This window comes from Callorhinus ursinus, unplaced genomic scaffold, assembly GCF_003265705.2.
Source record: "Callorhinus ursinus isolate GAN/ISIS: 27379988/994484 unplaced genomic scaffold, GSC_fseal_2.0 scaffold17, whole genome shotgun sequence".
NCBI lineage: Eukaryota > Metazoa > Chordata > Mammalia > Carnivora > Otariidae > Callorhinus > Callorhinus ursinus.
In genome coordinates this window covers 34,968,403-35,021,001 of record NW_027397079.1, presented here as the reverse complement: position 1 = coordinate 35,021,001, position 52,599 = coordinate 34,968,403, and the positions used below count along the sequence as shown (strand labels likewise).

Genomic DNA, 52,599 nt, shown 5'->3' with positions numbered 1-52,599 from the left:
CAGGGCAATGCTTCTCCAAGAGAAGCATGCAGTTCACAAGATACCTGCATGGCAGCGGCCTGGGATTTTTTTTTTTTTTTCCTTAATACAAGTTTTAGAGCCTCAATTCTAGACCTGTTGAATCTAGAGTTTCTGAGGCCGAGGGCCAGAAATCTGCAGTTTTAGGGTCCCTGTGTGGCTCAGTTGGTTAAGTGTCTGCCTTCAGCTCAGGTCATGATCCCAGGGTCCTGGGACCGAGCCTGCATCGGGCTCCCTGCTCAGCGGGGAGTCTGCTTCTCCCTCTCCCTCTGCTGCTCCCCCTGGCTTGTGCGCTGTTGCTCTCCCAAAGTGAATAAATAAAATCTTTAAAAAAAAAAGAAATTTGCATTTTATTTATTTATTTATTAAGATTTTATTTGACAGAGATCGAGAGAGCACAAGCAGGGGAAATGGCAGAGGGACAGGGAGAAGCAAACTCCCCGCTGAGCAGGGAGCCTGATGCAGGCTCGATCCTAGGATAATCCCCGGACGATCCCAGGACTGGGGTTTGATCCCGGAACCCCAGGATCATGACCTGAGAAGGCAGAAGTTTAACTGACTGAGCCACCTAGGTGCCCCCAGAAACCTATATTTTAAACAGCACTTCACATGCTATTTGAAAACCAGTCAGATGGTGTATGCTTTCTTCCAAACTGCCTTGACCTCAGCTGCTTCTTTTTCTGCCCCCTCCATCCCCTGCTCCTTTGGCACCGGCCTCCCTGCTCCTTTCTATGGGCCCGCCTCCTCCAGGCTCCCCGCAAATGGCCAAAGCCATGGTGTGTGGCAATCCCTCTACCCTTGACCCCTTCCTTCGCACAGCGAGTGATGGCTTTATCTCCGGATGATGAAGTACAGCCTTCAGCGGGGGGGCATTTAAGACGCAGAACACTCGGCTGGTCCCCAGCCCTGGCTGCCGGACCCAGAGGCAGACCTTGACAGGCTCCGGGGGGTGGGGGGGAAGAGGGAAGGAAGAAGCCACCCTTGAGAGCGGAGGCAACGGCAGCAGTGTCCACAGCACCGCTCCCCTGCCTGTCCCCACCGCCTGGACACCATGCTTCTAGCCACATTCAAGCTGTGTGCTGGGAGCTCCTACAGACACGTGCGCAACATGAAAGGTCAGTTCCCCAGGCCAGGGGGGTGGCCCGCATGGTGACCCGGAGCACTCAGGTAGCTCCCCGGCTGATCCCACTTTGCGCCTCATTGGGGGAACCGGCACACGTCTCTTCCCTTCTGGACATCCCTTTGCCCATGTGAACAGTTGGGCTGGATACTAAGACGCCTGTGTCCCTCGCCCCCCTCCCCCGGGTTTGGTCACCTCTGCCCTGCTCTCCAGGGCTCCAGTCTTTCTTGAGCTCTTCCTGACTTTGCCTGAATCGGCACCAAGGGTACCAGCAAAGACTGAGCCGCAGCGCAGGGGGGGGGGGGGGGCAGTGAGCCTTGAGTCCAGCGGGCAGTGCTGGCAAAGCCTGAGACATGGGGGACGGGGGCAGAGAAGAGCAAAGTGAAGAGAGAAAGCGGGTGCAGCTGGAAGTCTGGTTATCATTGTACAATGAGGAAGCAGAACCAGTTACCCAAGTCTGATTTTGTAGAGCTAATCAGGACCCAAGGTCATCTGAGTCAATCCCCTGCGGTCATTGAAGGGTACACAAACCAATCGAAAGTGCTCCCCACTTACACTGGGAGGAACCGGCTTCCGTTTAGATGGAAGCCATGCTTGGAAGACCCCGACCAGCAGCGGGGCTGTTCTCACTAGATCAACAAGACTCACCTTGCTCTGCGCCCAGGGGCACGCTGAGCAGTTACTCAGGCAAAGGACCGCAGCTGCTGACAGCAACACAGACTACAGGGGATGGGCATCTTTAATCCTCCTTCTGCAGCAGATTGTTTTCTAGTTGAACGAAGCTTCTCTCTCGTTCGAGAAGGAAACTTCAGCGGGCTCCCGTCCAGCCCCCGCCTCCAGGCAGGACCGGGCCTGGCCAGCCCAGATGCAAGGTCGACTCTGGGCCCAGGAGGTGGCCTGGCAGAGAGCAACGGCACTAGACTGGGAGATGACCTGGCTCTAGTTGAGGTCTCCCCTAGGGATCCGTGTTCCTGAGCAAGTCACCTCCCTCTCCTGGTGTTTCCTCATCTGTGGCAAGATGAAGGGGTGCAATGGTCTCGCTCTAAGGGGATTTCTTGATTCTAAGCAACAATTACCTCCCCTCTCCGCAGGGCTGAGACACCAGGCTGTGCTGGCCATCAGCCAGGAGCTGAACCGGAGGGCACTGGGGGGCCCGAGCCCCGGCGCGTGGATTCACCAGGTTCGGCGTCGGAGTTCTCTGCTCGGTAAGTACTGAGGCTTCTGGGCTCGTGCCAGCAGGAGGCGGCTCCGGGGTGTGAGCTTGGGCACGCTGCCCTGCTTCCCTCCCGCACCCCCGCCTCCCCCTAACCCTAAGCTGGCCTCTCACTCAGAGAGGGTGGGGCTGGAGTTCCTCAAGGCCACCCCCGTCAGCTGCAGCTGTGTGTCTAACTTCACCTGCAAGCCGGACCCTATGGCTTTGGTCTTGGCTCTGCAGAGGAATGAGCAGATCCAGACTGAAGGGATGGCAGCCGTGGCGGAGGCCAGGGAAACAGAAGCAAGCCCGGTCTCTCCTTGGCTGTGTGTCCAGGTTCTCGGCTGGAAGACACCCTCTACAGCGACCAGGAGCTAGCCTATATCCGGCAGGGAGAGGAGGCCATGCAGAAGGCCCTGGGTATCCTCAGCAGCCAGGAGGGCTGGAAGGAGGAGAACCAGCAGGTAAGCGTGGGCCTGGAGGAACCCACGTTCCTCACTGTTCCACTGCCATTCTCAAAGGCCTCAGGATTCCTGCCTCATGCAGCAGGTAGTTGTAATTTGAAAATTCTCCTTTCTCAAGAATACATCCTCCGATACTCCCTTTGCCCATCAAAGATATCGCAGAGACTCGTGTTTGAGAAACACTGTTCTGGATCCTTCGTTACCCTCCAAACGCATTCTACACCCAGTTTGGCAGAGACCATGCAGTGGGGGTTCTGCGTGCATTAGAGGCCCGTACCACCCTGGGTCAGAAGGGCCAGGGCCAAGGCGCAGGGTTGGTGTTGTGTAGCCTTCTTAGAGCTGAGCTTGCAGGGCTGATCTGGGCTCAGCCGCAACGGGGCTGGACGAGAATACAAATGGCCCAAAGCCTTCTGGATTTCCTGGCTCCTGAGCACCGCATCCTGACTGGGAACCAGTAACAGGCACGTGTTCGGGGCCACGGGCTCTACTGAGACTCTGGTGGCTCTGCCTTCATCCAGAAGCTTCCATGCTGCCTATTGCCCTAAGTTCAGGTAAACCCGCTCCTTCTTCAAGTTCTGAGTTAGCAGACTCCTGGTTTGGGAGCCAGGAAATCTGGGATGTAGGCCCAGCAATGCCCTCAGGCTAAGGGTCTCTGGGTCTCCAGTCTTCTGGTGTAAAAGGAGGTATTGGACTGAAAACCTCTTTAAGCTCCCACCCGACATTGTTTGTGTGTGTGTAATTAGCTGGTAGCAGATCAGACTCTCCCACTCCCAGGTTTGTCTTGCCCAGCAACTTTACGCTTCTGAGGTTGAGCAGCAGCCTTTTCAGTTGGACCCACCCACACCCATCAACACTTACCACCAAGAAGAAAGGGTCCAGGCGCTGGCAGCTTACCTCTCCAGGCTTCAGCAGCTTGGGGCAGGAAAGATTACCAACGGTCTTAATCAGAAGTAATGTTAGGCTTCTTCGTGCTGTTCCCCTTCCTGCCTTGCCTGCCTTGCCCATCTATGTGCCCTAAGCGAGGGATATTTCTCTCTAACCTTTATCCTGCAGCTCCTTTTTTCTTCCCTGACAGGCGAATGGGGACCAAGTACTGAGTAAAGTGGTCCCAGATGTGGGCAAGGTATTCCGGCTGGAGGTGGTGGTGGACCAGCCCATGGAGAGGCTTTATGAAGAGCTCGTGGAACGCATGGAAGCAATGGGAGAGTGGAACCCAAATGTCAAGGAGATCAAGGTGAGGAAAGTCCAGGTGTGGGGAGGCGGGCACCCAGAGGAGCCCAGTCGGAAGGGTGCGCCAAAGAGGCTGCAAGCCGCGGATGGTGCCTTAGCACCAGCACTGGCTGGGTGGTGACTCGGCTCCCTGTGGCCTGGCAGGTCCTGCAGAAGATTGGAAAAGATACAGTCATCACCCATGAGCTGGCTGCAGAAGCAGCAGGAAACCTGGTGGGGCCCCGTGACTTCGTGAGCGTGCGCTGTGCCAAGCGCCGAGGCTCCACCTGTGTGTTGGCTGGCATTGCCACACATTTCGGGGAGATGCCTGAGCAGAAAGGTGTCATCAGGTAATACTGGCAATCGCTCAAAACCTCCCTTTCCTGGGGCACCTGGGTGGTTCAGTCGTTAAGCGTCTGCCTTCAGCTCAGGTCGTGGTCCCAGGGTCCTGGGATCGAGCCCCCAGTTGGGCTCCCTGCTCGGCGGGAAGCCTGCTTCTCCCTCTGCCTGCCACTCCCCCTGCTTGTGTTCCCTCTCTTGCTGTGTCCCTCTCTGTCAAATAAGTAAATAAAATCTTTAGAAAAACCAAACCAAACCAAAAAACCTCCCTTTCCTAACACAGGCTTGTGGGCATGCACCAAGTGTGTGATGAATCCTCAGCTCCAAGAAACCAGTCCTTTGGTCCCTACCCTCAGCTTCCTTCCACACAGAAATATTCTTTTTCCATGGCAGGGGAGGAAGACAAGTTTGGCCCTATTTAGATAGCCGGTTTGTCCTGACCTTCCCAGAAAGTTTAAGCACCTTAGTAACTTTCTAAAACATGCGGTAGGGCTGCGGTTTAGCTGGGATGCTCAGGTACGACCGTACTGTCGATTAAAAGGTAATCCACACCACTCAGAACACAGCTGCTACCTACCTCAGTTTCCTAGGGGCCCCAGGCACCACCCTGGACCCTTTCCCTGGCCATCTGCAACTTCAAGGCACCACAAGAGGCCCCCAGGCTCTAGCTCCAACCAGCATTTGTTCTGATGAGCTGGTGACCATGCCAACCGTTAAATATCACCCTTGGCAAAAAATATTTCTTGGATTTGGAGAAGGCAAAGTAATAAGGAAGTGTGGCTAGTGTAACTGGTCAGCATAAAGGGGAATTCTGCAAGGCCCCCCTGACTTGACATCTCTTCATTTGCCAGAGGCGAGCATGGTCCCACGTGCATGGTGCTCCATCCCCTGGCTCAAAGTCCCTCAAAGACCAAACTCATCTGGCTGCTCAGCATTGACCTCAAGGTGAGGGGCACAAAATGGCTCAGTGGGCAGGTGGTGGGGAGGAAAACTGGCTTTACCCTCCCACATTATCCCACAAGGAACAGGAAAAATCCTCTTCCATTTTGAGAGACAGATTGTTGGAGGGAAGAGGCTTGAGTAATGACCTGCTATTCCATCATCTCAAAAGCCTACAATAGCTCCTCCCTTTTACCTCTTGTGTCAAATTTCAACTCTGCAGTTATCAATTTGGAAAGAAGGAAACTTAGGCCCCACAAAATACAGTTGCTAGCTCAGGGTCACACAGCTGGGAAGAGAGCAGTTGGGGACACTGCTCGGCACAGCAGGGTAGTAACGCAGTCAGTCCTCCTGGTCAACACCAAGGTTGCACCCAGAAACAGAGCTGGAAGACCAAGCCCTAAGCAACCCATGTTTGTGATAGGGTACAGACGTTTCTACAATGGAACACTACCCACAAGATGGCCACATTCTTTTTCTACTCTAGGGATGGCTGCCAAAGACCATCATCAACCAGGTCTTATCACAGACCCAGGTGGATTTTGCCAACCACCTGCGCAAGCACCTGGAGTCCAGCCCTGCTCCTGAAGCCAGGTGTTAAGGACCAGCCTGCTCCCTCCAACTGTTCCTAGCTGCACTGGCTTGCATGCTTATCAGGAAGATCCCTGCTAGAAGCCTACAAGTCTGTTTAAGATCTTCATCTGGGGACTGTGGGATGGGGTGGGAGTGTACTTAGAAGGACACTGGGACTCAGATTGGTAACATTTTAAGAGCAAGAAAATGGGGACAAGGCTTTTAAGAGAAAGAGCTTTCTAACTTCAATGATTAGCTGTGAAATGGTTAAAGGCCCCCAAATATTTGTAAAACTTCTGGGCCCTTACACGTCTATTTTAAAACATCTTTAAAATGGTACTGGCTCATATAGGGTGCAGAGGGTGCTAAATACAAGGGTTGGAACCTTATCCTTTATGGGCTCATGAGCTCCATTCCCTGCAGGCAGTGTGTGTGGACAGCAGGGTCTTATAAAAGGGACCCCAGCAACCCTCTGCCCCTCTACCAAATAGGTAGCAAGCTGCACCAAGACCAAGCAACTCCCCACAGCAGGTGCCTTCTAGAAATGTAGTCTAAGTTTTCTTGATTGAAAAAAAATAGAAAACGAATTAATCCAGTTCTCCTACTTCTTCCATGAGTATCAGTCAGAATAAAAAATCAAAACTGACACCAAAACTTCAGTCTGTACCTGTTTAAAAATTCTACTCTTAAAAAAAAAAAATCATTCTAGTAAATTGCAACTTCATGCTAAAGGAGTCCTGGACAAATATTTTAATGAAACTTGATCCCCTAGCTCATTAGAAGGAAAAACTACTGGGCACTTTGGTCACTCAATTATTTAGAATCTGTGACCAGGATCTTTCATAAGGGTTTAATTTCCATAAGCACAAGCCTAAATCAATTCTTAAAAGAACTCTAGAACTGGGAGCTGATTGACGAGCACTGGAAGGATTATGACTGAGGATTTTTATTTACCTAATTAAAAGATAGGATAGGACCAAATATGAGAGAATGAATGACAAAGTTGAACAGAAACAAATTTTATTTTCCCCAAAGTGAATGTTGACACCTAAAAAAGGAAGTGAATGTTTAGCTCAGAGCTGATTACATCAGCTTCCAGCTTGGCTCAGGGCTGCCACTTTCTCTGCCTTTTAACAGGCCAGTGTTTTACAACTTCTAGAGGGGATGGCTGAAAGAGGTGCTGTGGTGATGGCAAATTCCCCTTCCAAGATTTAGAGAACTTACGCTTTAAAAATATAAACTGGATGGGATTCCTTTGCTAACGTGTATGGGCAGGATGAAAAACCATTACCACTTGAAGCTTTTCCATTTGGGTTTTTTTTTTTTTTTTTTAAAGATTATTTATTTATTTATTTATTTGACAGAGGGAGACAGCGAGAGAGGGAACACAAGCAGGGGCAGTGGGAGAGGGAGAAGCAGGCTTCCCGCGGAGCAGGGAGCCCGATGTGGGGGCTCGATCCCAGGACCCTGGGATCATGACCTGAGCCGAAGGCAGACGCTCAACGACTGAGTCACCCAGGCGCCCCTCCATTTGGGTCCTAATAGCATTGATGATTTAAAGCATTTGGAAATAGAGCCCTAGCTTATTTATTAAAGAGCTCAGCAGGAGTGGGAATGCTGATATTTATTCAGCTATTGAAATTTTACAGCTCAGAGAAGTATTTTTTATTATTTATTCTGATCGTTTCCTAGAGTGGTCTATTTTTAGCATAGCTCAAATTATTGTTGGGGCACCTGGATGGCTCAGTTGGTTAAGCATCTGCCTTCAGCTCAGGTCATGATCCCAGGGTCCTGGGATCAAGTCCCGCATCGGGCTCCCTGCTCATCGGGAAGCCTGCTTCTCCCTCTCCCGCTTCCCCTGCTTGTGTTCCGTGTGTCAAATAAATAAATAAAAATTTAAAAAAATATATTGTTTACCTGGAAGCTTCAGAGTGAGAGAGGATAGTTGTATAAGTATTTCTAGAACAGAATTATCATCCACTCCCAGCTAAGAGAAAATGATTACTTGTTTTAAAGATGTGTGAAGCAATATACACTCTGGTTTCAAAAAAGAACAGGCTGAAAGCAAAAAAGTGGGATTTTACCACATACCATAGTTTTGAGCTTGATTTTAATTTGCCTTCTTCAAACCAAGCAACTGTGTCTTTGAGGAGACTGGGAGATATTTTCCCACTTGTTTAATTTTACATTGGAATAAAGTAAGTTGTCAGTGATGATCTGCTTACAGAGACCATTTTATAGAGGTCTACATGAAGAGTGGGTGTTCTGTGAGCCCTTCAAATGAACCTTCTCAACACACATACACACACATGCTCGTGCGCATGTATAAACAGGCAAAATCATTACTTCTGTAACCTGATTTATGAGAATCTAATGTACAAAAATTTTATCATTTAAATGGAGGGTGGGTGTACAAGTAACGTGGTAATTTGTATTACAAAGAATTTACCTCCAGCTTCCTCTGAAGAGCACTACCCTCATTCTCTTAGAGTTCTTCAAACTCTGATCATCCAGCTTTATAACCAAGTCTGCCCTTTAAGACCAGCCATGAATGAATAGGTAGGTGTCCAGCGGTGACAGACGGAGTCTTTAGCCTACAACCATACTGACTCTGTTAGTATGTGAAGAGATGCAGAAAGGCCAAGACAAAGAGCCTGGATGGTTCATTAGGAGACAAATATATTAGTCAAAACTACTGTGTGAAGACACTAATAGTCACTTGAGATTTGGGAAAAAAAAAAATTTTTTTTTTAAGATTTATTTATTTGACAGAGATAGAGAGAGAGAGTATCCCAAGCAGATTCCCCACTGAGTGCGGAGCCTGATGTAGGACTCGATCCCAGGACCCTGAGATCATGAGCTGAAATCAAGAGTCGGCCACTTAACTGACTGAACCACCCAGGCGCTCCCCCATTAGCCCTTTTAAACTCTTGTTCACCTCCCTGAGAGTCCGATTTCACAGGATAAAGACTGTGGTTGAGTTGGCTGGAAAGAATGGAAGCAAGAGAAGAGGGCTTGCGGTAGAGTCAGAAACGTGCCTGTCTCCCCCAATTCTGGCTACCTTTCCTCAGACTGCCCACCTTGCTATCCCTGTCCCAAGAGGAACCCAACGTGAAAGGGAAGCAAAGTGCCACACACACTTGAAGACAAGTTTTATTTGGGAAGGGTTTCTAATTGTTAAAGCTGCAAGCAAGTTCTTTTTACAATTACAGTTCTAGAGACCTAGTAGTTTCAGAGACCCCAGTGTTCAAAAATGTTTCAAAATGAATAAAAACCCACACCAAAAGGAAAGACCTTTTAGATCTGGAATGTATAGCCACTGGTTTCAGCTGTTCTCAGAAACAGGCCTATTACTTCCTTGGAAATCAGATGGATGAAGTCAATGCCACAAAAGGAAATGTCTTTAAATAAATTAGCTACTTGGACAAGATGATTCACTCTGTAGAAAATACAGTAAGGTATCAAGTCCCAGTTGGTGGGACACATGGTACAGCACCAGTTTCACAGGGAGCGCATGGGATCCTAGGGTCAGCGGTTGTTGGCGTATGGCACACAAAACAGAAGCAGTCACCAGAAGTGGGAGAGTGTTGAAGGGGAGGGAGTCTCTCCCAGGCTCACCCACACTTTTAACTTGCTAACAGCAGAGGCTGTGTTCTGCAGTATCTTTGGGAGAACGTTTGCAACAGTTAAAAAACAAAAACAGGCCCCCCTCCCCAATTTATTCCCCAGAAAGTCCATGTCTGCAAAGAGGGACCTGGTCAGGGTTCCCATGGCGGACTCCGCCTCCCATCCACCTCTGTTTCCACATGATATAAGACATCAGCCAGAGTATGTTCTACCACAGCGCCCCAGCCCATGTCACTCATCTGTGGGAGGAACAAGAAACAGAAATGAGGTGATGAGAATAGCTACAAAAAAGAAGTAACAGAGATACTGAGGATGCGTCGTGACTGTTACTCACAGGGCGGTAAGTGAGATCCTTTGGAGGATACTTGAAGCATGGTCCAAAGTTAATGGAAACCTGGGATAATTCAATTCAAGCAGACAGACATGAAAACACAGAAGAAAAGAGTGAAAAAGTTTAACATGACACAGGAACGTTTTAAATGTAGTTATGACATTCAGGGTGTAAAGTGGAACAAATGAAATAGATTTAACATTGCTAAAAGTGGTCAACATCCTAATGTCCATCAAAAATTAGGTAAATAAAACAGACTTTGGTTGACTTCTGTTTCTAACCTAAAGATTTCCTTATTCTACTTCAATGGTGGTTAGCGACAGACTAAAAAAATGGAAACTTCCAGATATTACCTCTTCAAATCACTTAAAACAACAACAAAGTTGTCCCTTTCGTACTGGATCATATTAAAAAAACAAAAAAAAAAAAAAAAAAAAAACACAGTATATGAAGTAACCAACAGTTACTAACCAATGATGGTGGGTCATCATGACCTGTAACACCAAGTTGACTTTTGCATGTATATACTTCCTATGCCTTACACTGAACAGTAGCATTTACCACACAGTACATTCAAAGGAAAAGCACGGGGCACGCTATCTGCACAATCTTTTATCTATCCAAGCAAATACTTCCTAACACACCCAACTGTTTTTGGAATAGCCACAGTCACAGTAGGAACACATTCCCTTCTCACTCTTCAGCTAGCGATTTAGACTTCTTTCTGGAACTCACATCAATGGCTCTTCCAACACCATTCACCTATTTCCCTCAAGTCCTGTTCACAGGATGAACAGAGGATACATACCGTGCAACTCTTATACAGTGAGATGGCCGGAAAATAAACCCCCTCAAAAATATCTTTGTAGGCCACACCTTGATTGACACCGTTTTTATAAAATATTATCTGAAACAAAAACCGTGGTTTTACTTCAGAATTTAACAGCAGAACAAACAAACTGCCAAAGAACTCACTTGGAGAACCCTTCAGCATGCTGTCACCATGCCACTAGAAAGGTCTTCCAAGAACAGCATTTATAATGTCTTACATTTAGAGAGGACTTCAGATTTTTCAGAGTGTATTTACATGCACTACTCTAGTCAGTCCTCAGGTTTATTTGCTTTCTGAATTCCTATGTTACTTATACCAAACTGTTCTACTCTCTATTATTCGTTACACTGTGTTTATAAAAACGAATTTGGTCTTCCACCGATTCCTCAGAACCACACCCTTGTAAGCTTATTAGTCCCCTTCCCTCGCATCAGATTCTCACTTCTGTAGCTCTCTTGAAAATCTCTTCAGATCTCCTAAATTTCTGAATCCTCATTTTCTTTGTCCTTTCTTTCGAAAATTACTCTGAATATTCTCTCAACCACTATCCACGGACTTCAGCAAAGGCTCTTTTTTCTGAAGTAACTTTCTCTGCCTGTTTTTCCCAGCAAGAGTGATGTTCTCCTGGGCTGGATTATCTGGTTGTATCATCCTTACAGCTATAAACTGTTTCCCTTTACTTTTTCTCCCTTAAAACAACTGGAACCCTACTTTATTTTCTCCTACATTTACTTCTATTCCTGTCCCAGGTAGCTTCACAGCATTTTTATGGAAAAATGTCTCCAGCTCAAAATTTTCTTCCACCCCTTCTCCTTCTATTTTCGGCCCCTGTGGCTGGTCCAGTCGTGCCAGCCTTTATTTATGCTGGGACTTTGGGCAGACGTGTTTCATCAACCTTGGAACAGGAAGCAGGGAAAGTTCTAAAGGATCCTGAGTGAATCATGACAGCTCCAGCTGCCTCTGGGTCACACAGCAAGATCCTCTCCTATTCCAGTGTTCCTCCCTCTGTACTCGATCCTGCCTCTGAGAAGAACAGATATCTCTGACTTGCTTCCTCAATCGCTTGTACATTTCCTCAGTAGGCTGCCATTTTTACCCTTGTCTCTGTAGACCATCCCTAGCACCCTGAAGAGGCCTCTGAGAGCAGCCACACGGCGCCACAGGAAGGGCACAAACACAGCAAGCAGGAGAGGCAGCTCACTCTGCTGCCCCTTTGCGCCTCATTTTCCTCACTTGTATAAATCAGGAGGTTGGTCCCAATCTTCAAAGCCTTCTAGTTCTGACATTTTTATGACCATGACTCACCTCACTATGGGGAGTCTGCTTTAGGCTCTTCTCTGCTTTATCCACAAAGTCTTTTTCCTCAAAATACAAATAACTCTTGAACTTTATCAAAGCCTTGAAAACCAAGAAAGAAAGGGAAAAAAGGAACATTGAAGAATCAGCCACATCATCATGAAAAAAAAAAAAAAGAAAAAAAAAGAGCCAGATTCACACAAATAGCACGGAGTCCTTATGTTTTGCAACAGAAATTAAAAAATCTATGCAGGGTTAGCTTTGCTAGATTTTAAACAACTATGTGCTTCTTGAAAAGTACCAGATGGCACATATTTGTTAAACATTTTCAAAAAAGGTCTTTACTAAGATTTTGAAGAAACACATACACATACACTTTCACCACAATAAAAATACCCATTAAACTAAAATTAATTCATAGTTTTTATTTTCCCCTCAATAATCTCAAACAAATAACAAGTTTACTGAGCCTAAACTCTCCTATTCTATAAAAACATTTTTCAAGGGCTACTTCCTTTTGTCTTTAGTTCCCTACCTGCTTCTCCTATTGGTGGTCTCCGGGTCACCCCTTCCTTGCTGGCTGGTTCCCAAGAGTCGTGCTCGCTTTGGCAGCACATATACTAAAATTGGTTCCCAAGAGCCTAACTATTCACTCCCAGGGAAATAGATGATATTAATTTTTTAAAATGTGAATCTCTTAGCATATACATAAACAGTAAAAAAAAAAAAATTCAAGAGATCTATGAACATAGATTCTTAGAACATTCTAAGAACATAAAATGAGGAGTATCTCTCCCTCTCTCACCATGTCCCTCAACACTCAAGTTTCCCTTTGCCAAAAACAATCTCTATTCCGGTGTCCTTGTATATCCTTCTAGAAAGTCTAAGCATATATTAGTATCTTCAAAATTAAAAACACAAACAACAACAAAAAAAAACCCACACCAGACAAAAACACAAAGAAAGAAGCAAGAGGACCAATACTACCCAATTCAAAGACCTACTCAAAAGCTACAAGAATGAAGACAGTGTGGTACGGCATAAAGGTCAATGAAGAGATCAATGGAACAGAGAGCCCCAAAACAAACTCTACTTTCTACTTATAAAATCATCTGATTTTTACAAAGGGCACCAAAGAAATGAGGGTCAAAGTTTTCAAAAACTGGTGCTAGTATAATTGGACACCCATCCATATGAAAGAAAAATTAACTTTGATCCCTACTTCACACCATACATACAAAGTAATTCAAAGTGGATCAGAGACCTAAATGCAAAAGCTAAAACCATGTTTTCAAAGGAAAACATGGAAGAATATCTTGAGTGGAGGGTAGGCAAAGAATTATTAACTCACAGAAAGCAATATAACTGTAAAAGAAAAATTTGATAGATTTCATAAAAATTAAAAACTTTAGGATATCAGAAGACACCATTAAGAACTAAACAAGTCACAGACTAGGAGAAAAAAAAATGTATTTCTTAAGTAGGCTCCACGCCCAGCGCAATGCAGGGCTTGAACTCACAATCCTGAGATCAAGACCTGAGCTGGGATCAAGAGTCATATGCTTAACCAACTGCGCCACCCAAGCACCCCAAAAAATATTTTTAAAAAGCCACTTCTAGGGGTGCCTGGGTGGCTCAGCTGGTTAAGCATCTGCCTTTGGCTCAGGTCATGATCCCAGGGTTCTGGGATCAAAACCTGAGTCTGGATCCCTGTTCGGCAGGGAGCCTGCTTCTCCCTCTCCTCCCCGCGCTCGTGCTCTCTCTCGATCTCTCTCTCTCTCTCAAATAAAATCTTAAAAAAAAAAAAAAAAAAAGCCACTTCTAACCAAGAACTGTAATCCAGTATATAAAAACACTTTTATAACTCAATAAGAGGATAACCTGATTTAAAAAAAAAAGGCAAAATATTTGAAAAGTAACTTTATAAAAGAAAACAGATGAATGGCTAATCAGCACATGAAAACCTGCTGAATATCATTAGTCATCAAAGAAATGTTAATTTGTTTTTTTAAGGTTTTTAATTTTTTTTTTAAAGATTGTATTTATTTATTTGTGAGAGAGAGCAAGCACAAGCAGAGAGAGAAGCAGACTCCGGGCCGAGCAAGGAGCCTGATGTGGGGCTCGAGCCCAGGACCCTGCGATCATGACCTGAGCGAAGGCAGACACTTAACCAACTGAGCCACCCAGGCGTCCCAAGAAATGCTAATTTAAACCACACTGGGACACCACTATGCACCCACCAAAATGGCTAAAATTAAGTTGACAGACAACAACAAATGTTGACAAGAATGTGAAGCAACTACAGTTACCATACATTGTAGCTGGGAGTGGAAAGAAATCTGGCAATTGCTTCTAAAACTAAATATATAACTACCTTATGACCCAGTAATTGCATTTCTAGGTGCTGACACAAAAGAAACAAAAACATGTTTACAAAAACATTTGTACAAGAAAGCTCACATCACCTTTATTCATAATAGCCCAAGTGTCCATCCACAGGAAAATGGAGGCATCTGATCTAGTAATTCCATTACTGGGTATTTACCCAAAGAATAAAAAACACTAATTCAAGATGATATATGCATCCCTATGTTTATTTAGTGTTATTTACAACAGCCAAATTATGGAAGTAACCCAAGTGTTCATCTACAGATGAATGAATTGATAAAGAGGATATGGTGTATACACAATGGGAGACTACTCAGCCATAAAAAAAGAACAAAATCTTGCCATTTGCAACAACTTGGATGGAGCTAAAGAGTATAATGCTAAGTGAAATAAGTCAGAGAAAGACAAATACCGTATGATTTCACTCATGTGGAATTTAAGAAACACAACAAAGAAAAAAAAAAGAGACAAACCAAAAAACAGACTCAACAATAGAGAACAAACTGGTGGTTACCACAGGGGAGGTGGGTGGGAGGGATGCATGAAATATGTGAAGGGTATTAAAAGCACACTTATCATGATGAGCAACAAATAACATATGGAATTGTTGAATCACTTTATCACACACTTGAAACAAATATAACACTGTATGTTATTTATACTGGAATTTAAAAATATTAAAAAAATAGGAAAATGGATAAATACACTGTGGTGTATTCATACAATGGAATACTACTCTACAATAAAAGGAAACAAGCTACAGATACATGCAAAAACATAAACGAATCTCAAAAGCATTAAGCCAAACAATAAAAGCCAGATACAAAAGACGACATAGTATATGGTTCCATCTACTTAAGTTTAAGAACAAACAAAACTAATGGAATAAAATTACGACAGGGAAAAAAAATTTCAAGACAGTGGTTGGCTCTATAGGGATGGGAGTTGGGACTGATTGGGAAGAGCATGAGGGAACTTCCTGGGGTGGTTAAGATTCTAACGTCTCCTTAGGGATTTAGGCCAAACTCAAAACTCAGTGAATATACACTTAAAATTTGTACATTTCATTTTATGTAAGTCTTATAGCAAAAGAAGAAACTAAATAAAGGTTGAACTCTAGCTAATTATGTGTATCCTGAAGTACATGGGCAGGGGTGAGGTATATTGATATCTAGCATTCTCTGAAGCGCATTAGAACAAGACGAACAAGATGGACGGACAGATGGGTGGGTGGAGGAATGAACAAATGGCAGAATCTAGGTGATGGGTATTTGTACACGGACTTTAAAATTCTTTCAACTTTTTTATGTCTAAACATTTTCAGAATGAAATGTGAGAAAAACATGTGAATGGTAGGTCAGCATGACCAGAGAACACTCAGGCCACCACTGCAGGCATTCATTGGCTGCCACGGGTCTTCAAACCCAAAAGTCCCCCAGGACGACAAACTCACCTTATCTTTATAAGTATCAGGCAGTGACTTGGCTGTCTCTGTGTCTTCAGGAAGATTGATATAGAATCCCAGGACGTCTCCCTGTCCATAGCCAGAAGAGTAGTGTTTGCCAATTGACTGGTGGAACTTGGTTCCTTTTTTGCTCCGCCACGAATAGCTAAATTTATCATAACCTAAGGGAGCTTGAAGGTTACCTGTTCCAATAAAAAAATATACAGGAAGTCAAAAGATTGCAAACCAACTCCGGTTTGCTGAAAGAAAAAATTTTATTCCTTTTCATTTTTTGGTCAGTTTTACAAAATTGTAAACCACCCAATCCTTCAGAAAGTGAATTTTATGCCCATAATCCAATAAGCCCAAAGAAAAGCTACGAAGCTCAGCCAGATGGTCTATACCTCTCTGCCCGACAGCTCCCACTTACCTAAGGGTTGGGACCACCCCAGTCTGGCAGCAGTGTCCGGCGGCATCTCATCCACTGTGATTTCAAAGTACCAGGCGCCTTTCCGGACCCCATGAGAAGCCCGGACCATGGAGTAGCCCTTCTCTCCAACCACAGTGAGCCGGTCATCGGAGATCTTTAGCTGGGGAGCTACAGTATGAAGATGAAAACGGAGGCCTGCAACTTGCTGGAGGCACTCGGACACAACTGCCCCCCCAAACCGGAGTCTCCTACACTCCAGTAAAACAAAGTAAAAAATTGGCAACATCAGGTCAGGAATCTGGAGTATTAGTTCAGGAGTTTCAAAATCTCAGTGTAGGATGTGGCCGAGGGCGAGAGGAAGAAACGGGAAGAAAGTGGTCAGATAATTTAGTTTCTATTAAATGATATTTAAGTTAGCAGGTTAAAATTAGTTATGCTGTCTATATTCCCTAAAATATAACAAACCAATTATAATGTGCTTGGATCCCAATTTGTATAAACCATCTTTTTTCTCTTTCTTTCTTTTTAAATTAAGTTTTCCACCCAATGTGGGGCTTGAACTCATAACCCTGGAATCAAGTTGCATGCTCTACCTACTGAGCCAGCCAGGTGCCCCTGTATAAGCCATCCTTTAACAGACTTGATATTTAATTTTGAAACAATTTTAAACTTCCAAAAATAATATACATTCCTCCTATGTCCTTCACTCGGCTTCCCTAAATGTTTTTCCTTTTTTTAGATTTTATTTATTTGAGAGAGAGAATGAGAGATAGAGAGCACGAGAGGGAAGAGGGTCAGAGGGAGAAGCAGACTCCCTGCTGAGCAGGGAGCCCGATGTGGGACTCGATCCCGGGACTCCAGGATCATGACCTGAGCTGAAGGCAGTTGCTTAACCAACTGAGCCACCCAGGCGCCCCATCGGCTTCCCTAAATGTTAACACCATCTATGGCCATAACACAATTATCAAAATCAGAAAATTGGCATTGGTACAATGCTACTAACCAATCTACAGATTATCTTCAAATTAAGCCAATTATCCAAATAATATCCTTTTTCTGTTCCAGGATCTAATCCAACATCCCACACTTCATTTGGTTGTGTGTCCTTAGTATCCTCCAATCTGGGACAGTTAAGTCTTTCATGACCATGACTTTTTTTTTTTTTTTTTTGACAGAGAGATAGCGAGAGCAGGAACACAAGCAGGGGGAGTGGGAGAGGGAGAAGCAGGCTTCCTGCCAAGTAGGGAGCCTGACGCGGGGCTCGATCCCAGGACCCGGGGATCATAACCTGAGCCAAAGGCAGATGCTTAACAACTGAGCCACCCAGGCGCCCTGACCATGACATTTTAAAGAGTACTGGTCACTTTCCTTTGTAGAATATCCCTCAGTTAGGTTTGTCTGAGGTTTCCTCCTGCTCAAGCACAGGTTATGCTTTTTCGTCAGGAACATCAGTGAAGTAAATAATGCTGTGTCTCTCAGTGTATAGTATCAGGAAGCACATGATGTCAAAATGCCCATGTTACACTTTGATCACTTGACTACCGTGGTGCCTCACTGGTTTCTCCACTATGAAGTCACTATTTTCTCTTTGTAATTGATAAGCATTTTGTGGGGGAGATACAAAGATATCTGACACAATCAACGAAATCTGATTATGGACTGAATTCAGATGATAGCAAGGAATGATCAATTTTGTGAAGTGTGATAATACCTTTGTGGTTGTGAGAGAAAACATCCCTATCTTTTAGAAATGCATATTTTTTAGAGTATGTAGGGTGAGATTTACTTCTTAAAAATTCAGAAAAAGACACAAAAATAAACAGATAAAACAAATACAGCCAAAACTTGGTAACTGCTAAATGTGGGTGAAAAGTATATGAAGATTCATTGTATTCATCTCTCTACCTTTGTGTATGGTTTGAAACTTTACTGTGAGGCCATTATGTAAGATAAGGGAACAATCTAAATCAGTTGGAGGGGATATCGTGACTTGGAAATGAAGAAAAAAATGACAAAAGATAGGAGAGTATTTTCAGGTGATGTAGTTTGATTTTATCAATGTAGAAACATCACAGTCCCAATTAAGACTTAATTGAGGAAAAAGCATTTGAAACCGTGTTTGTAACACTAAAAGCCTAAATTCTACTGGAAGAAGCACAAAATTTATATTAGCTATAGCTTTTATAAAGGTCTTTATGATTTACAATGTACTTTCACAGGTAGATAGGTAGGTAGACAGACTCTGACCCTTTCTACCCTGCAGACGGAGCAGCCGATTCTGTGACTGTTCAAGGTCATACCGCAGCTCAGTGTGGCACGGCTGACTGAAAAGCCCTGGCCCCCCATTCTTTTGGTTACACAGACCATAATGGCTCATGTCCTAGGCAGATATGATGGTAACTTCTTTCAATGGATTACATGCTGTTTAGCAGAATTCTCTTAGGTATTTGGCAAATTCTACCTTCTCAAATACAAATGCTTTTTCCCTTACCCCTCCCTGGGCAATTCAGCCCTAAAGCCACTAGGTGGGGACTGAGCAAGGCAAGTGTCCAGGACAGACTAGGACAGTAAAGAGTGTACCTCCTCCTAAAATACTTATTAATTACATAGGGCGGAAAAACTAACTTTTCAGGGGATAAACCCGGCAGATACCACATTAGCTAAATGATCAAAGTGGACATCATCAGGAATCGGACAAACTAAAATCACATACCACCTGACAGGATGCAACATGAAGAACATCACATCATTTTAATGATATTTCTGTCAAAGATGCAGAATTGAATCGAATCCTGAGATTTCAACCAGACAAGCTCAAATTGCAGGATAGTCTATAAAATAAGTGGCCTCTCATTTTCAAAAGCTTCAAGGTCATCAGTCTAGGAAAGATAGAAAAACTGTTCCAGATTGAAGACTTAAGAGACAAGACAGCTAAATGCAGCAAATGATTCTCAATGGGATCCTTTGCTATAATGACATTATTACACCAACTGGAGAAACTTGAATAGGATCTGAAGAGCATCAGATGGTAGCAATTAGTGTTAATTTCCTGTCTTTGATGGTTATATACTGGTTCTGTACCAATGCGAAAGTTTAAAAAATATCCACTAACTCTTTGATACTCTTCCTTTGAAGACATGGAGCCTAATTTCCCTCCACCTGAGTGTGGGCCGAACGTAGTGACTCATTCCTAACAAAACAAAGTTGAAGCAACTATCCAGCTTCAAAGTTGGGTCACAGATGATACTCAAACTCTATTGCTCTCTTGGATCACTTGCACTGGGAGGAGTTAGCTTCCATGGATGAGGATAAATAAGTAGCCTATGGAGAGGCCCACATGGTCAGGATCTGAGTGCATCCTGTCAAAGTGACATGAGTGAGCCATCTTGGAAATAAGTCCTCCAGCCTCTATCAAGTCCTCAGAGTCGAGAGGCCCAGCTAAGAGCTTGACTGCAGCCGCATAAATTCTCCTGAGCCAAGCCACATAGCTAAGCTGCTCCCAGATTCCCAACCCTCAAAATCTGTGGGAGATAATGAACATTTGTAGTTTTAGACTGCTAAGTTTTATGGTAATGTGGTAAGCAGCACTAAATAACTAACACAAGGGGACCATCCTTGCTTGTAAGAAATACACCATCAAGTTCTCAAAAATGAGGGGGCATCACGGCAACTTACTCTCAAATGGTTCAGAGAAAAAAAAAGTTCAGTACTATTCTTACACTTTTTTATACATCTGAAATTATTTCAAAATAAAAACCTTAAAAGATACAATACAGATTTATCATTAATTTTTGTAAGGCTCAGCATAAATAGAATAAACAGCAAGCAGCCATTACTATTTTATACATTAAATTCTAACAAATTAATTAACTACTACGGGCCAGTGTTCTTTTTTTCTCCTGGCATTATAACTATTATGTATAGTGAAACAAGACAAGTCTCACTTCTTAAACCCTGAAGTCACTTATTTGGGCTTCCCTACTATCAAAGTATGCTTGTCACTACCAGAAGTCAAACGATCTACATATAATGGACATTTACTTCACTTCCAAATGACCAGCATCAATGTAACTGATAGTTTTTTGATTTGATTAGATTTTTTTAAGTCATCTTTATACCCAACACGGGACTCGAACTCACAACCCGAAGATCAAGAGTCAGAGGCTCTACCGACTGAGCCAGGCAGGTACCCCTACAAGTGTTTGTTTTTAGCATTAAACCAAGAAATAATGGGCTTTCAAATGCAGTAAATATATGACCTATTTAGATCTAATTCAAAGAAACAACTAAAAGGCATATCTTAAACCATGGAAATGTGAGTATGGACCGGATATTAGATCATTAAGGAATTATTATTCATCTTAGTTAGGAATAATAATTGTATAATGGTTATATATACATATTTTAAAGATTTTATTTATTTATTTAAGAGAGAGAACACGAGCAGGGGCAGAGGAGAGAGACAAGCAGACTCCCCACTGAGCAGGGAACCCCAGCACAGGGCTCGATCCCAGGACCCCGGGATCATGACCTGAGCCAAAGGCAGATGCTTGACCAACTGAGCCACCCAGGTGCCCTGAGTTAACCTTCTTGTACAACTTTAAACTTCTGGAACTCACAGACCCTTCATGTACTCCCCTGAAACACACACACACACACACACACACACACACACACACACACTCTCTCTCTCTCTCTCTCTCTCTCTCTCTCTCTCTCCCCCCCCACCCCCCAAGAGGTGGGAGAACCCAAAAAAAGCATACAAACACTAACCAATGAACCTATTATAAATGAGATACACAACCACCCTGAAGGAGGTGGGGAAGAGAACTAATCTAACAGTAACCTAATGGGATGCTGCAAGACTAAAAGCCAAAGAGCTTGACGTAACTGCTGTAAGCTAGCTAGTGAATGTTTCTCACAGAGGTCAGCAATTCTGAAACTACTTTATGGGCATACTAGAAATGAACAAATAAGAGAATACACCGTAGACAGAGCCACGTTTCTCATTGTTGGATAAAGAAGTGACAAATAAGGAAAGGCAGAGGGCTGGAACAAACCAGGAGTGTTTGACTGGAATCCAAGCTATCAGTGCAAACACAGTAGAACCTTGTGTATATATATGTGTCAGTTGGTATACATACAATCTCCTCCTTCTGGCCACTGAAGGAGTTTAAAAGAGACACCCAGTGAGCATACCTAACACTTAGGTCTTTATTTCAAAATCTCATTCTCCAATCAAAGGAACCAGGGGTCTTCGGAGAAGCAGCTGATACTTGGCCTAGGGCAGGGAAAATACAAGATAAGCCAGAACATTTTGTGATGCCAGAAAGTAAAATAACAAAAAAAAAAAAATAAAAAAAAAAAAAAAAAGAGACTTATCAAAAAAACACAGGAACTAACCTAAAGAAGCTCACAATGGCCTAAGCTGGAATAATTTGAGCAACTAGACAAAGTATACCCCAATGGAATAAAATAAATATCTGAATTCACACTGATAAAAGCAAAAATCGATCAAAAAACAAGTGGAGACAGGAAGAAAGAAATAAAAAATCGTCAGGCAAACACAACACATTAATAATTATTGCAGGGGCACCTGGGTGACTCGGTCAACTAGGCATCTACCTTTGGCTCAGGTCATGATCTCGGGGTCCTGGGATTGAGTCCTGTGTCGGGCTCCCTGCTCAACGCGGAGTCTGCTTCTCCCTCTCCGTCTGCCCTCCCCCGTGCTTTGTGTTCTCTCTCTCTCAAATAAATAGAATCTTTAAAAAAAAACTGTTGCAGAAAAGATCCACTGAAGAATACTAGAGCAAAACTTTATAAACAGGGTATCTCCAAAGCTCAAAGCATCTTTCCTCGAGCTATTTATTAACTACAAAGGGAAAGACAGAGAAAGCCACAGAAACCACCTTAACCAGATAATCATGGTCAACATGACCAATAATAAGACATATCCACATCATGACCGCCATGAGATGTAATGAGGACTCATATCTTTGGTATTCTGCCAAAATATGCATAACATCAGTCTAATCACGAGAAAAAGTTAGACACTTACTGAGGAATATTCAACAGAATCCCTGATTAATACACTTAAATAGTCATGAAAGACACGCAAGGACTGAGGAACTGTTAAAGGCTGCAAGAGACTAAGGAGAAATAATGAAGTGCAACGTGAGACCCTAGAGAAGAGGTGTTAGTGGGGAACTGGCGAAATGTACATCAAGTGTTTTGTTTCATTAATAGCATATTCCAATGTTAACTTCCTGGTTTTGATAACCCTACTATCAATCGTGTAAGATGTTAGCATTAGAAGCTTGGGGAGGGATATAGTAAAACTATTATTTTTATAACTTTAAATTTAAAATTAGTTCAAAATAGGGGCATCTGGCTGGCTCAGTCGGTACAGCATGCAACTCCTGATCTTGGGGTTTTAAGTTTGAGCCCCACGTTGGGTGTAGAGGTTACTTAAAAAATAAAAATAAAATAAGTTCCAAATAGAAAGTCTTAAAAACATACACATACTCACACACACACACACACACATACACACACAAACGGCTAGAGCTTAATGGAAGAGACAAGGGGATTCTTTGTGCACGTTCCTGCTGAGTCTAGTTAGAAAAGGGGGAGAGGGGAGATGTTGACATGTGTATCTAATTCTAGACTGGACAAAGGTGAAGACAGTATTCAAAGTAACATCTGGGTCCAACATGAACATTAATACCTTACATACCTCGATCATGTAGGGCTAACAAAACACGTTCATACAAGCAGGCTCTGTAGAGGTCTCCAGGAATAGGTTTTCCTGCCCAGCAGTCAAGTTCAAGCTTCTCAGGGTCAGGGGCATGGGGATCAGGCTCAGCTAGAATATACCGATAGCCATCTTTGTTAAACGGGTGTTCCAAGGGGTAGCCATGAGGGGGAAGGCGCTGAGCAGAAAACAAAGGGTCACTGCAGAAAGGAAAAAATAAAATCAAGAAACTAAAACCCCTTCCAGCTCAAATGCCTTCAAATCTGTAAGAAGGACATCTGATTTATTAGATTTCAACAGGAACACATGCAACTTCACAACTGCTTTTCATTGCTCAAACAGATGATCCTGCCCTCTGCAGGCAAAACAGGGAAATGAAACGGATTCATTTTTAAATTTGGTAAAGTGGTTTCAGTCAAATTACTCCCTAGTCTGCAGGACTACCTTTGCAACGGAGCCAATATGTCATAGGGGAGAAAAAGGGAGAAGGGGAACAAGGGCAATTTCCTTTAGTATATTAATTACTATAAACTAATGAAATGAAACTCAGAGATTTGAGCACTTACTATCTTGCCAATTTAAATAAGAAAAAAACAAGTTTTACTGAACAAAGCAAAGGGAAGAGGCCAGCGCTCAAGTTCAATACTGGGTCCACTCTCCCTCTCCACCTCTCCTTTCTCAAGATGTCTTAACAGATTTTTACTCTCACAGGGTTGCCACCCTGGGGCTGTTTTCACAAATCCATAAAACGGGATTCCTCGCCTGAGATTATTTTACCCCTCAAAGTGCTCAAGATTTGAAAAAAATGGACAGGCTTTGTAATCTCAGACACCTGAGCTAGTGAAGAGTACAGCTCTTTTCCCTCTGATGGACTGTGCCAGCACCAAAGAATGGTCTAGCAGTGGTGAGTGGGAGTGGGTGTTCTGCCCACCTCCGGGCCTTCTTGGTGGTCCCTGTGGTCCCTCCGTCCTGCTGCTTGCGCTTGGCTCCTCTTCCTTTTCCACTGCTTCCTGCTGCAATTCCCCCTTTGAAGAGAAGGCAGATCACTCTCAATGAGCTGTGATAGAAGCTTCACGTGGATATGGAAATTCCATGGCGACTAACACTCCTGACGTGCATTTGTGTAACACCACACACAGGAGGACTTCCTGAGAGCATATTGGATCTCACCCTGCTTCTGAAAGAGTCGGCTGAGCGTCTCCCAGCTCAGAACACTGGGTTCTGGCAGTAAGCTCCAAGGAACCTAGCACTAATGATGCCTACGTTACATTTTCAACCTTCCTTTCCTAATGAACTGCAATGACTAGTACACTTTCCGAGGATGTGACACAAATGCATTTTCACTCATTCAGATTCCAAATACCCACATCTAAAAACAATTGCAAGGATAAAATTTTTTTCCACCCAAATCAATCAAACATCCACAAAGAATATCCTCACTATAAGTAGATGTTCACTCGCTTGAACTATGCATGATATAGTCCATAACATAATAAAGGCACATTATCTGCTAAAGCACTTAACTGGAAGATCCAACAAGACAAAGGTACATAAAAACACAGAAAACAGAAACAGAAATACTAAAAAGGTGTTTCTCTCCAGTGCTACTAGGTATCCACTCTGGTTGTGCATGACACAAGTAGAAAGGTTTTAAATTTAGTAGGCAACTTTTACAATTATTAAGATCATGCCAATGCATAAAATTCAGGTTAGACTAACCTAGTTTGTGGAATTATGAGCAAATATCAATCGACAATTTACTTATGTTATACAAAAAATAATTTAGTTACATACTAAGCCACAAGGAATACTACCTAGTGATTTCTGAAATAGGTACTTTGAAATTTTTGTCCAGTTCCGTCTTTCCTCTCAATTTGTTTTTCTGTCTGCCAGAAAAATGTCCCTGAACTGCAGGAAAACACCTTTATGGAAACAACTGCATAAAGTACTGTATCTTAATTTGGGGCAAGCTTGGAAATTATCAGCAGTTCTTCTGCAATGAAAAGGATCAAGACATTGAGAGCAGGTCATATTCTGCACATACAGGACCAGATTTATGCAGAACTACCTTTTATGAACATAGCACATATCATTCCTATTTTTCATAAAAAGGTTTAATGTTAAACTGTTGCAACATCCATTATCTCTAGCTTGAGTTACCTAAAAAAATTATTTTTAATTGATATTTGTATTTTAATTACTTTAAGAGAGAAGCTTTAGATCTACCTGGAATAAAACAAGTAATACTAAAGGGACTGCTGGCCATGTTAGGCAGAATATGACAACGGATAAGCTTTGAATTTACTAACATTCAACTGGAACTACAGTTTCATAGCAAGTGCTATTGCCACCATTTTCACGATGCTTTAAAATTTTAATTTAGTTTTAGCTTCTACCACAACTCAGCAAAAAGCATTTTCCAAACCACATAATACTTAAGTCTGAGAGGCTGAAAGAAGACAGAGGAGGAATTCACCTCCAAAAGAGGCTCCACCTGTAAGAACAGAAGTGGCACCATGTATTTGTCAAATTGTAACAATTAAAACAGGAAAAAATGGTGTAAAAAGATAAATAATACACTTAGCTATTTCCAACCCATCTGAGAATATTAGTAACAGTAGAAATGATTACATATTTAAGATGTTACCACTCTATAGGACAAGTTAATGACACCATGTGTTAGAGGAATAGCTAGCTACCTCCCAGCTACCCGATCTTTCATTAGATCACCATTAGTACTGAAGGCCATTCCTGTCATTAGGTGAGTTACCGATAGAAACACATCTATAGCGGGTAATCAGCACAGATTGCTGTCATGGGAATAAGCTAAAGTTTCAGGGCAAGACAAATTAGAAGACCGGCATAGGAACTCTATTAAATAACAGCTGAATTAGGAGTAAGAACAGAGAGCTGAATCTACAGTAAGGGTTAAGTGATGAGGATACAGACATACAGACAGGGAGTCTAAGATAAACATAGTAAATCTGACCTTAAACCTGTACCTTGTTTTATGCTAAATGTTTCACTTGAGACCAAACTGTGGTGGTAAAGGGACAAAAAGTTCTCCACTACCATCTGTCAAATCTTTGGTTAGCTTCCAAAAACTGAGTTCTGTACTTTAAAGCCTCCGTAAATATCCAGTTGAGAGTCAACCCAAAGGATGCCCAATTCTAGGCATATTTGGATTCAATAGCTTAACAAATATTTCATCAAGGCGACATTTAAACACTTACCATTTAGATTCCCACTTGTAGACACAGCACTGCTTTGTTTTTGGTTGTCATAAGCAGGACCAATGTTACTAAGATCCTAGAGGGAAAAATATATTCAATTACAAAGGAAGGCTATATAATCAAAGCACTCTGGCAATGCTCAAAAAACCAAGAAATTCTAATAGAGTGTGAATCAAAACTGACAACCCTAGGGAGTATGAAATTTACAGGGTCCCAAACTTGGATGCTTCAGAGATCAGCAAATAACATGTGTGGGACAAGTGTAAGAATCAAAGTGGTTAAGAACAAATTGGGGGTGGGGTGGTGGAAGGGGCAAAGGCAAATAGGAGTGCCTAACCCCATTTTCTGAGCTCCCCGTGGGAACTCAGGCCCATTGTAATCAGATCTTCTCATTTTAGAAGAGAAATCTGAATTTCTAAAACCAGTATATTAAGTTAACAAATGCTTGACTCATCTACCCTAAGAAAACTCTGGCTAACCTGATTGATTTATGAACCTGTTTTGCAGAAGCTGACTAAGGACAAGACTAGCTAAGACTGGAATAGGGAATTCCTGCAACTTTGCAGAAGGGACCAAGAGTAAACAAAAAACAAAACACCACCCCCCCATCCCCCCCACTCCATCATCCTTATGCTGCCATTTTGAGCACTGTCCCATAAAGAGGATTGATCCTTAAATGCGCATCTCTTTTTGTCCCTATATCCAATCAGCATTTTCCATTCAAGCTCACACCACCCCATGATATCCTGTCTCCTTATGGTTAAATAAACCCAACCCCTATCCTTTGAGAAGGCGGATTTGAAAAATTTTCTCCCGTCTTCTTGCTTGGAACCCTGCAATAAAACCCTTTTTCTCTGCTACAAAACTGTTGTCAGTGTTTGGCTTACTGTGCATCATTGGGCAATCGACCCTTGTACAGTAACACTTCTATGTGAAACCCTGAATTTTCAATGCTGGCAGATCAAACATTTTAAGGCAAAGCTAAAAGCTCTGGCCTCCTGACATGCCAAATGTAACCCCTGCCATAAACAAAGAGTGGAAATTTTCTTTTTCGTCCTTTTATGCTAGATACACAACACAAATTCTAATTCACACAAATTTTTCTTCATAATAACAAATGTTTTTAAGAGTAAACTTTGAAATGGAAAGAAAATCAGAAATAACTCGGCACAGCCTATTTACGTTATAAGGGACGAAATTAAAGTTAAAAAAGATAAAAAGGATATGCACAGAGTTATAACATTAAGGGGAAGATCCAGAACTAAAACACTAGTCTCCTGGTTTAAGGTGAGGACTCTTTCTTTCCACACACAGCAGAAACACTTTACCTGCAGCCCACCATGTTAGAGGCCTGTAATGGCAGTGGCAAATAGACAAATGTTAACAAAACCTGATTCTCTGTCTCCAAATCAAAAGGGGAGTACAAAATACCTGATCCAAAAGTCCAAATTTGGGGTAATCTTCTTCTGGGTCCTTACTCCCGGGATCAGGATGTTCCTTTACTAAGAATACATCTCTTTCTTTACTCTAAAAGGAAGCAGTATTTTAGTGTTACTGCAAATTTTATACTTCAAAGTAGTACTGAATGGATGATCAACCAGCAACTCCAATTCCTAAGTGTAATCTCCCAAAATGATAGTATTGCTTTTCCCTCTGATTAGAAAATTAATACATGACCATCCAAAAATTCAAACAGAGAAACTTGAAAAAATGAGAGCCAAAGTCCTTCGGAATCCTCACCTATCCCTCCACCTCACAGAGATAAGCACTGTTAACAGCTTGCTGCTGGCTTCTCCCCAGGTGCTCTCTTTAATTCTAAGGACAATAATGTTTAGAACAGTGTTATTTTTGTTTTTAAAGCAAAGGAAAAAATAGTCTGCAATGTCAATATAAAATTATACTTGCAAAAGTACAGTGGACAAAGGTATCAGTGTTGTGTATAAAACAACCAGGGTGATATTCACTTTAGACATAATTTGTGACGTGTGAAACCTGTTAAAATTTACAATTAGTGATACCTTACTCTCCAAGATTTAAAACTAAGTTGTCATTTTCTTAGTCATCACATTATTTCAGTGAGACTAAAACAAATTTAATTCTTACAAAGAACACTGACTTTCGAAATGTTGAGTCTAATCATTTTGGTCTACTCACCATTGTTTTAACAATGTTATTTGGCCAAGTCATTTTCCCAGGTCTCTGTCTGGTCGTCATGCACTCCCAGTATTTATCAATAAATGGTATGATATCCTAATTTTTAAAACAAAATATATTAAGATTTCTACAGTTGCTTTCAAAGTTATACTCACAAAAAAGGAAAGAAAACTGCAGCATTTTCAAAGACCTTGTCAGAATTGAGAGAAAAATCCATGTTTAGTCTTTTCACGATTAAACAAACATGTAATTGCATGCAAACAACATATAGATTGTGAGGAATTTCAAATAAGTATATACAAATCTTAGCTACATAAGGCTTACAATCCAGTTGGAGGGAAAGATCTACCCCATTCTTCTGGGTGCCATTTGGAAAATACTACCAAATCATTCTCTCTCCTGAGTTCCTATTTCTACCTGCTTCCGACATCCCTTTGTGGACACCCCACAGGCACCTCAAACTTCTTGTAAGAAAATTAAACTTTGGGGGGCACCTGGGTGGTTCAGTTGGTTAAGCGTCTGACTCTTAGTTTTGGCTCAGGTCATGATCTCAGGGTCATGAGACTGAGCCCCGCATCCAGATCCAGGGTATGGAGCCTGCTTAAGATTCTCTCTCTCCCTCTTCCTCTGCACTTCACCCCCACCCTCTAAAAACAAAACACCACAAAAAAACTAAACTTTGTATCCGACCTCACAAACCTGCTCTGCCGATTCCTATTCTTGCTCTTAATGCTCAGAATCACCTATCACCTAGAACCACAAGCCCGAAACCATGGAGTCATCTTTGATTCCTCTCTTGTGTATGACTTTCACATCTAAACCAACACCAAATGAATTTTCAGATTTCAGAAATTTCTCACCAATCCGGCCTCCTTTCTATCCTTGCTGCTTCGATTGTGGTCCTTGCCAGTTCTTGCTGGTGTGACTAAAAATATATGAGTTTGATCTTCTGACGTCGACCTTCCCCTACTCTCACCATCCTTCCCAAGTCCACCAGAGTCAGAGTCTACCACTAATACCTTCCACTAGTTAGTTCCATGAAAACCAAATCTTTACTAAAAGGAACCAGGGCTGGGGCGCCTGGCTGGCTCAGTCAGTAGAGTGTGTGCTTCTTGATCTTGGGATTGTAAATTCAAGCCCCATATGTTGGGTGTAGAGATTACTTAAAAATAATATCTTTAAAATAAATAAATAAATTAAATAAAAGGAACCAGGGTCGAATCAGGGAAAGTCGAAAGGAAGTCTGGAATATTCTGTTGTTCCAGAAAGTAAGAAAGAGTTCAAAAACTGATAGGGACATATCACAAAGTATCAGGAGTCAGCCTAAATGGGGCTACGCTGGTCAAATCTGAGCACCAGAAATCAGAAATCCAGTAACAGACTATAAAAATCCACAAATCCGCAGTGATACTCAGAAAGAAAAAAAAATATGGAAAGGAAAACCCCTTTTTACAGAACTGCAAGCAACAAATGTATTCTTTTTCACAATGATTACTCTATTAACCTGATTCAGGCTAGGATAATCAGTGGTTGCTAAAACCACTGCTTGAAAGGGTTTGAACAAGACAGTCAGACAATCTCAATGCATTGTAAAGGGACAGACATATATGTCCCTTTACAATGGAGAAATCTGGTGATACCTCCTCTTTACCCAAGCAACCAAATTTAGGACTACTAATAGTAAAACAAACTAATATTTTATGCCTCCTGATGTGATACAAGGAAAATATACAATATCTACATAATATTCTTGCCAAAAATGTTTAAGTTGGTTAAGCATCTGACTCTTGATTTTGGCTTAGGTCATGATCTCAGGGTTGTGAGATCGGGCATCGGGCTCTGCACTGGTGTGGAGTCTGCTTGAGAGTCTCTCTTCCTCTCCTGCTGCCCCTCCAGCCCCCTCTCCCCTCCCTCTCTAAAAAAAAAAGTTTAACCTGAGCTCAATCATGAGGAAACAATCAGATAAATGCAGATTGAGGAGGATCATGCCAAACAACTGTCTAGGCTCCTCAAAATTTTAATGTCATAGCAGACCGCGGCGCCTGGCTGGCTCAAGTCAGAGGAGTATGCAACTCTTAATCTCGGGGTCATGAGCTGGAACCCCACATTGGGTGGGGTATGTACATAACAAATGTATGCCATAGCAGACCAAAAAAAAAGTAAAATAAGTTCAGAAACTGTTTTAGATTAAAGACAAAAAAGACATTACACGGACACCTGGCTGGCTCAGTGGGGAGAGCATGTGACTCCTGATCTCAGGGTTGTGAGAAAAAGAAAGAAAGAAAGAAAGAAAGAAAGAAAGAAAGAGAGAGAGAGAGAGAGAGAGAGAGAGAGAGAGAGAGAGAGACATTACAACTAAATGTAATGTGTACCCTTGCCTGGATCCTAGATGGAGGAAAAAGCTATGAAGGATATTAAGAATAACAGTGAGAAAACACAGTTATACACTTTATATAAAAAATAAAATTTGCATATATTAGTATACATCAACATTAAATTTTCTGAGTATGATCACTGTATTGTGGTTATGAGAGAATACTGGGTATAGTGTTCAATTCAGTCTCATATAGCTCAGGGAGAAAAAACAGACACTGGGTGATAAAGCAAATGCAATAAAATATTAACAACTGGCAAATTTAGGTAAAGAATAAACAGATGTTCACTGTACTATCTGAATTTTTCTATATGTTTGAAAAATTCAAAATAATAATTTGGGGGAAAAAATAAGAAAAAAACCAAATCTAATCACAGCACACCTCTAATGCAGGAATAAAAAGGTGAGGGGGCCATCTGCTGACTGCCTGCAAGATTAAGTCCTAACTTCTGTTCAGTAGAATATCCCTTGCAGATCTGATCCCAACTATATTGGTCTCACCAGACACACCCATACCAGTGTCTTTCAAACTGTAGATCACAATTAGTAGGTTATAAAATCAATTTTGTAGGTCAAAACTAGCACTGACTAAAATAGAAAATAACAGAGTACAGAGGAAAAAGATTGGAGAGTAAGCACTGGTGAAATTTTTGTTTCAGTTTTAAATGAACGGGGGTAGGTATAAATGTACATTAGGCACAATATAAACTCCACTGTTTTAAAATTTACTTAATTTCTTACCATGAATCACAGTAGGAAAAACTGATGGATGGGCTAATCATCTAATTTTGATTCCTGACTTTGGTCATGTGGTTGTTCAGTTTAATAATAAAGGATAATTCGTTTAAATAAATTCAACCCCTTCCCTCTGACAAAATCTGTAATAACCATCTGTAAAAATAGCTAAACTGAGCTGCTGAGAAGGTCCACCTCAAGATCTGATTAATTGTGGGACAGACAGTTGTTTGCTTCTATAAAGCCAACCAAAACTATTCAAGGATTCATCCAACTAACAGCTAAGCCAAGTGACATACTATGCACATTCAAGAAGTTAGTAAATCACATGAAATAAGTAACACATAACCACTGAATCTATAGTCATATATTCATAAAAATTGGGGGGAAAGTACTTATTGTTGAAAAGTATATTTAAAAGTTCCACCTGAGGGGCGCCTGGGTGGCTCAGTTGGTTAAGCGACTGCCTTCAGCTCAGGTCATGATCTCAGGGTCCTGGGATCGAGCCCCGCATCAGGCTCCCTGCTCCGCGGGAAGCCTGCTTCTCCCTCTGACCCTCCCCCTGCTTGTGTTCCCTCTCTCGCTGTCTCTCTCTCTGTGTCAATTAAATAAATAAAATCTTAAAAAAAAATGCTAAAAAAAAAAAGTTCCACCTGATTCTTGGGCATAATTGCAATTACATTAATTTCTTCTCTACCTTATCTTTGGAGAACATGGTTTTCGGATGTTCATCCTGTGTTCGGGACTGCCATGTTAGATTGGCCAAAGCACTAAGGCACATTTCCTTCAAGTCTAGCAAAAACAAAAACAAAGACAAAAAGTTATCTGTAGTATTATATCCCTATTACCAAAAGAATATTCAACTAGGTGGTCCACAAACTAACAATTACAGCAGCAAAAAGTAGAGTCATCATTGATCTGAAATGGATAATAGCCATTATTCGGAGCTAAACCCGAACTTCTACCAGCTACCAGTCAGAGGTTTCCTGATTCTGCTATGTCCAAATCCCTTTTCTTTTGCAGCTAACAGAGGACAATTTTGCAGCACTCCATAGTTTGTTCTTACTTGCTTGCTTCCGGAGGAAATAGGTATTCCCACTATGATGGCACACATTGCAGTGAAAACTATAGTTGGTCATGAAAGGTAGACAGGATCTGCAGAACAGCCAGATTAAACAGATTAGTGAACTTCTCAACACATATTTCTTTATGAGAAGTAAATCAATGGAATCAACAAGGATCCTTTGCCCACAGTGAAAAGTAAAAAATGTTAATATAGTAATATACTATTAAAACTTAAAAAGGTCGTCAAAACCAAAACAGGGCTTGTATTTTTACAAATACCTGGATTTTTCTAAAAAGGTTTTATTTAGGGGCACCTGGGTGGCTCAGATGGTTAAGCATCTGCCTTCAGCTAGGGTCATGATCCCGGGGTCCTCGGATCGAGTCCCACATCGGGCTCCCTGCTCAGCGGGGAGCCTGCTTCTCCCTCTGCTCTCTCCCTCTCATGAATAAATAATAAAATCTTAAAAAGAAAAAAAAAGGTTTTATTTCTCAGAGACAGTGTGTGCATGCATGCACAAGCAGGGAGAGCTGCAGGCAGAGGGAGAAGCAGTCTCTCCGCTGAGCAAGGAGCCCAATGCAGGACTCAATCCCAGGATCCTGGGAACATGAGCTGAGCTAAAGACAGACACTTAACCAACTGAGCCACCTAGGTATCCCTACCTGGGTTTTTCTGTTACAAAAATTTAATAAGACATTATCTACCATAGCAGGTAATTCAGCACCAGGAAGGGTCTCACTGGGACCTTATCCAAGCTATTTTATTATAGTATTTGAGCACCTAAAAAAAGTATGCCAGGCCAGTTGTGGAAGAAGGCAAAGCAGCCTCTTTAAATATATTTATATTTAAATATTTGTATGTAAATTATATTTAAATAGTTTTATAAATGTCTGTACATAAATTATATCTAAATACTTAAATATTTATTGAAAATGCCAATAACACTGTTGGAAAGGGCAAACAGACACTATGACAAGATTAATTAAAATTGTAAATAATTGTGGCGCCTGGGTGATTCAGTAGGTTGGGCGTCCAACTCTTGATTTTGGCTCAGGTCCTGATCTCGGGGTGGGGGGATCAAGCCCTGCATTGGGCTCCATGCTGAGTGCAGAGTCTGCTTGAGATTCTCTCCCCTCCACCCTCTCCCTCAGTCCCTCCCCACTGCTCTCTCTACAATAAATAAAATGTACATCATTATTCAGGAAAACACGTAAGTCACAAACATTACTTGTCTCATCACCAAAGGAATTCTACAGATAATTAGTCTATAAGAGTTTTAAGGATCCAAGTAGCAACTTCACACTTAAAGAGTTAGAAAAGATTTTTGGGAGGACATAAGTTATGAACTGGATTTGGGAAGATGAGTCGGGTTTTCTTTTCTCTACATGAACTATGTATAGAGATGAGAAAGGGCCAACTAGGGGCAGAGGGGCAAACTGCTGTAAACAAATTTGTCCCAGAGAGGGGATATGTCAGGGATATGGTTTTTAAAAAAAAAAAAAAGTAAGGCTTGAAAGGTAAGAAGTGCAAGGAGCCAGGTAGAGGTGGATTTTTTCTGTGGATAATGGGAACTCCTTGAAGGAGATGTGACATGGTTAAAATTCTAAGTTTCATGACAGGATGGGTCTGAAGGAAGAGATTAGAAAAAGCAAATGTATGTAAGATGCTTTTTTGGCCGTTCCAGCAGAAGGTAAAGAAGGCCTCGGCCTCACCTAGGGTGAAATTAATAAACAGAAAGGACAAGACTGTACAAAGAAGAGAAAAAACTGGTAAAGCTTGGTGACTAACGGGGTGGGGGGCAGAAGTGAAAGGATTCTAACTACTAAGGATGCTTGTATCACAAAGATGAAATCTTCTAAAAGGGGAGTTTGGGGGCAAGAGAAGACTTGTCTGTTTAGTGGCAGAGAGAAAGATGCCAATGGAGGGAGAGATTAAAAAAATGGTGGATGCTGAGGATATAACTGAGGGAACCAATGCACTGGAGAAGGAGGTGCGGTGGAGACTTCACCCAACGACTGGAAAAGTAGAGTACAGGGTGACCTTAGTCTTAAGGATAAAGTAACAGAAAAATACAAGACTGATTCAAGTTGTTAAGAGAAGAAATCAAAATAAAAGCAGGTTTATCTTGGACTCAGCTGAAACTGGCTTAAGGTATCCTCAAAGAGAAGCTTCCCAAGTTGTGTCTATTGCCACCATTCAATAAATTAAGAAACGTTCTTGTGAATGTTAAGATTGAATTCCCTTGCCTTTACCTTGCTCTTGAAACCTTCCTGTTCAACAGCCCGCTGTGATAAAATCACCTACAGAGAGCAAAGCCTCAAACTAGAGATATGCAGGCAGTTGTTACTTAATTCAAATACAATCAGGTGTTTACAGCAGCCTTTTTCCAACCCTGCTAGCTCACTTCCTCCCTCTCAGCTGTGAAAGATAATCTGTCCCACCTAGTTGGGCTTTAGGTGTAAGTTCTCAAATTCAGGTACAAACTGGTTCCTACCAAAACTCCAAACCGTGCTTTGATTCTTCCTTAGATCACCCCAAGTTATCTCTCCGGTAAATTTCCCAGGCTGTCTATCCAAATAAACTCTCCTTGGCCAAAGGCACCCGATTTTAGGTCTTGTCTAAGTGACCAGCTTTGCTTATCTTGTATATTTTCCCTACAGATCCTTCTACTAAGATCAATTCTTTCTTCCAGATCCTTCAGTATTTTTTTTCTTTTTTAAACATTCTACCAGTCACATGTTAATTAAACATTAGCATGTCCAAAACCCACTATAACTTTTTAACTAGAAAGCATAAAATAAATTATAAAGGAAGGTATTTCTTTGCAAACCCACCCAATGACGAAGAATTTCAGAATTAATAATGCAGTCTTGAAACAATCTAAATTTACTTGCTAGTATGGACCATAAGGACCACCACAGAGAGCCAGCAGTATAATTATTTCCATAGACAGTGAGTCAATATCGAGCACTTGCTGTTGACTGAATCCCTACAATAAAGCAAAAAGCCTTTTATTCTCAATCAATCATAAAATGATTTTGATTAGTAGAAGAGGAAGACTGGAAATATGCTGAGGAGTGAACACAGGATACGTAAAAGGAGTGAGTTAGAAGCCAAAAGGAAAAAGAATGGCTCAAGCCTGAAGAGGCACTGGTCATCTCAAATTTTTCACAGCAGGGTTTGTCTACCATAGACACCAACCCTTACCCCCAAATCCATAACACCCAATACAACATTTAAGTGATACTGTCCCATATTTGTTTATATATATATAGTGCTTCATAACGGCAGTTTTGTGTCCCAACCAGACTGTAAGCTCAAAACAAGCTCAATAGGTAGAAAACACGCTCAGCTTATTAAACAACTTCTGATTCAAATCCTACTACTCACTGAACAGGGGTTAGAAGACACAGGAAGTAATATGCTTTTATATTTGCCCACAAACTATTATTCAGCTGTTGAATATGTTGAGATTTATTTTACAAGGCAATTTTTACAGACTACAAAAAATACTCACGAGGTATCTATGCCAAAGGTGTCAGCTGTGAACCATTTCGTACATATCCCACACTGCAGCTCTACCTCTCCCAACTGTCGACCATTCTCTTCATCCACCGATCCAGCCTGAGTATCCATCACTTCTGAAGTATCCCCAGCACCTTCCTGTGTCCACAGAGCAATTAGAAAAGCAAGTCAGTTGACCCAACTGTATTTCTGACTCACTTAAAAGTTTAAAACCTATTTTGCCTTGCATACATCCAAAAAGAAATACTTACTAGTGTATCTTTTCCATTAGAGGATTCTGTCTCCAAACCACCACCTACGTCGACTGAATTTGCATCCCTACAAGATAATGGAAGCACTCAGTAAGAATTTTCAAGAGAAACAAACCTCAAAATGCCTATGCCCAAAGATAATGATCAAAGTCCAGCTGAACTTCACACTCCTACAGCTTTTTCAACTAAGCCTGTTCTCAGCCTGGATGCCCCGGGTTAGGAAGAACATGGCCTAGACAGACGCAGGCCCATAGGGCACAGGAAAGCCTAATCGGCCCTTACAGACAAAACTACATGGGGATGGAATTGGTCCCGGGGAAGGTTCGCAGGGATGCAGCTCTCCCACTGTTTTCAGAGGAACCGTTACTTCTTCCAGTCCGGCAATGCAAAGTGGTTTCTTCTGTGGGATATCTGAGGAGTGTCTGCTAGGAGAGAGAGCTTCGAGCCCCCTGTTAGGATGCAAAAGCAGGAGAGAGAACAAGAACCTTGACTCTCACAGACCGCGAAAGGTGCGGAAAGGGGCGTAGTTTCAGATACAGTTCAGAGGGGAGGGCCAAGGGGACGGGCCAAGCGGCGGGCGGGACTACAGTCCTGGAGGGGGCAGGGCGAGTCGTTGGCTGCAGGGCCTAGGTTCGGAGGGGGCGGGCAGGAGGGTTCCCGGGAGCCGCGGGATTCCAAGAGCGGAGGGCCTCCCTTCCTGTGTCCTCCTCGGGCTACAGGACGTCTTACCCGCTTTCTGCCTCTCCAGAACCGGGTTCCGCTGCTGGAGCAACAGATGTCCCCTCTCCAGCCGGGGCAGTTGCCACCGCTACCACCGGTTTTGTCTCCCCTTCTTCCGCCGCTGTTGCATTTGCGGCCGCGGCTGGGCCGGGTCCTGCATCCACTCCGGGTCCGGGTCCGGTTCCCGCCGCCGCCATCACTGCCGCCTCCCAGAGTTCTCGCGAGAATACTATCTCCGTCTCGCGTGAGTTGCCGCCTGGCTTTGTAATCTTCAAACAGTAAAGGCCCTTGATGGGTCCACAGCCTGCCTGAGGAACGGGCACTCCCAGCCCACTTTAAGGTGGGGCGGGCAGGCCGAGGCGGGCGGGGTCTCTGAGTTTGGACTGCTCCGGGTGAAGGCGTTGGAGGCAAGAGTACTAGTTGGCTTTTCTCTAGGACTTACTGCATTTCAGGGCTGGACACTGGAAATCACCGCGCAGACGAGGCGCCTTGAGAGCGCTGGGTGCCTACGGACTCTGAAGGTTGTGCTGTGCGGCAAACATTCCTCACCGTGAAATGTGGAAAACGTCTACAAACGCTAGCTAGCTAGCACTCACTGCCCCGCCCCAGAAGCAGGTCGCTCTACAGCCCTCGAGATCTGCCACTTGGAGCACGTTTTCAAGTGGCCATCTAGCCTAGACTGTGAATCCAGAGCCCCAGCTACACAGGGCGAGGCGGAGAGGGGATATGGATGGAATATCCAGGTGGTAGAGGTAAGCAGCAGTGTGTGTTCTGGAAGCTGCAAGCCGCTTAATATTGTAAGAGGAAGAAAATGAAGCCCAAATTAGGAAGCCAAGTTGCTAGAGAACTTACTGGTTGAAAGATTTGCCTTGGAGAAAGGAACAGGTATCGACAAAAGGTAAGAACTCGAGGAATAAACGGCAGTATTGGTAGGTGAAATCACTGGAGTAGAATCATTTAGAGCCATGTCTTCAAACTCGAGAATACTAACCTCATGAAGTATTCAGACCAGGACAGTTTTCAGGAAATCAATGTGTACATCCTGATTTTTCCAAGGTTGCCTAAGGACACACTTTTCTCCCATTTTACAAAAGAAGGGCATACCTCTCTCCAATCCTGAATCAGATCTATGATGTACTGCCCGAGGGTGTACAAACCTATGGGATTCCAGACACAAGAACACTTGGAAATATGTAGATATTTGGATTTTGCAATTGGTTCCCAAGTATTTGCTTTCAACAAAATTGAAGGAGGACATAATTGAGTTACCAGCTGATAGATTATTTTAAAAATTGTTGGTGATAAAGTTTAAAAGCAATGGGTGAAACTTTAAGAAGAAACAATACTTTCACAGACTCAAGTTATCTCCCCCCAAATATTTAATATAGTGGCGGTTTTAACATATGGCCACAAAATCTGTGATACTGCTTCCTCCAGGAGGTAGAGCTTGAATCCCACTTCTTGAGTGTGTGGGCTGGACTTACTTCTAAACAATAAAATGTGAAAAAGGAAAACAGTAATTTTTACAGTGAAAAAACTGACAGACTCCACCTTAGCTAAGTGGTCAAGGTTAACACCCCAGTAATAAATCAGGTTGATATCATTTGCCCCCTGATATGATGCAATGAGAAGGACTTCATTTCTGGAATTCTTCCCCCAAAATTCATAACCCCAGTCTAATCAAGAGGAAACAGTCAAATCCAAATTGAGACATTCTAGAAAATAACTGATAAGTACACTTCAAAACTGTCAACATCAGGAAAGACAAGAAAAGACTGAGAAACTCTGGAGACAAGGAGATCACAACTAAATGCAGTGTGGTATCCTGGATTAGATCCTGGAACAGAGAAGGGATATTAGTGGAGAAACTGGTGAAATTAACAATGTCTGTAGTTAATACTCTTACAGCAATGTTAATTTCTAATTTCTGATCAATGTACTGTGCTTTAAGATGTCAACATTAGGGGAAGCTGGATCAAGGCTATATGGGGGAGCTCTGAACTATCTGTGATTCTTCTGTAAACCTAAAGTAATTGAAAATTTAAATTAAAAAAATTGATGGTAGATCACAATGTGATTTGGCATAGAACTTTGAAGGAGTTTAAAGAATTGTATTCAGCAGATTCAATAAATCCTAGATGGGAATCTGCTTATTTATGTAAACAAAGATTATCAGCTCTTGCATGTATAAAAGATGAAAAATAGGATTAGTATTGATGCTAAACCTGTCTCATTCTAGCAATGGTGATATTCATCCATGGATGGGATTGAAAGAAATAAATTCTCAGTCTCATTAAGAGTTACATCTCCAATAAAATTCTAATTTTGATGTTTGATTATCAAAATTTATGCATTTATTTGATCAATTGAATTCTATGCAATAAAGAAGATTTTGACACTAGAGCCTTGTGGTCACGGGAAGTTTTTAAAATGGTAATTTCGACTTATATATATATATGTATTTTTAAAATATTTTACTTTATTTTTAAGATTTATTTATTTGAGAGAAAGAGAGAGCAAGGGGAGGGAGAGGGAGAAAGAAGCAGACTCTCCGCTGAGGGCAGAGCCAATGAGGGGCTGGATCTCATCACCCTGAGATCAGGACCTGAGCTAAAATCAAGAGTCTGGAGGCTTAACCGACTGAGCCACCCAGGCACCCCTTAAAAATTTTATTTTCAAGTAATCTCCACACCTAACATGGGGCTCAATTCACAACCCCAAGATCAAGAGTTGCATGCTCTACCAATTGAGCCAGCCAGGTGCCCCATCAACTTTACTTCAGAGAAGTATTATAAAATTTCTAGTATAAAAATAGATATTTACACATAGTATTACCTGTATATTATGTATCTCTATATATGTTACATTTTATCTTATGAGGGAAGAAGAACAATTCGGAGTTTTTTTTTTTAAGATTTTACTTACTCACTTGGGGGAGGGGCAGGCAGAGGGAGAAGCAGGCTCCCTAATCAACTGAACCACTGAGGGAGGCATCCCAGTTGTTTGGGTTTTTTTTTTTTAAAGACTTTATTTGTCGGGCGCCTGGGTGGCTCAGTTGGTTAAGCGACTGCCTTCGGCTCAGGTCATGATCCTGGAGTCCCTGGATCGAGTCCTGCATCGGGCTCCCCGCTCAGCGGGGAGTCTGCTTCTCCCTCTGACCCTCCCCCCTCTCGTGCTCTCTCTCTCTCATTCTCTGTCTCAAATAAATAAATAAAAATCTTTAAAAAAAAAAAAAGATTAAAGACTTTATTTCTCAGAGAGAGAGCACAAGCAAGGGGAGTGGCAGGCAGGGCAGGCTAGAGGAAGAAGCAGGCTCCCTGCTGAGCCCGATGTGGGACTCAATCCTAGGACCCCGAGATCATGACCTGAGCCGAAGTCAGATGCTTAACAGACTGAGCCACCCAGGCGCCCCCAATTCTGAGTTGAGAGAGGAAATGAGATGTAAAATTTCCAACTATTAAAACTTGTTCATATATCTTTTGAATGGATGATGGCAGGTGTCAAATTGCTACAGTGGAAATTTCTTTTTAGTTTTATTTAACAATGCTAATGTTTGCAATCCACCTGAAATCCTCTGCAGGTAATTAAACTTACAATGATAAATTCATGCAAACAAAATCATGCAAACAAAATTTTGAAGACCACTAATTTAGAACAGTGTCTTTCAAATGTTCAACCACAACTCACATGATGTTTTGCCGTGTGACCCAGTATACACATTATTTACAATTAAAAGATTCATGAAACAATCTGCATTCTGTGTAATATCTTTTTTTTTTTTTAATGCCAGCAGTGACACATTGGATTGATTTGACAGCTTCAGAGACTCATGTAACATGTTTGAAATAGTCCCTAAACAAATGTTTGGCTGTAAAGGTGAGAGAACAATTGAATGATAGCTGGAAGGGAATGCAGGGTCAGGGGATGGAGCTAATGACACACTTTTATTCATCAGTAGGGAGCCAGAGGTTGAAAATATAGGAGAGGTGGTGGTTGATGGAGCAGCTTTGTAAAGACACTGGGTCAAAGAGCTGAGGCAGCTGGCCAACAGAGAAGTTAGGCTTGATGGCAAGGAGAGAATCCATTCGTCTGAGACAGGAAGAAATCCGGAGGGTGGAAATATGGACGTGGCTTGTAATTAGGACTAGGGCACCACAAGACAGTACAGGGGGCTGACAGCCTCGCTGAGCTCTGAGCCTTCACAGCTGTGGTGATTCCAGTTTATATCTTCCAGTTCCTGCAACAGCACTCGGCTATATGACAGCGGAAATGAAACAGTCTGAGTTTTCAGTTTTGCCAGGCACATTAAGGGCCAGGAGAAAAGGCAATCAAAGACGATAGCCAGAAAGCAGTTCAGATGATTAACCGTGACACCAGAGGAAGCGGGAAAACAGGGAATTCAGCGTCCAGAAGTCCAGATGAGAAGGCAGGAACTGGAATGGGGAGAGGTTGAAGTCAGAGAATATTTGAGTTTCAAGATTTTAGGAGAATTCAGAGCACCTGGGTGGCTCAGTTAAGCGTCTGCCTTCGGCTCAGGTCATGATCGCAGGGTCCTGGCATCGAACCCCACATCAGACTCCTTGCTCAGTGGGGAGTCTGCTTCTCCTTTTCCCTCTGCGCTCCCCCTGGCTTGTGCTCTCTCTCTCTCTCTTTCTCGCTCACTCTCTCTCTCAAATAAAAGATTTAGGAGAATTCCAGAGCCAGCTCACCTGTGGGTAAAAATGGGTGAGGCTCAGGTGGAACCAGACCTAATTTCTAGAATTGGAAAGCAAGGCATCCCCCACACTGAGCAGCTGCTCAAGATAAAGGTTAACAGATCACTAATAGCACCGGGTTAGAAATTTAGGATGGATAAATGGGAGAAACTTCACATTTTTAGAAGCTCTCCCTGTCCGCCGCAGGGAACTCCCCCAGCTTGCCAGAAAGCTGTCTCCATCTGCTTGCTGGAGGGTGTATTTGCCTGGCCCTGGTGAAAATATGGAGCCCATTCTCTCATCCTCAAACACAGTATTCAGAATGCTCACAATTGTTATTCTTGAGCAGTGGGTTGATAAAGACGGCCTCTTATTCTCTCCGTTTTCCAAGTGTTTGACAGTGTACAAGTGTTGCTCAAATCAGAAGTAAATAAAGGCTTAAAAAAAAAAAAAAAGACTCGTCTCCTTCCTCATTTTTCTCCAGATCTGTCCCTTTTCAGTTGTGCCTCCCTCCGGCCTATTGTAGTTGTTCACCTCATTAGGATTACCACACCTAAATCTTCCAGGTTCAGGGTTTCCTACTCCAATTCAGCCCAGCCAGTCATTTGACACCTCTGTAGCACTGCATCTCTCCTTAGCAAGCTACTTACTGCCTTTCAGAGAAAACGCAGACTCAGCTCCGTGTTCAAGAGTGCCCAGCCAATGAGCTCCAGCCCTGTTGGAACCCACCATCCTCAGGGTACCCCATCCCATCTTCAGATCTCTAGGGTCCTGCTTGCCTCCATTTGGATTGCCCCCCACCCCCTTGTATCCATGTGCATTACATCAAGGGTGCCTGGGTTGCTCAGTGGGTTAAGTGTCTGCCTTAGCCAGGGTCCTGGGAACCCAGCCCCACATCATCGGGCTCCCTGCTCATTGGGGAGCCTGCTTCTCCCTCTCCCTATGCCCCTCCCCCACTCATGCTCCCTCGCGCATTCTCTCTCTCTCTCTCTCTCTCTCTCTCTCTCTCTCAAATAAATAAAATCTTTAAGAGGAAAAAAAAAAGACTCACAGCTAAGTTATTTCCCCCTGGAAAACTTGCTTCACGCAGTCTTTATGTGAGTGTATGTGATTCAGTAGTCCTCAGCTGCAAATTAGAACATTTTATTGTAGACCCAGTGTCCATAATCCTGGTTGGTTCACCTGTATGAGGTCAAACACAGGTGATCATTTCATTTCTAACAAACCATGATGTCTTATGAATAATTGGCTCCTCTAAAATGTTCAAAAGCAATCAGCACCCCACTCTGCATGCAGTTTGTTTGGTTTTTTTTTTTTTTTTTGCTTGAGCTGCTCCCTGTGGCTTGAACAGCAAATGTTAAAAACCAAGTTTCAAAACAGTATTGTTTCACCCATGGGATTTAATTATTTTGGGTAAATAGGGCACCTGCTGGCTGTTAATAGAACATGCGACTCAATCTTAGGGTTGTAAATTCGAGTCTCATGATGGGTGTAGAGATTACTTAAAAATAAAATCTTAAAAAAATAAAAGCAGCAATTATTTTGACTGATGGATCTTCTGGATTCGAGAATAAAAAGAGTGTAAAGGAAAAAACAGTATTGGGGCTCCTGGCTGGCTCAGTCAGAACATGAGACTCTTGATCTTGGGGTTGTGGGTTCGAGCACCACATTGGGTGTAGAGATTATTTAAACAAACTTTAAAAAAGGGGGGGGCACCTGGGTGGCTCAGTTGGTTGAGCATCTGCCTTCGGCTCAGTTTATGATGCCAGGGTCCCAGGATCGAGCCCCATGTCAGGCTCCCCTGCTCCGCAGGGAGCAGGGAAGCCTGATTCTCCCTCTCCCACTCCCCCTGCTTGTGTTCCCCCCCTCGCTGTGTCTCTGTCAAATAAATAAAATCTTTAAAAAGAAAAAACTATTATGTTGTGATCCCACTTTTGTAAGTTTGTTAGTATACACAAAAAAATAAATCTGGATTATAGCTTTTATCAGTGGTTATATCTGAGGGAATGCAGGTGATTACACAGACTTTCTGTAATATACTTCTGTAGTATCTTAGATTTTTCTATGAATTGGATTTGTAATCAGAAAAGGTGAACACGGGCTCCTGGGTGGCTCAGTCCGTTAAGCATCTGCCTTCGGCTCAGGTCATGACCCCAGAGACCTGGGATGGAGTCTAGATCAGGCTCTCCGCTCAGCAGGGAGTCTGCTTCCCCTTTCACTCCCTCTGTGCTCTTTCTCTCTCAAATAAATAAAATCCTTAAAAAAGAAAAAGTGAACACATTTTTAAGAACTTTACACATATATGAACTAAACCACACAAAGTAATTTCCCCAGGATAAGTGTTGAAGTGAACTAACCTACTTCTATCATCTTTTAAGCCGAAAAATGATGTTCCAGACCCTTAAGGAACTGAAGATTTTCTTCTCATTTAAAAACAAAACCAGGACATATATGAGCCGGTTTCTAATTGTTGCTGGATTACTTCCCAGAAACTTACCCAAGCTGTGTCCATTTTGTCTCTCTACCAAGCAGCCACACTAACTTCTTGCATGAGTATTTTCTTGCTGTTCTCTCTGAGAATGAAGCTTTCCAGAAAGCTCTACAACTTAAAAACCTAGTTCCAAACCTTCCTCCTCCTAAGAGTCAGTTTTAACAAAATAGCGGCATCGAGCAGTACTTTGCAGATGCTGAAAAGTCTGGGGGTGGGGCCTGAGATTCTTGCATTTCTAACGAGCTCCCAGGTGGTGGCAAGGATGCTAGTCTGAGGATCATGCTTTGAGTGGCAGGGAGTAGAGTATTTCTAACCCTATTTCACCTCCCCGCTAGCTTCTCTCACGTGATCCCTTGCAACAGGGCTTTGTGTACAGCTGGTAATAACTAACCATGCTTAGCTAGTAGCTAACATAGCAGAATAATTCCGAACAGTAATGGATTTCCCGTCTTTCCTTTTCCCTCTTTAGTCTTATTGCCACAACCCCTCTCCCTTCCCACATAGTGCTTAACCCTAGCTATACATTAAAATCACCTGAGGAGCTTTAGAAAAAACAGGCAATGCCCCTTGGCCAATACAATTCAACCTTGTAAAGGAGGGATCCAGGTATTGATAGCTTTAAAAAAAAGCTTCCTATGTGGTTCTAATGTGCAACCAGGGTTGCCCTGTCCTTTATTGACTGCAGGAGCGCTAGGGCAAGGTGAAACAGAGAGAGTCATCTGCGTTCCTTAGATGTCCAGAAAGGACTCATAACTAAGATACTTGGGATACGTACTTCTACCCCCATGGGGTGTGCCATGACTGTGGGGTAAGTCTAGATAGACTGGGACTGAGCCTTGTAGAGATTTCGGTGCCCTTGTGTGGCACAGGGGAGACAGAATGACTCCCACACCCTCTAACCTGGCCCAGAAGTAGCAGAGGGGGCTGGGCTGCTGGAGCTGAAGCGGCCAGGCCTTCAATGCCCCAGTGGGCTCATCACTGAACACTAGATGGGGCAAGGGAAGGCTCAGTGGATGCCTTGGAGATGAGGCTTAGGTATACCACCCCCAAAAGAAATGTAAAGAGAATATAAAGAGAGATTATGTTGGATAATATAGTCCCATTCCTTGCTAACTTGAGTTGTGGACGAAGATTCACATCTGTAACACTGGCAAAGATTCAAGTGTTGGCCCTTCAGAAACACTGTATTTGTACTTTATATAGAGGGTTCTTGAATTACCAAGGGGCCTCCTGTCCCCAGGGGAGAGAACTTGTGGGGAAACAGCATGTCCCATCCCCATACCAGCCTTTGCCAAAAGTTTCTGGGCCCCGTGGGTCAGATGTCCAGGACTCTGTTCCCTGCTCCCCCCTCTCCCCATACCTCCAAATTTTTTATCTATAAAGCAAAAAAACCCAAAACAAAAACAAAAAATGTTGTATTTGTTGTAACTTCACCGAAAGATGATAACTGTGGTGGTGCATCTCAATGGAGCATTTATTTAGTCTCTGCCTGAGCTCTTGGTCCTTCATCTCTTGTGTATATAAACAGTTTAAACTAAACACTCCTGATTACTCCCAGTAACCAGGTATCTGAGTCCTAAAACCAGTGAAAAGGGTTTTATTCTTCCTTTCATTAGAAAAAAGTAAGCTCCACGTGGGTGGGGATTTTTGTGTTTTGCTTACTGATGTATCCCACACACCTACAAACTGTGCCCCCCACACAAGAAGGCACTCGGGAAATATTTGTTGAATGAATGGAACTGTGTCTCCTGTGAAGGATCGTCCCACTGTGAGCCCAAAGGTACCAGCAGCGCCACTGGGCAAAAGTGGCCCAGAGGGGGGGCGCCTGGGTGGCTCAGTTGGTTAAGCGACTGCCGTCGGCTCAGGTCATGATCCTGGAGTCCCGGGATCGAGTCCCACATCGGGCTCCCTGCTCGGCAGGGAGTCTGCTTCTCCCTCTGACCCTCTTCCTTCTCTCGTGCTCTCTATCTCTCATTCTCTCTCTCTCAAATAAATAAATAAAATCTTAAAAAAAAAAAAGAATTAACAAAAAAGTGGCCCAGAGGGTTCAGCAAGGGAGTCCTCTGGAGTCTGAGGAGTTTGGGAACAAGTTGCTTTTATATGCCCAAGCACATAAGGGCACCTACTGGCTGATTCTCCACTCTGGCCCTTGTAGTGGATGCAAGCTTGCTGTGATAGTTTGGACTAACAGAGCTGACATCCTCAGATTAGGTAGCTCAGTGGTTCTCAAAGTGTGGTCCCAGGACTAGCAGCATCAGAATCATCTGGGAACTTACTAGAGAACACAAATTCTCACGCTCCACTCCAGACTTACTGAATCAGAAACTCTGGGGGTCCAGCCTAACAGTGTGTCTTAACAAGCTCTCCAGGTCGTTCTAATGCCCTCTAAAGTTTGAGCATCGCTGATGTAGTGGGATGATGGGCAGGAGGATGAGCTAGAGGAGGACCAAGTGTTGAAAATTCAGGGCCTATTTTGAATGCTGGGGGAGGGGTGGTGGTGTGCATCCAAGCAAAAAGATGCTTCCTGCCCCCCTGCAGTTCCTCAGTGGTGAAGACTGTTTAGAATGCATGGGGTGGATAGGAGTTTCTCTGGTGAGAGTCCCTGTGGAATATTGGAGGCCAAAAAGATGGCCAGGGAAAGAGTGAACTTAAAATTTTCCCTTGTTCTAGAACTAGTAAGTTCTGACCAGACGTGGTCGGCAGTTGTTCTGTTGGAATTGCAGGGGATGAGGCATAGTCAGGAGCTCAGAGCATAAATGAAGGTGTATAGTACAAGAAACTGGAATAACTGGAAAGGTCAGGAGGACAGCAGTTATGAGAATTGAGGTGGGGCAATGAGAGTGAGCTTGCCTCATTCAGGAGTCCATGAAGACTCCTCGGGAGAGATAATGTTATGACCTCCTTTCTCTCCCTTCCTTGACAAAAGAAAGCTTCTGACTGAACCGTAAACTTTCATGCAGTTACTCATGCAGGGATTTAAGTTTTCATGATGCAGACCCAAGAGCTAGGGCCCTCTGCTACCCACCCCTCACTGGATCCAAATACCCATCAGTCACATATATTTTGTGTAGCATCCATGCAAATGCTACACATAGCAGGTCAGCTGTTTTGATGGGTCAGGATCAACAGCTCTTCCTTGGGCTGATAATGTCTTCCTGTTGGTGATGGCTTGTCTTCAACCCTGGCGGAACATGAAAGGAGCTGTTACATCTTTTTTTTTTTTTTTTTTTTAAAGATTTTATTTATTTATTTGACAGAGAGAGACACAGTGAGAGAAGGAACACAGCAGGGGGAGTGGGAGAGGGAGAAGCAGGCTTCCCGTGGAACAGGGAGCCTGATGCGGGGCTCGATCCCAGGACTCTGGGATCATGACCTGAGCTGAAGGCAGACGCTTCAACGACTGAGCCACCCAGGCACCCGGAGCTGTTACATCTGAGATAAAGAAGAAAGAATTGGGAGTCTCCAGGAGGGAAAGAAGAGTCAGTGTTTGAAATTTCATTCTGGTTGGAGGTGCCAAATCCTGTCAATGGAGGGACTATTCACTGATGACTGAGTGGCATTTCCAATTATATCTTGACTATAGCAAAAAAAAAAAAAAAAAAAAAATGGTGTTGCCATCTTCTTCTTTTGTGGTTTGAGATCTCCCAAACCCAGGGCTAAATAGGGGGAGGTAATGAACCAAAACGCACACACACTACAAGGTGCCTACGTAAAAATTCTCTTTTGCCTCTAGGTCCCTTGTGCTGCAAAAAGCTGATCTGATTTAGATGCCATCTATGACGGAAAGGAGAGAGGAAATCATGCAACTTTTCCCCCAAGTCAGTACCACTAGCGTAATTTGTCAGTGAATTGAGTAAGCCTGTAAGCCCGTTCAGCAGGCTTACAGAGCGTTTGAGTTCAATGCCACTATGTAGAACATCAGAGCTTTCTAGTATGTTGTAAATATCCCTTGTCTGAGTTAAGAGGCTCAGCTCAGAAGCCAGGAAACACAGCTCTGGATGGGCTTCTCCGTGGTTCTTGAAGTACTCAGAAGCTGAAACTGTCCCAGGGTTTGGGGGATGACCTGAGTGACAATGACCTTTATATCCATGATTCCAGTGCAAATCTGAACCTATCCTGATAGAGCCTAAGGAAAGCGTTTTTAACAGTTCAGAGTCCTGTCCTTTTGGAAGGCAGTCTTGGTTCTCCCATGTTAGGGTGGAGTGACTCAGAACAATTTTACAGGCAACCTAACGGTGAACGTTCAAGTTGAGAAGCCATGGAAGAGTAAACTTTGTTCCTAGGTGGATAGCGCCACCTGGCTATAGTTGGTGAGTTGAGGTCTGAAGGCAGTACGGTGGCGTGCATGGCTCTGTTTGGCTGGCGGGAGTTGGGGGGAGGATTGTCACTAGCTTGTCCCAAATGAGGTCTGAGCAGTGCATAGTGTTCTACGCTACCCCTGGTTCTAACCCCCGATACACCTCTGGTCACACTGTCTGGAAAACTTGTCCCTCAGTATACTTCTCAGAGAATGAGGGGCCAGTCGCATAATCTTAAGATAATGTGAAGAAGTGCGCTTAGGTCTACAATACCGGTGGCACCCCTCACTTTCCCTCACCTAACTGAATGGAACAGAGTAACGGAGATGTAGGCTTCCTTCCTTGTCTTAATGAACTCTTCCAGCAGGAGGCAGCACGAACTTGAGTATTGCAGCTGGAAACTCAAACCTCTCCTATAGAGAACCTGAGATTACGGAACAAATGACCGCTCAAAAGTCTTCCTTCAGAAACCAGCGCCCTGAGCTATGGCCTCTGAACAGCTCGGGGAAGGAGGGGTTCACTTCCAGTCTGGCCGTGGAGTCCCCTCTCTCCCTACAGACTATTTGCCAAGTCATATTCTTTGGAATGTGTACATTCAAGAAAACCTAATCTTAAGGGGTTATACTTTCCCCCAATTAATCTGCCGTTTCCTCACCTTCTCATGTTGATTTAACCTGCTGCAGATGAGGAGGGAGGCTTTGTTCTAGTTATTTCCAGAAACAGAGGTATCTACTGCCTGTCACTGGGGAGCTGGCTCTTCCTTGCGGGATTCATGGTCCCATAGCAAGAGGCACGTGTCCTCTTGCAGGGCAGGGAGGGTTGGCTAAGTTCTGAACCTTATTTTGAGGAGGCCAGGTTTGTGATTTCAGCAATGAAAGCTGAGTATACAAGACAAGAATCCCGCAAAGCCTCAATCCCTAAACGTATGTTACCCCCGCGACGTCAGCACCTGGAAAGTAGAGCTTTGTTGTGCCCACTGCTCTGGTTTTTAAAGATTTTATTTATATGACAGAGAGGGGAGGGAGAGAGAGAGAGAGAGAGAGAGGGCGCACAATCAGGGGGAGTGGGAGAGGGAGAGGCAGGCTCCCTTGCTGAGCAGGGAGCCCAACGCGGGGCTCAATCCCAGGACCCTGTCAAGACTTGAGCCAAAGGCAGGCAGACACTTAACCGAAGGTGCCTCAGGGTTGGTCTTTTATAGAAAGCTAACCAGGGAACTTAAATCCTTAACATCTCTATTGATAACACCTTCAATGGCTTACTTCCTTTTAGGGTGTGGTTCTTTGTTGGCCACAGGTGATTATCATAAAGACACCCACCCCCACACGACCCATCCCGCACCCTGCACGCCTAGGGGAGGGTGGTCCTCCATCCCGAACATTCCTTGGTTTTCACCCTCATCCCCATCCCCTAATTCTGAGCAATCCACTGAACATCTGAAGAACTGCCTGGTTCTAGTTACCTTCACCTGATTCACCTCAACACGTCTGGCACTGCCTTATACTTCCAACTGACATCCTAGTTGTCTAGGGCTCGGAATCTACAGAACCCAGACCTCAGTTCCAACCAGTGTGGTATAAAGAGCATGCATGGGCTTTGGAGCTGGACAGACAAGCTGGAATCCTAATTCTGACGCACAGCCACCAGGGACGTAAGTAAAATGGGAATAAAAAAACTACCTTAAAAAAAAAAAAAATCTACCTTGTTTTTGGGGCCATGAATAAGATTGTAGTAAAGCTCCAGGCATACAAAAGGCATTCAACCAATGGCTTTTTTCCCAATAATCTAATCTTAGGCTATCTAAATTTACCTTGCCCTACAAGAACACGCTGGAGCCTCACATGATACTCCTACGCACACTCCCTCAGTTTCCCCCACAGCCCACCCTGCCTTCACAATCTTCAACAGCTCAGGTCCAGCTTCACTCCACTTACAAGCACTTCACCATGCCTCCTCGGATTTTGTCCTAAGGTGGTGGGCTTGACATTCTGTATTGCCTCAAGGTCCAGCAACTTGCTGGGTATGCATAAGAGGCTTAGCAAAGCCTTGTTAAATCAGACTGAGGTTGGATTTAGCTGGAAAAGACCACTTGCGGGTGTATGCATGAACCCTGCCCCCTCCAGAGGTACTGGTTTTCAAACCAAGGGATTTCTTGCTTGGCTGTGCCCTTGGGCCCTTCCTTGAGTCACGTCCATGGTGAATGTCTCACGAAAGGCCGCTGGTAGAAAGATGACCTTGTCTGGCTTCCTGGGAGTCTGAGGGATGCCCACAGCTGTGCCAACAGCAGCAAGGAGGTTGGAAAATCACTGGCGCTCAGGTCCCTACTGAACTCGTGCTCCCTGGGAACATTCCCCAAGGTTCTGGTTCCAGCCTTCTCGCTGTTTACTCGGTGCAACTGCTAACCCCGCGTTCCCATCCAACCTCTCTTCTGGGCTACCCAGCCCAGACACCTCCCACACGTCTCTCCTCCTTCCACCAGGTGCCATCAAGCCTCCTTTCCCAGGAGAGAGTATTTCAGACTCCACTGTCCTGATTCAGCCTCTTCATCCACACGCGGAAAACCCAACGGCTTTAACATTCCTCCAGCTACACTGCTCTTGGTCCCTGCACATACATCTGCCATTCTTGACCCAGGAAGGCCTTTCCTAAATAGGGTCCTATAAAGTCCCTCCTCTTCTCTGAAGGTTTCTCAGATTCCCTTAACCTATGGCATCTGCACAGTTACCACCCACTGGACAACCACAGAAGTATCGCTTTATGACGTTTCTAGGTGTCCTATCTGCAGCACCTCGCATCTCCAGACCAGGTTGTAATACCTCAGGCACACACACCACGGCTTAAAACACTTCTTTGTATTCCCTGGCTCACAGCATGTGGCAGTGGTCCCCCAGTTGTCCCCACGTTCCCAAGCCAAACTCTGATTGTTTCCTAGGGCATCCCACAAAAGCTTTAATAAGACTCAGTACACGGGGATGTTAAATTGGGCCATGGGAGCCTTCTCTCTGTCATAGATCTTCACCATTTCATAGCACCCAGCTAAAATGATGCTCAAGAGAGGCGCCTGGGTGTCTCAGTCAGTTAAGCAACTGGCTCTGGATTTCTGCTCAGGTCATGATCTCAGGGTCCTGGAATCAAGTCCCACCCCCCTTCCCATCAGACTCTGTGCTCAGCGGGGAGTCTGAAGATTCTCCCTCTCCCTCTATACACCCCCACCCATCCTCGCTCTAAATCTTTCAACACCTGGGTTTTCTGGAGGATACTTGTGTTCACTGGGAAAGGCATACAACTTGTAAATGATTTTCTTATTGTCAGAAAAGCCTATTTTTTACCCTCTCTTGGACTGTAAGATGTAGGACCAAGGGGAATGGAATTATCATGTAGACTTGTGAGCAAGACCTCAGGTTGGATGCTTTTACTGGAAAGCTGAGGGACTGGGAAGGCTGATTGGTCTCTATCCCGATCCTAGTTGGAGCTTTAGTTGTCTTTGCTCTGGCAGTGGCCCCTCAGTCTTGCTTTCTATCTATATGCAAAGAGTATGCTGTGTGCCTGAAGCCAGCATGCCACTAGGGCTGGGCCCTTCCACATGCCCTCCCCAGGCACACGGATTCCAGCTGCCTCCAGAGTCCCTGTGAGGGGAGGGGACTCCAACTCAGCTGTAGGAAAGGCCAGGCAAAGGACTTGGCCACTAAGGCCTGCTGCTCCCCAAATGGCGGCTTGACAAGTGCTAGTAGTCCAGAACTGTAAGGTCATTGTAACTGTAAGCCATTGCCTCTTGACCAAAGGCCATTCACCCCCGCATATCCTGTAATGAGAAACACCTGCTATTTTTCAGCAAGCCCTCTGCCCGCCATTCAAGACCCCTAGAAACCTGGCCCTTCTATGGCCATTTATAAAAGCCGTCCCCACCCACACAAATCGCCGGCTCTGGCTAAAGTGGGCAACTTGACGTCTAAAGTGGGCAACTTGACGTCTAAAGTGGGCAACTTGACGTCTTGTGCTTGAATGCCCTGGTTCTCCAAGACCATTTGACCTTGGCAATACTGGGCCCCTGCCTCTCCTCAGCCCACTCCTTCGCAGGAGCCCAGCTGCAGCATCACCTCCATGAGGT

At 43.5% G+C, this 52,599-nt stretch overlaps 2 protein-coding genes across 5 annotated transcripts; one reads left to right on the top strand and one right to left on the bottom strand.

Annotated features, from left to right (window-relative positions):
• The first annotated feature begins 942 nt into the window (after positions 1 to 942).
• STAR (steroidogenic acute regulatory protein) lies at positions 943 to 6,508 on the top strand. The gene is made up of 7 exons (XM_025886293.2): positions 943 to 1,133; positions 2,230 to 2,343; positions 2,667 to 2,794; positions 3,870 to 4,028; positions 4,169 to 4,353; positions 5,194 to 5,287; positions 5,769 to 6,508. Exons 1-7 carry the CDS (start codon positions 1,070 to 1,072, stop codon positions 5,880 to 5,882), a joined length of 858 nt encoding a protein of 285 aa, XP_025742078.1. The 5' UTR covers positions 943 to 1,069; the 3' UTR covers positions 5,883 to 6,508.
• Positions 6,509 to 8,596: 2,088 nt separating this feature from the next.
• Positions 8,597 to 39,349, bottom strand: ASH2L (ASH2 like, histone lysine methyltransferase complex subunit). Of its 4 annotated transcripts, none has more exons than XM_025886190.2 (16): positions 37,021 to 39,348; positions 36,292 to 36,358; positions 36,033 to 36,178; positions 32,519 to 32,607; positions 32,150 to 32,244; positions 28,344 to 28,439; positions 27,621 to 27,716; positions 26,190 to 26,265; positions 23,888 to 23,981; positions 22,939 to 23,156; positions 16,203 to 16,370; positions 15,782 to 15,975; positions 11,950 to 12,042; positions 10,621 to 10,719; positions 9,816 to 9,875; positions 8,597 to 9,720 (listed from the first exon to the last, which is right to left on the bottom strand). In XM_025886190.2, exons 1-16 carry the CDS (start codon positions 37,206 to 37,208, stop codon positions 9,613 to 9,615), a joined length of 1,887 nt encoding a protein of 628 aa, XP_025741975.1. In that variant the 5' UTR covers positions 37,209 to 39,348; the 3' UTR covers positions 8,597 to 9,612. The 4 variants fall into 4 exon arrangements, with proteins under 4 accessions (XP_025741975.1, XP_025741978.1, XP_025741980.1 ...); XM_025886193.2 differs by lacking the exon at positions 37,021 to 39,348 and adding an exon at positions 36,574 to 36,865; XM_025886195.2 differs by lacking the exon at positions 37,021 to 39,348 and adding an exon at positions 36,659 to 36,678.
• Positions 39,350 to 52,599: the final 13,250 nt, after the last annotated feature.

Coding starts and splice junctions, on each gene's coding strand:
- STAR (XM_025886293.2), top strand. CDS start 1,070: ATGCTTCTAGCCACATTCAAGCTGTGTGCTGGGAGCTCCTACAGACAC. Junction 2,795..3,869: donor GGAAGGAGGAGAACCAGCAG/GTAAGCGTGGGC, acceptor CTTCCCTGACAG/GCGAATGGGGACCAAGTACT. Junction 4,354..5,193: donor GAGCAGAAAGGTGTCATCAG/GTAATACTGGCA, acceptor TTCATTTGCCAG/AGGCGAGCATGGTCCCACGT.
- ASH2L (XM_025886190.2), bottom strand. CDS start 37,208: ATGGCGGCGGCGGGAACCGGACCCGGACCCGGAGTGGATGCAGGACCC. Junction 27,717..28,343: donor ATAACATTGTTAAAACAATG/GTGAGTAGACCA, acceptor GCTTCCTTTTAG/AGTAAAGAAAGAGATGTATT. Junction 23,157..23,887: donor ACCACCAAGAAGGCCCGGAG/GTGGGCAGAACA, acceptor TCCTTTCTGCAG/TGACCCTTTGTTTTCTGCTC.